This window comes from Cajanus cajan, chromosome 5, assembly GCF_000230855.2.
Source record: "Cajanus cajan strain Asha chromosome 5, NIPB_CcT2T_4, whole genome shotgun sequence".
Classification (NCBI taxonomy): domain Eukaryota; kingdom Viridiplantae; phylum Streptophyta; class Magnoliopsida; order Fabales; family Fabaceae; genus Cajanus; species Cajanus cajan.
The window spans coordinates 12,743,755-12,815,843 of NC_138521.1; the positions used below are offsets into that span (position 1 = coordinate 12,743,755).

Below are 72,089 nucleotides of genomic sequence, written 5' to 3' on the forward strand. Positions count from 1 at the left end.
GTGATTTCGACACTTCAAAGGTTGTTACAAAACTAATATGAAAACCAAAATGTTCATAAATATAAAAGCGTCTAAGAAAATAACCAAATATTTTAGTTTCGATGCTAAAACCTATCAAATCATACCTAACCTAAAGAAAAACATGACAATCATGAGGCATAAGCCTTCTCTATAGCATCACCATCCTCATAGTACCTTTATACATTACATGATTATAAAAGAGAATCACAAAAGTGAAGGAAGTGAGATACATCTCAGATCATGCTTGAGTAAAGCAAAAGTAGTAAACACACATACACAAAAGCAATAAAGCATCATACATCTTATTTATCAATTCCAAAAACATGCATTTGATGCAATGCAATTTCCTTAGTCTTCTATCTCATATGCATATGATACCAAGTTAAAGCATTTGAAAGTTGATTTGGAGTATATGTAGTCGACGACTTGTCCTAACATAAAATATGACTGCTCTAACACTCTTAGCTAGTAAATTACCCCTCGATGACTTGTTAAGGTTACCCAACTACACTACTATGCCACAACTTCTATAAGATCAATGTGGATAATTAAGGTTTCACCAAATTTAATCTCTCCTAAGACCAAGATTAACAACCCTTTATCGCCTCCACGAGTCTGATTCATTAAGCATTTTTATTAAAATCAATTTTCATCATGCACTAGTGCAAAAATTAGATTTAAAATCGGAGTTTTAAGATCGGTTATAAGGTAACCGATCTTAAAAGTGACGTGGTGACAATTTTGTAAATAACATGAACACTTTTAAGATCGGTTAAAATGTAACCGATCTTAAAAGTACTTTTAAGATCGGTTATTTTATGACCGATCTTAAAAGTATGCCTGACACAACTTTTAAGATCGGTTACAAAAGAACCGATCTTAAAAGTGACACTTTTAAGATCGGTTCTTTTGTAACCGATCTTAAAAGTTCCACTTTTAAAATCGGTCAAAAAATAACCGATCTTAAAAGTACTTTTAAGATCGATTATTTCATGACCGATCTTAAAAGTGACACTTTTAAAATCGGTTATTTAAGAACCGATTTTAAAAGTGCTACTTTTAAAATCAGTTATTACAGAACCGATTTTGTATGTGGTATACAAAATCGGTTCTTAAATAACCGATTTTAAAAGTATCGTCAGAAATCTTTTATATTCCCATCCATTCTCATTCTCTTTAATCTTTCCCTCCATTCCTTTTTTTAATCTCTGATGCTCTTATTTTCTAAAGTCTCCAAGGTAAATTTCGTTTTCATTTTCGTCTTCTCATGTTATTATTGTAACTCTTTTCGTTTGCTCATACTCTTCTCATCTTTATTTTCGTTGTAGGTTCAGTTTGGGCAAAATTCGAACCTGGAACGGCCCGTTCTGCAAGGAGAATGGGCCGTTCTCCAAGAAGAATGGGTCGTTCTCCTTGCAAGAGAACGGGTCGTTCTCCCTTTAGAACGGACCGTTCTGAAAGGAGAACAGGTCGTTCTCCTTGCAGAACGGGTCGTTCTCCTTGCAGCACGGGCCGTTCTCCTTGCAGAACGGGTCGTTCTCCTCCCGTACTGAAAGTTAAGTTTTTGGTCTTTTTGAACAGACTGGAACGGCCCGTTCCAGTTTTGGAACGGCCCGTTCCAGTTTAATTTTTTTCACTATCCACTTTTAAAATCGGTTATAAATCAACCGATCTTAAAAGTCTACTTTTAAAATCGGTTTATAACCGATCTTAAAAGTCTACCTTTTCAAAATCGGCTCTTTTAAGATCGGTTCCATAACCGATTTTAAAAGTCCAAAATAACCAATTTTAAAAGCTTTTTTTCCACTAGTGATGATATGATCCATGATCACATAGGTATGCACATGGTCTCAAAATGTTTTCCATGGAGTCTCCTACCTCTACTATCTAAGCCCTCATTTCAAATTGTGACGTAACATACCATGAAATTCACACATCTTGATTTATCATCATCCATGACATTTACTTAGGTGAGTTTTAGCATCAAATTATTGATAATTCATAGATTTTGATGTTAATCATGAAAACAAGGGATCCACACTTGGCATTGTAACACCCCAGTTTTCAATAAAGTTATTATTATTATTATTATTATTATTATTATTATTATTATTATTATTATTATTATTATATGGTATTTGGTCATAATTATTTTAATAATTATAGAAGAATATTATTTTGTACATTTTAAATAATTATTGTTTTGGACAATTATTTTGTACGTATTAAATAAGTATTTTTTATTAGCATATTTAAATAAATATTTATATGTTTTAAGAGAAGGTTGATTTTATATGATATTTTGTTATTGAAATTATATTATTATATTTTGGGTCAGAAATATATTATTATTACAGAAGAAAAATATTTTATAATATACATGTATTTATTTTATTTAATTATTTTGAGGAAAAAGAGAAGTGGGTTAGAAGAGAAGGAAAATGGGTTGGGTTGACCCAGCCCAATGGATTAATTTTAAGGAGTCAGGTAACGTTAACCCTATCTATCTCATTTGTGTTCTGAAGGGTTAGGAAAAAAAAGGAGAAACAAAGAGCTCTAAGGAAGAGTACTTAGGAACGACCTTAGATCACACTTTTGTCTTCTGCTCATCCAGGTAAGGGGGGAGTGAGGAACCTCGCTCTGGGTGTGGGATTGTATGCTGGGTAGTGGGATTGGCCCCCAATCCTGTGTTTACTATATTTTTATGTATGCTCATGTATGATGGGTTTCTCCCAATTGTATCTGTTTTGCTTATTATTTTTCTTATATGCAATTAATTGTATGACTTGAAATCTCTATGGGTTCCTATGGGAAACCCTATGAGAAAACGGGCAAAATATGAATGTTTTCTATTTTGCCTTCTGATTACTTTGTTGTGTTCCTTGTTGGATGTGATGCATGAGTATGTGGTTAATTTTGAAAATAAATATGTTTTAATATGATCTAGAGTGCTTTATGGGTTCCTGCGGGAAACCCTATGAGAAATAGGCAAAATATGAAATATTTTCTGTTTTGATTTCTGATTTTTCTGTTATATTCTTTGTTTGATGAGATGTAAAAATATGTATTTAATTTTATAAATAAACGAGTTTTGATATAAATTAAAGTGCTCTGTGGAGGCTTTGTGAATATGATGATGTAAAGTGAAATGTGATTGAGACATGGGATATGAAATGTGATAATGAAATATGATGACGAAATGCGATGATGTGATATGACCATAGGAAATGATAATGTGATATGAGAATGCATAGAGTCTTGATTGACATGCATCATTTGCATAAGTGTTTTAAGGGTACGATATGGAATACACCGCCAGAGAAGGCCCCTAGTGTAAAAGCTTTGGGGATTAGTCCTTGGGGATAGCTCGGTTTGGAAGTCCCAGTCTCGCCCATTGTGTGCATGGGATGTATCTTGCGCAGCTTAGCTATCCTGACGAGACTCTGGTAGTATATCCTTCTAGTGAGAGTGCGCAGAGGGTGTGACCCGGCATGTATTCCTAGACTACTCTTCGTGTATTGCTAGCGACAATATGCCATGTGATGTTTTACTGGCGCCACATGCATGATAATGTTAAGTTCGTGTCCATGCATGTGCATCCTTATTATTAAATGATGATAAATTACTATTTGTATGACTTGGATGATTGAATAAACTATTGTTGTTAATTGATCTATGAGGTAACTGTATTGTTTGTGTTTGGCTATCCGGTGTGCGTTCCTACACCGTGAGCCAGAGTGAGATGTTTCTCACTCCCTTCTTTTGTGTTGTTTCTCTTGTTTGATATACAGGTGATCATTAGTGTAAGGTTGAGGATGTTGGTGATGAAGCTTAGGCTTTTATGTTGGGTTTTGCTCTGATAGGACATGTGACATTGGGACATAGATAGAATTAGAATATGACATTGTTTATGATTTATTAAAGTATAGATTTTAGAAAATTCAATTTTTATTCTTTGTAATTTTATTTGCTATTTGGATTAAGGACATGAATGTGAATTCTCTACTTACATGATTATTGGAATTGTCGTTTCAATTTTAAATATTTTTTTTATCCAATAAGATATTTCTTTTTATTATTATTATTATTATTATTATTATTATTATTATATATATATATATATATATATATATATATATATATATATGTTGGGGTAGAGGGTGTCACAGGCATCACCCTACCACACTTAACGTCAAATGGACAAAGAATAAGGTTTTCCTTTGCCTTCTCTTTACTTAACGCAACATTTCTTGCTTAGTGTCAATTTGCAAAATCTCTTTATGACTCTCATGATTAACACAAACTTTTTCTTGCTTAGTGTCAACATAATTGGGACTCCTTATGTCTCTCATACTTAGCTTAGACTTAGTCTCTATTAGCATCAACCTTGTAACACCCTGGTTTTTGTTTAAATAATATTATTTTATTATTATTTACTCAATATTTTATTTTAATGTTTTAATGAAATAATAGTATATTTTATTTTTAATAGATTTTCAAAAAAAACAAGGAAAAAAACTTTAAGGATAATAAAATATGTATCAAGTTTGTTAGGCATTTATCCTCATCAACTCAACAAGTCATTTTGTTATTATGTTAAACCTAATACTCTCTAATTAAACATCTTGATCTAGTGGTTGTAAGGCTTATCCTCAAACATTAGAAGCCAATCTAGTGCTCTCAAGTTTGATTATTATTTATGTTAAACTAATGCTTAGTCAGTAGAAGTCACACTTCACGAGTACATATTAGTCATTGGTTGTCAATTTTGAGTAGGGATGGCAACGGGGCGGGTCGGGTACGGGTTTCATGATACCCGTCCCCGTCCCCGCGAGTCAAACTCATCCCCGTCCCCGTACCCAATGACGGATCCAAAAATTTTAGATAGTGGGGGCAAAATTTTACATATAACTTTTAAAAGTATAAATATATATTATAATTATTTTTTACAAATTTTTATATCTACGATTATGATTAAGGATGAAAATAAACTAGGTCAGACTATGTTATATTATAATTTAGTAGGTTTGGACCTAACTTCCTTTAAAAATACATGTTCTAAATATGAATTTCTTATTTATCTGTCATAAACATTTTTTAAATATTTGGTTAGAACTACAATTTTAAAGACCCGCTTTATGATAATTTAATACTAATAAAAATATAAAAATAAATATGTTAAATTTTATAAAATCAAATTTAATTTATTTATGATATAAACATGTTTTTAATATCTAATATAAATTTTGAGATGATAATTTATTTTAAAATATATTTTATAATAAAAATTATAAATAGAACATAAATATTCCAATCTTTCTTCTTTTATTTTTTTAATTAATGTATACAATCTTATGATCTTTACTATTTTAATTTTTTTTAATCAACGTATACAATAATTAAGTAGAAAGCACAAAAGGTAAATACGTATATTATAAATTTTATTTTATCAAAAATTATTTTTTAAAATATATTACATCATATATGTGAGCATTAATATATATATTAATATATATATATATATATATATATATATATTATAATTAAATTTTAAAAAAAATTTGATTTATTATTAAAGAATATTTTTTTACCACATATGAGAACTAATCTCTTTCAAAAGTTTGACAAATATCAAATAAATAAATATTTCTTCTAAATTTATATTTTATACATAAGATAATCTAAATATATATATTTATTTTATTAAAATATAATTTTTACTTTTTAAAATATATATTTTCTAAAATATAAAAAATATGTATGTATAAAATGATACACTTATACAAGTGGATCCGTCACTGCCCGTAACCGTACCCGTCGGGTATATGATTTTCATCTTCATCCTGTCCCCGTCAGGTATTGAGTATACACATACCCGTTAATTTTTTTATTTTTTATTTTTTGTAAAAAAATATAATATTTTTAAATTATTTTTTATTATGTTATAATTATAATTAGGCTATTTTTCTATCTCATATTATAATAAATAATCACACATAAAAAAATATTAAAATTCTTTAATATAATTAAATTGAAAGTGAGTATTAAATTAAAATTGAGAATCACTACAAAAAAAAGTCAATTTAGCCACCGAAATTAGCGACCGATTTTTTTCGGTCGCTAATAGCGACATAATTAGCGACCGAATCTGATTAGGTTGCAAATTTTGTTTAGCGACCAATTTTTTAGTAGCAAATAATCGATCGCTAAAATAATAATTGTTGATTAAAATAGCGACAGAACGGTTTCGGTCGCTAAAAAAATAAAAAATATTATTATTTATAATAATTTTAGCGACCAAATTAAAATCGGTCGCTAAAAAAATAAAAATATTATTATTTATAATAATTTTAGCGACTAAATTAAAATCGGTCCTAAAAAAATAAAAAAATATATTATTATTTATAATAATTTTAGCGACTAAATTAAAATTGGTCGCTAAAAAAATATTATTATTTATAATAATTTTAGCAACCAAATTAAAATCGTTTGCTAAAAAAATTAAAAAAAATATTATTATTTATAATAATTTTAGCGACCAAATTAAAATTGATCGCTAAAAAAATAAAAATATTATTATTTATAATACTTTTAGTGACCAAATTAAAATCGGTGGCTAAAAAATAAAAAAATATTATTATTTATAATAATTTTAGCGACCAAATTAAAATCGGTCGCTAAAAAAATAAAAATAGTACTATTTATAACAATTTTAGCGACCAAATTAAAATCGATCGCTAAAAAAATAAAAATATTATTATTTATATTAATTTTAGCGACTAAATTAAAATCGGTCGCTAAATGTAAAAAATTTTAAAAAATTTAGAAATATATTTCTTTTAAATGAAAGCAAATATAAAAATATATAATATTATTTTTATAATGATAAAAATATTAATGATAAGAAATAAAAATTAGTACCCTCCCAATAAAATTAATTTGTTTTTTAAAATAATACAAATTATATAATTTAAAATAGATAATTAATATATCATGATGTATTAAAAAATGAGAAATATAACGCTATAAAAGAAAATTAAATAATAATCTTTTTAATTGAATCTTTTTTTAAAAATTAGACTAATTTAAATAATAATTTATCTAGAAAATTATTTATTTTTCTCTTGAGAAATTTATTTCTCTTTTACCATGCTTAATATTTTTACATTATTAGATAATATGAAAATACATAATTTATTGTGCTTTCCAATTTTGTTGAGATAAATAAACTTATTTTCAAAAATCTTATTTTATTTTTATTATTATTTCCAAAATTGACTTAAACATCTAGTTCAATTGATATAAACACGTTAATTCCATTTAATTAAAAATAATTGGCTTATATAAGGATTAATAAAAATTTATCAAACAAATCTAAAATTGATAAAATATAATTAATGTTCCATTAGTTTTTTTTTGGTAAAGAATGTTCCATTAGTTTAATAAATAAAAATTATAAAATAAATTATATATATAAATATATAGACCAATAACACATGAGGTCAATTATTTAAAATACGTAAATACGTTATACCATCTATCTTCGATTATGCTTGTACTACTTTGAGGTAGATATTGTTTCTTTGAGGAGACATGATTCTATTATTATGTATGAATATGATCCCACCATGGAAAACTAATTCAACAACAACCATATTTTGAAATATTTTTATTTTGTTTAATGATAAATTAATTTTTAATATAAAAATATTTATTTAAAATATATCTAATTATACATATATATTTTAAAATTATATTAATTAAATATGTATATAATAGTTTATCTTAAAAATCAATTCATTTAGATATTATAAAATATTTTATTTTAAACATCAATTAAATAATACCTTGCTACTTATAATTTATTTAAATATTTATAAATGAATATTATATTAACTCCATTGATTATTTTAATCCTTGTCTTTAATTTTATTATATATAAAAATTATTTACCTAATATATTTTGAAATTATTTTCATGAATCTTATTTTATTTCAATTGTTATTTTAAAAGTTAGGCTTAATCAGTCAATTTAATTGATATAATTGTGCTAGTTTCATTGTTTAAAAGCAATTGACTTATACAAAAATTAGTAAGAATTTGTGAAACAATTATAAAATGAAATATTTTTTAGTAATTTAAAAAATTATTATCCTTTGATTTTAATTTACTCATAGATGTTCATAGTATTTAACTTATGATATATACACCTCCTTTTTATTACAATTACACCTCCTTTGCTTAAAAAGGCTAAAATTGCTAACAGTAGAGCTCGAATCCACACACATACTTAAGTGGAGAAAATCTTAAGTCTTCCCCCTTAACTAATTGGGCAAACCACCCGCTGGTTCTTTTTGATCAATTTTTAATACACCACAATGCGTTTCCTTGCTTTTTTCTCTATCAAATAGAATACGTGAATGTTTTAACGGAGTTTTTTTTATTCGCACATTTATTTAAAAGTTTCATGTTGAAATAAAATCCCAACACAAATTAATATATTTTATAACTAATATCTGGTTTTAAACTTGATATGAAAATATTATGATATAACTTGATAAGATTTTAAATTAGTATTTTATTAATGGTTGATAATTAGAAAATAAAACAAGGATAAATACATTTTTTGAATTTTATATCTTAGATTTAAGATGAATAAATTTATTAAGTTAATTAATAATTTATTTAAAATGTTAAAATTTAATTTATAAAAATAATATTTTAAAAGAGAAGTGTTATAATAACACAGGTGTAACTTTTACTAAGTATTACATCCCTCAATAACTTTATATTAAATGTGAATTTTATAAATTCAACCGTTAGATTGAAAGTTTTTTACTCTTAGATCATATATACAAAATTTTATATGAATTCAAGATGATTTGATACTTTATTCTTGTAAAATAAAATTGACGTAACATATACATTTCAAAATATATTAAAATATGAGTACTTTGATTACCTTCAAGTTGTTGTTCAATTTTAACAAAACTTGATATAAACATATAAAGTGATATGAAATTTCAATTTAACGGTTGTATTTACAAAATTTACATTTAATATAAAGTTATTGAACAATGTAATACTTAGTAAAAGTTATACCAATGTTATTATAACCCTTCTCATTTTAAAATATAAAAATTATTATTTAAACTTTCAAATTTATAATAGATAATTTAAATTGTATCATAATATTAATTTTAAATAGAAATAAGTAAATTGTTAATTATAAAAGTAAGTATATATAAATAAAAATTAATTAAATATAATATAATTATTATTATTGATAATATAATTATTAAATATATTATTATATTTTTATAAGGTTCGGATACACTGAAATGAGAGGGATCCAAAGATAGTATAAGTATGTGATTGTATATTTGAGGATGACTTAAATGAATTAATTTGTACTACCTATACTGACAATATGCATATGCCTTTCTGTAACTTATCTCATAAGAACTCCACAGTTAAGCGTGCTTGACTTGGAGTAATATAGGGATGGGTGACCTTCTTGGAAGTTTCCCAAAAATTGTGTAATTAAGGACAAAACATGTTGAAATGTGAAGTATTGTGAAATAGAATCCTTGAGAGGCCAAATATGAGTATTTCGTAGTGACCAAATTTGCAACGTCTTCAAAATTTAATAAAATAAAAAATAAATCTTTAGCGACCGATTTAGCGACCGATTTATTCGGTCACTAATTTGTTCCCATACACATCAACGACCAAAATCATTGCAACCATTTTGCGACCGAAATTTTCGATCGCTAAACAGCGACCAAAATTTTTGGTCGCTAAACCAAAATATTTGGTCGCTAAATAGCGATCGAAAATTTTTTTGTCGCTATATAGATTTGCGACTAGGGTTTTTGCGACTACTTAAATTCGGTCGCTAATTAGGTCGCTAAGGCAAATAGCGACTGATTTTAGCAATTTAGCGACCGATTTTGGTGGTCGCTAAATGCAATTTTTTTTGTAGTGAATAGGGACGGGTACGGGGCGGGTAAGTACATACCCGTACTCATACCCGATTTAATATATCGAGTTTTACTCGTATCCGTACCCGTACCCAGTCAAATCGAGTATTCCCTGTCAAAGTCGGGACAGGTTCGGATATTACCCGCAGATACAGATATATTTGTCATCCTTAATTTTGAGATATTATGTGAATTATGTTCACAGACCAACAAAAAAAAATCAAACTTTGAGACACTCTGTGAATTATCCATGGCCAAAAAATAACTAATGCTCTCTTAAACCCATAGTTAAAAACTTCTACAATGAGAAGTGAGAAAATTGTTCCATATAAAATACTTAATTGATTATCATCATAATTGATTAACACACATAGACATAACCCAACAATGACAACCCCCCTCCCCACAAATAATAATAATAATAATAATAATAATAATAATAATAATAATAATAATAATAATAATAATAAATTATTATTATTATTAAAAAATATAAAAAAAATATATATTAATAAAAAAATCATTACTATTTATTATTTTTAATTTAAATAATATCTTAAAAAGCTAACTTTCATTTTATTTATTTCCTATTTCTCTTTTATCAAATAACTTTTATTTCCATTTATTTTTCTTCTCTTATTTTCCCTCTTATTTCATTCCTTACCAAATACAATATTATGGATTTGGTGATTCTTTGTTGCAAAGAAGAATCACCACCTTAGACATCAATGTTACATCTAGCTTATTTTCATTCTAAAGTTGTTGATTTGAGGTCTCATCGCGTAAAAAAATTAAGACGACCATTTTTATTGAATAAGATAAAAGAAAAATGAGGTGAAGGTTAGGTACAACATAAGAAATTGGTCAAATGGAGTGAGTTTATATTTTATTATTGGATGTATGAAATGTGTATAAAGAAACACAAAAAATGACTAGTAGCTGAGGCATTGATTTGCAAACACTAAACCTAGTACTCCAACTAATGTGCATAATTTTTCATTCTTTTGTACATGGATAAATCCTATAACTCAATTCAAACCCATAATTTTTCTTATTGAATTAGATTAAATCAAACTCATATGACAATCACTCCCTTATAAGTAGAAGAAAAGAAAAGAAAATAAATTGTTATTGAGCTCATGAATAAACTAACATGAGAGTTGTTTCAGTCTAATCAGTCGTCTTGAGTTTGAATCTTGAATATACAATTATGCTAATCAATAAAAAAAAATTATAATCTCTACCAAAAAAAATAACAAGTAAATTAAATGCACACTATATTATCTTTTTCACCCTTGGCCAATATCATGTTAAAATAAGAACACCAACTCCAAACACCCAAAAGGCCTATAAAAGAGGCCCAGATCAAGGAACACATAGATGCAATTTGCACCCGAAAGATTCTACTGGGTCAAGTGTTTTAAAGTGCAACAGTGTACAATGAAAATGAAAGATATCCTTTAGGTTCATGATATATACACCTCCTTTTTTTTTTATAAGTACACTTCTTTTATCTTTTAAAAAAATTTTATAAAATATTATAGTTTTTTTTTAATTTTTTAATTTTACACCTCCAACTTTCAATTTGTTACTTTCTTCTTTTTTCTCGCACACTTTTTTTTCTCTTTTAATTTTCACATACTATCAAAATAGGTGTGGTAAAAGAAAGGTAAAGGAGTACATGTAAAAATTATAAAAAGGAGAGAAGATGTGTGAAAAAAAAATACTAAATTAAATATTATAGATGTAAAATTAAAAATTAGAAACAAAAAATAAAAAGAATTAAGAATATTGTAGAAATTTAATAATTTTTTTTAAAAAGGAGGTATACTTATAGAAAAAAGGAGGTGTATATATCATGAACCTACCCTTTAAGTACAGGCCTTAAAAGTAGCCCATATGAGTTTTAGGTTTTAGCTGCGAAGCCCATTAATCTGTTCACCTAAGAATTCCCTCCCACTCCTCACCCACGCGTTTTTTGGACATAGATCTTTTCAGGAAAAAAAAAATTGACCATATCAAATAATAAATATCACCATCTAATTATTTATTAGTTTTTTATTTTAAAATAAAATATTAATAATAAAATTTATTGAAACATTAGGATTCCATCCGGTAATAATATCTGACCGCAGATAGTTCTCTTTTTATAAACTTTATCAAGATGATGTAGTGCGTGCCTCATGTTAATTAAATCTGTTTATATCTGTACTCTTTACATTTTTTTCTGATTCTATTATAAATAGTTAAACATATAATGTAAGAATAATATACAAATTTCATTTATATTAAAAAATGACAATACAAATAAAATATATTATTATTTTTTAGATCCTCAAACAAAATGAAACTAAGAATGAGAATGAATACTCTTTTTTTATGTTTTAGTAAAAGAATATTTCTATTTTATTTTTAATATTATTTATATATTAATTGTATTTTCTTATTATATTCTAAATTATTAATTGTAGAGTAAAAAATATAAAAAAGAATATAAATAAGAGAAAGTTTAATTAATATAAAAAGATAACATGATATATTAATAATTTTATGAAATTAAAAATATTAATTATATTTCTTTAATATATATGTAAAAATCTTAAACAAACAAAATGAGAAGAAATACTATGTTTACAACTAAATTTATATCCATATACATTATATCTTTATTAACAATTAAATGAAAATTAAAATCAACATGGTCAAAGTAAAATTGGACTCGGGTCTTAAATTCAATTGCAACAATATTGACAAATTTATTAACGAAATTTGAGTATAAAGACTAAAATAAAATTTTTAAAACTATAAAACTAAAAAAATAATTTTAAATTATAAATGTGACATCAACTATCCCGTATTGATAATTTAAAACATTTATATCTTATTAAAGTATATAAAAAATACTCAGAACTCGTGCATAAATAGTCAAAGTGAAACCTCTAATCTGAGGTAAAGAGTCTCACATAACAAGTTTCAAAACAACTCCATACTAATGCGGAAGTATAACACTAACATAAATCTTGTACTAAAAATTAAATTAGAATATCCCTAATTTAAGTCCCAATATCACATGTCCTATTAGAACACTTACAAAACAAGGATTATGCCTCGTCATCGACATCATCAAGATCCTGATGAACATTACATGCAATAACATCCATGTAGCCAAGATATGGAAACAAGGGGAGTGATAAACTTCTCACTCTAGCTTGTTTCTAAAGACCTGTATAGTTCTAATAATACTTTGATGTTTAGGCTTTCAAACTAATGTTTAAACATCATTTCCCTCAACCTGATGAAGTTCTTCTTGTATAACTAGAATATAGTCATAATCTTTGAGAGCTTCATTTATCGTCTTTGACTCAAATTTTGAGACTGGAGCATAGGAGGCATTGTCATTGAAAGTAGATCTTGTTCTAATTCCTTCGACTCATTTATCTCCCAATATTTGATCTTATGGATGATCGTTGACGAACTTCCAATCTTTGTGAGATCTAGATGCATTGTCTAATTGATTCGTTTCACCTTCAAACTTAGCCATTGTTTGCTTCTTTGCATTTATCCCAACAATCTTCTCAGAAAATTTGTACATTCATTTTCTAGATCTAATAGTTTCCTATTAGTCATTTGAGCACCATATAACTGAACATGGATTGATTTTTCAACAATAGATCATTTTCTAGATCTAATAGTTTCCTATTAGTCATTTGAGCACCATAAAACTGAACATGGATTGATTTTTCAACAACAGAGGGTCTAGAGTTAAAAATTTTGTATGCCTTTGATGTATCAAAATATCCAAGAAGAATACCCTTATCTACTTTGGAATCAAACTTTTTAAGTTGATTCTAAGTGTTAAGGACATTCACGTCTAAATGGATGGAAATATGATATGTTGGGTCTTCTTTCTCTCCATAATTCATATGAAGTTTTATTCAACATAGGTTTTATCAATATTCTATTTTGAATGTACAAGTAGTATTTACTGCTTCTGCCCAAAAGTGTCTAGTTTTCACAAAGAAGAATTCTAGTCATTTCTTGTAAAGTTTGATTTTTTTTCAATTATCCTGTTTAATTGAGGTGTTCTCGATGAAGAGAAGTTATGAAAGACACCTTCTTTTTTTTTGCAAAACAATTTAAAATGAGTTTTCAAACTTTGATCCATGATCACTTTTGATAGTAGTAATGGAAATTTATTTTTTTTTTCATTTTGAACCCTTTTAAAGAATATTTCAAAGACATTGAAAGACTCATGTTTGTGGACTAAGAAGTATACCCATGTGTATCTAAAATAGTCATTAGTAATTAAAAAAATCATATTTTTTACCTCACAAACTGAGAATTCTGGTTGGACGAAAAAAATCCATATGTAACAGTTCCAAAGGTCGTGAAATGAAAACAATCTTTTTGGATTTAAAAGTGAGTTTTTGATAAGTTTCACAGAGAATATGAGTCTTCTAAGAAATCTCAAGCAGTTCTCTTACTAAACTTTTCTTGTTTAGCTTAAATATATGTTTTAAATTTATGTGCCCAAGCTCTTTATGACAAATCCACCTTTCATTTCTCTAGAAACCAAACATGTTACATTTTGTTTACCTAGATCATCAAGATTAATCTCATAGAGATTGTGACACCCTTACTACCCCAACACATATATTGTAATAATGAAAACTTAACAAAAACAATTTTCAATTTCGGTAAAAGGGTTCACATGAGAATCTTCAAAATTATTCTTCAATAACCACAACGATAAAAATGAAACGTGAGAGTTTACAAATGATTTTCAAAAATAATATTTACAATTCTAATTCCATATAACAATCTATGTCCTAAAGAAAATCCTCTGCCCCGATGTCACAATATCAGAGCATAACTAACCACAACTCAACCGTTAGCATTCTAGATGTCACTCGTAGCCGGATCTTCCTCACCTAAAATATCCACAAATCGCACGGTGAGAAAAGAAAACATCTATATATATAGCACATAAGAAAACACAACATATTATCTCATTATAACTTAATATTCATAAATATTTCAACATATCGTATTTCAATCAATCATACATCGTCATCACGTCATAATTCTCAATCACACCAATCATCACAAATCTTGCACTTCACGCTATGCCAAGGTCACGCTACCCATTTAACAATCTCAGGCCGTGCTCACCCCTGATATAACACTGTGCCAAGGTCACGTTATCCCTATCTCAGGGTCGTGCTCACCCTTGACATGTTAACCAAGGTCACGATACCCACGTAACAATCCAGAGCCGTGCTCACCCCTGATATAACACTGTGCCAAGGTCACGTTATCCCTATTCCAGGGCCGTGCTCACCCCTGACATGTTAACCAAGGTCACGATACTCATGTAACAATCCAGAGCCGTGCTCACCCCTGATATAACACTGTGCCAAGGTCACGTTATCCCTAACCTAGGGTCGTGCTCACCCCTGACATGTTAACCAAGGTCACGATACTCATGTAACAATCTCGGGCCGTGCTCACCCCTGGTCATAGGTGTGAAGAACCACAATCACATCTCATTCACATTCACATCCACATCCACATCCACATCCACATCCACATCTCAATTCCACAATACACACACAATCCACACAAAATGGTGATTCACATACCCCTCAAGTAATTCATCATCTAGATCATCATCAAATAATATAACAATAACATTCATAAACTAATATAACAAACAACAGAATTATCAATTTAATATAATTTTAACGTAAACAGTAAAATCCCCAATTGTTCCAAAACCTAACTCACAGGCACTTTTCTACAATTTCGTTCTCCCTCTCAGATCATCATTCTTACAAATTATTAGCATATCTATAATCCTCAACACATACAGAATCTAATGGGATCCTCAATTTTTCAAACAGAAATCATCCAATTTTTCACAACCTAACTTACAGGCACTTTTCTATAATTTCGTTCTCTCTCCCAGAGCATCATTTTTACAAGTTAAACATATATTCGTAATCCTAAATATATATAGAATCACATAAGATAATTAATTCTCCAAACAGAAATAATTATAAAATTATTCATAACCCTAAGGGCTCTTCCTCTACCCAATTCCCTCATGTAACTCTTCATATAAATAATCTCCTTTTCCCCCGTACCTGGATAAATAGGAACTCGGGCAGAACCTCCTCCTCTTTTTCCTTAAACAAGGATCGGAACTAAATCTGGGACAGAACCTCATCCTCTGAGTTCCTCTTGGTCTTCAGAGAGAAGAAGAGGAACGAAAGAGAGAACAGAAGAGAAGAGAGAGTGAGAATGAGAGGTGTGTAGAAATGAGAGGATTTGAGGCCTATTTATAGGATTTTTCGCCCACCTACCACTACGGCCCGTTCCAAAATCGGAACGGCCCGTTCTGGACCCTTCAAACCTACGTAAATTTTTCAACTGGAACGGCCCGTTCCCAAACCAGAACGGCCCGTTCTCAAACCCAACAGAACGGCCAGTTCTGCTTCCAGAACAGCCTGTTCTCCAAACCAGAACGGCCCGTTCTCCCTCTAGAACGGCCCGTTCTCCAAACCGGAACGGCCCGTTCTCCCTCCAGAACGGTCCGTTCTGCTTCACAAATTTTGGGCCTTTAACTTATTCCAGAACGGCCCGTTTCACTTTTAAAACGGCCCGTTCTGGGCAACGAATTGGGCCTACGGCACATTGAAAATTGGGCTGTTACAATACTTCCCTCCTTTATGAAATTTCGTCCTCGAAATTTTTGCAATGGTAGACTCCTCGCTTCTTACTTTCTAATTATTATGCGACCTCACTACCTTATTGATATACAACTCTATCAAAAGATATCTAAGGGAAAAACAAGTAAACTTGGCAAGCCTATCCACTAAAACACAAATAGAATTAACCTCTTAAGCATCTCAGACAAACCTACAATTAAGGCCTATCCACCCATCATCTCACTTCCACAATGGGAGGTCTGAGTGCTACAAAATTCCTAAAGACTTCTAGCATACGAAACACAAGTATACAATTTCTCTACTCCTTTCTTCACCTTAGGTCACTTCACTTCCGCTGCGCTATTCAGATACATCCTCCTAAGGTCCCGATACATCTCATTAGCTCCTAAATATATATATATTAAGAGTACTGTTATGTACTTCCTCTAAAATCATCTTCCTTAATTCAAGGTTACTATGCACCCAAGTTTGTTCTTGCACCTCAAAACAATGTCGATTTCTACTCATAAATGGTTATCTATACTTCTACCAATCTTCTCCACTTGGTTCTCTAAGAAAGGATCTGACTCCTAGGCTTCTCTAATCTCATCCATTAATTCACTAGTCACTTTTAACACAATCAATTCAATGCTCCTAAGGATAATCTCACACACAAAGCATAAGTCTCTAAATTCTTCAATCAAATCCAACCCTTAAATCATCATAAATGATATACTAGAGGTCATCATAATCAAGGCATCTGCCACAATATTGGTTTTACTTCTATGATCATCTTTAAAGATTAAGCACCTAAGCGTAAGTTCACTAGGTATACATATCAGATCTCTAATTTCACCAGTTCATCTACACCCAAGTCAAACTCTTATTCATCACCTTATCCTATAGCCTCATATCTTGTCACCAAAATTAATCAATTAATTATACGTCTCCAATTTTCTTCAACAATTCACTCGTTACTCAAGTTATACCTAGTTTCATACTACTCGGAGTAATCTCATAAGTCAAACTTAAATCTTTAATTTCAGCCAAAAAGATCCATCTCTCTAATCATAAGAAAAAATAATGTAGAGGGTTTCTACTCAAAGCATCAACCATCACATTGACTTTATGCAAATAACAACTAAGATTGAAATCCTAGTCCACAAAAATTCCAACTATCTCTTTTGTCCCATATTCAAGTCCTTCGGGTCAAACAAAATTTGAGGCTCTAATGATCACTAAATACCTCCAACTTAGAATCATATAGGTAGTGTCTCCAAATCTTAGTGTAAATATCACGATTGCTCACTCAATGTCATGGGTAAGGTAATTCCTCTCATAAATTTTCAATTGCTTAGAAACATAAGTTATTACCCTTCCTCCTTGCATCTACACTACCTCCAAATTCATCTTAGAAGCATCACGGTATACCACATAAGACTTACTAAAATCCGGTAACATTATCCAATCTTTCCTTAAGAGTTTGAAACATACTCTCACATTTATTATCCCATACAAAGGCAAGTCTTTCCTAGTCAATCTAGTCAAATAGTAAGCAACCTAGAGAAGTAAGCGACGAAATGCTTTGGGGAGTTGAAAATAAGCATAGGTCCGGGGATCCTCGATATAGGTTAACCTTTTGAACTACTATTGAATTCATGAGTAGGCAAAAGACAACTTAGTGAACTGAAACATCTTAGTAGCTAGAAGAAAAGAAAGCAAAAGCAATTCCTATAGTAGAGACGAGAGAAACGAGAGCAGCCTAAACCGTGAACGGCTATCTTAAAAATTTACTCAATAAATTTCCTATAAACTATCTCAATAAAACTTCTAACCTCACAAATTGACTTTTGATATCTCCCACTTAAGCACAACTTCTACCATAGGTAGATCTATGTTATATCCGCGCAAGAAATTACAAGGCCTAAATCTATCTTGGATATATCTTCAAAATTAACTCTAATATGATGATCTCACATCTTAAGGTCAATCTCACTAAACACACAACCATTCACTAATTAATCCATAAGGTCATCTATCCTCATATCCACATACATGCATATCATATTAGAATACCTATTTAAACCTTCATATATACATCCTTCCCAATCATATATATAAATCTATCACTATTTCACACCATATAACATGTGCATGAACTTAACTTTACCACATAGCATCATAAAACCTTGAATAACCTTACAATCCACATGACAACACCTCAGAACATCATAACAAAATCATTTTTATCCTTGCATTGCCTAGTAACTCAAAAACATCATGATAGCATACATATCCCATCAATAACTGTCAAGGAAAATGATACCTAGAGAGTTACACTTGTCCAACGATCTCAATCCTATCTCAAAAGAAAGATAAAAGAATAAGCTATAACTCTTATGAAGACATGAGATTCTGAATAGATCCTCTTCTCAGCTAACAATTCAAAATCACAACAGATATATTTAACGCTTATAACTAGCCTCTGATTACCAAAACAACTATAACTGGAGTTCTAAACCTTCATTTTACCTCATTCCAGTGCCATTGAAAAGATCACATCCAAGACTACAACTTCCATGAAGACCACAAAATCCAAATCTATCAATACGGTACTCCTACTAGCATAACAAAACTACAGTGAAAACATCTCCTACACTAGACAACAATAGTGCACTAACAACCCACAGAATACCTCAACCCTTCCAAACTTACTTCTTTCTACCTTAAACTCATATCCAAGCTTCCAACTACAATCCCTAAACGAAAATAATTCACCTATTCCACAAAAGACTTAAAGCTAAAATCAAATCCTCATGCAACCTAACCCCTAACAAGATTAATATGCAAGCATCAAAACTTAAGGAAATCACCAACACTTTGACCTTTCATCAAGAACACTCAAAGTTCTAACGCTCGACACATAACCTCTTGGATTCAATCATTACCACTATAACTTTCAGAAACGCCACCAATCGTAAACTCTTAATATATTCGATAAGTCAATTTCTTACCCACATCCAAGCTTCCACTAGTTCTAGTTGGTTAGCAAGATACTTCGTCTACTACCACTACTTGCACCTATGCTCGCAACACGAGCGATGCCACCCAACCACTACTTCTTACATAAGCAAGAAGTATCAAAATAATTAAGCAATCATGAGATTAAGAAAGAGCAATCAAAAATAGCATCATCAAGTTATATCATGTCTATCAGACAAATCCTGAGAACACAATGCACACAAATAAATAACAATAACATAATCAACATCACATTAGCACATCAATAAGCTTCACACTCAATGCATTCCATCATTCATCTATCGAACAAGCATAGTAGACTCACAACTCATGGCCGATTGGATCGACCTACTCTGATACCACTAAATGTGACACCCTTACTACCCCAACACATATATTGTAATAATGAAAACTTAACAAAAACAATTTTCAATTTCGGTAAAAGGGTTCACATGAGAATCTTCAAAATTATTCTTCAATAACCACAACGATAAAAATGAAACGTGAGAGTTTACAAATGATTTTCAAAAATAATATTTACAATTCTAATTCCATATAACAATCTATGTCCTAAAGAAAATCCTCTGCCCCGATGTCACAATATCATAGCATAACTAACCACAACTCAACCGTTAGCATTCTAGATGTCACTCGTAGTCGGATCTTCCTCACCTAAAATATCCACAAATCCCACGGTGAGAAAAGAAAACATCTATATATATAGCACATAAGAAAACACAACATATTATCTCATTATAACTTAATATTCATAAATATTTCAACATATCGTATTTCAATCAATCATACATCGTCATCACGTCATAATTCTCAATCACACCAATCATCACAAATCTTGCACTTCACGTTATGCCAAGGTCACGCTACCCATTTAACAATCTCAGGTCGTGCTCACCCCTGATATAACACTGTGCCAAGGTCACGTTATCCCTATCTCAGGGTCGTGCTCACCCTTGACATGTTAACCAAGGTCACGATACCCACGTAACAATCCAGAGCCGTGCTCACCCCTGATATAACACTGTGCCAAGGTCACGTTATCCCTATTCCAGGGCCGTGCTCACCCCTGACATGTTAACCAAGGTCACGATACTCATGTAACAATCCAGAGTCGTGCTCACCCCTGATATAACATTGTGCCAAGGTCACGTTATCCCTAACCTAGGGCCGTGCTCACCCCTGACATGTTAACCAAGGTCACGATACTCATGTAACAATCTCGGGCCGTGCTCACCCCTGGTCATAGGTGTGAAGAACCACAATCACATCTCATTCACATTCACATCCACATCCACATCCACATCCACATCCACATCCACATCCACATCCACATCCACATCTCAATTCCACAATACACACACAATCCACACAAAATGGTGATTCACATACCTCTCAAGTAATTCATCATCTAGATCATCATCAAATAATATAACAATAACATTCATAAACTAATATAACAAACAACAGAATTATCAATTTAATATAATTTTAACGTAAACAGTAAAATCCCCAATTGTTCCAAAACCTAACTCACAGGCACTTTTCTACAATTTCGTTCTCCCTCTCAGATCATCATTCTTACAAATTATTAGCATATCTATAATCCTCAACACATACAGAATCTAATGGGATCCTCAATTTCTCAAACAGAAATCATCCAATTTTTTCACAACCTAACTTACAGACACTTTTCTATAATTTCGTTCTCTCTCCCAGAGCATCATTTTTACAAGTTAAACATATATTCGTAATCCTAAATATATATAGAATCACATAAGATAATTAATTCTCCAAACAGAAATAATTATAAAATTATTCATAACCCTAAGGGCTCTTCCTCTACCCAATTCCCTCATGTAACTCTACATATAAATAATCTTCTTTTCCCCCGTACCTGGATAAATAGGAACTCGGGCAGAACCTCCTCATTTTTTTCCTTAAACAAGGATCGGAACTAAATCTGGGACAGAACCTCATCCTCTGAGTTCCTCTTGGTCTTCAGAGAGAAGAAGAGGAACGAAAGAGAGAACAGAAGAGAAGAGAGAGTGAGAATGAGAGGTGTGTAGAAATGAGAGGATTTGAGGCCTATTTATAGGATTTTTCGCCCACCTACCACTACAGCCCGTTCCAAAATCGGAACGGCCCGTTCTGGACCCTTCAAACCTACGTAAATTTTTCAACTGGAACGGCCCGTTCCCAAACCAGAACGGCCCGTTCTCAAACCCAACAGAACGGCCAGTTCTGCTTCCAGAACGGCCCGTTCTCCAAACCAGAACGGCCCGTTCTCCCTCTGGAACGGCCCGTTCTCCAAACCGGAACGGCCCGTTCTCCCTCCAGAACGGTCCGTTCTGCTTCTCAACTTTTGGGCCTTTAACTTATTCCAGAACGGCCCGTTTCACTTTTGAAACGGCCCATTCTGGGCTGTTACAGAGATTATTCTTTATACGAGCAATAAAAAGGACAGGCTCATCATTTTGACTGACTATGCATGAGTCTTTATCCAAGGATATAGCATACCCACTATCACAAAATTGACTTATACTAAGCAAATTATATTTTAATACTTCAACATATAACACATTATTAATAGTAGGTATAGAGTTCTTATAGATCTTACATATACCTCTGATTTTTCCTTTACTGTTACCTCCAAATTAAAATGTTCCTTCATAAGATTGAAGGTCTAGGAATATAGACCTTTCTCCCGTTATGTGTCACAAATAACCATTGTCCAAGTACCAATATGAGTATTTTTTTTCTCACCAAGGATATCTACAATAGAAACTATTTGAGACTTTGGTACCCAAATCATTTTTGGTCTTTTTTATTAGTACCCTAATCTTAGACTCTTTTCTCTACTTCTTTTTAACATTACATCTACTGAGATGATGATTATTTTTACTATAAATGTTTTAAAAGAATAATCTTAGATCTAGAAAGATGTTTTTGATTTCCCCTTCTCAAACTCTAGACCACTTTTAACAAATGGTAATCTTCTATGCTTTTGAAGCATGTTCATCTTAAAATATCCATCCACAAATTTAGCAAGACCCTTCCTGAATTGTAGTTTTCAGATTGCAATGTTGTAAGCTCGGGTATTTTGTTGCTTATGATTTTGTGTTTGAGAGTTTGGATCTATCTAGTAGTCTCTGAAAAATCATTCTTAACCTTTTCATTTTCTATTAATAATGGTTTGCATTTTTCTTTAAACTTTTATAATCAAGAATGATGATGTTAGAGTTTTCCATTAGAGTTTCATAAGACATCTCTTTTTCAGTAGGACTTATAGAGGAACTAGAACAAGAGTTAGAGTCAAATTCTACCTTTATTCTCATTTCATATGTATCTACCATGAGATAGATGTTAGCTTTCTCATCGTTTGAAATGTTGTTACTATTATTGTTTAGATCTATCCAAGTGGCCATTAGACTATTCTTAGTCTTTTTCTTGCTGGTCCATCACATCTTAAGTGTAAGATATCCAACTTTCATGTATCCGGGCTTCTTACACTCATAACATATGACCTCTTTGCTTTCTTCTTTTATAGGTTTCTTGACCTATCTTTCTTTCTATGGAAGCTCCTTAATCTTTCTTTACTTTTTAGCATGTTGTTCAACTTCTTGGACCTGAGAGATATCCCATCATTCTTTGAGTCCTCAAAACCTTCATCTAAGTTGTTGTGCTTAGACTCAACCTTTAGAGTTTTTCCTTTATCCTTCTTCTTACTAGTTTCACCAATCCTTAAAGCAACAAAATCATTAGATTTTGAATAGTCCTTACTATTTAGATGGACTTCATGAACCCTTAAGGCCCATAGGAGTTCATCCAGTGTAAGATTTTTAAGGTCATGAGCCTTTGATATGGCAATGGCTTTTAGTTTCCAAACCTTTGAAAGACAATTCAAGATCTTGAGATTATTTTGAGTTTTTGAGAACTCATCTTCCAAGGATTTTATCCCATAAAGAATGGTTTAGAATCTTCCAAAAATCTCATTAATGATTTTGTTTTCCTTCATAAAGAACAATTCATAGTGTCTATAAGAAGTGGTAGCTCTTTTGAGTCTTACATCTTCAACCCCCTCATGAGTTACCTTGATTGCTTCCTATGTTTCTTTAGCAGTCTTGCAATTGCAAAACTTGTTGTACTTCATTTGTGACAAAGAGCAAGCTAGGATGTATCTTGCTTTTGTGTTGAGTTGCAAGATGTTATAGTCTTTCTATGTGTAGTCATTCTTTGGTTTGGTCACAAGAACCTCATCGATTGTGATGATCTTCTAGAGATGATATTGAGTGGATTTGATGAACATCTTCATCTTGTCCTTCCAATATGGTAGTCTTCTTAATTAAAGGTTGATGGTCATGCATGTAAGAGAAGCTTCTTTTGGCAAGGGTTGACCTTCACTACTTTTCATCTTAGGATCTTTTTCTTTAGCATAGTTAGATGCTCAACCACGTAAAAGGATAAACTTTAATACCAAATTATAAAGAAAAGAAAGACACTAGAATGAGGGGTTGAATAATGTCTAGCAAAAGCTCAACACTTTTTGAAATAGTGAAGTAGTAATGTAATTGTGAGAGTGTAGACAAATAGTCAAGAGCAAAGAACACATTTTATTTTTATAATGGTTTATCTCAATCACTGAGATTACGTTCAATTCTTGATCAACTCAATCAAGTTTTACTATCTTTTACAAAAATACAAGTATTCTTTTACAAGCCACTTTTGGCTCAACTTAAATATTCTTTGGCTTGTATCTTTAAGCAACTACCCAAGTATTCTTTGAATAATGAAGCCTTTTCAAACTTCAACAATCAAGTATTCTTTACAAGAAAACTTCTCTAAACTTCAAGCAATAACACAAAGTTAAAGTTAGTAAATCACTTATCATTTCATTTTACTTTAAATTATTTTTTTTTCACTAAATTTATATATATTAAGACCTAATGTTATATTTTTAATTTGTAGTTATTCCCCCTAGATCTTTTTATTATTGTTATTATTTTGGTTTTGTTCAGAGGTGATACTTCTATCCAAGGAAATTGAGTTATTTAGTAAAGATATTTTGTTTTAGAATTCTTTTCTATGATAGTTAATTTTATATGTCTATATTAGTATGTGGAATAGAAGGAGTCATAAAAAGTGTAAATAGGTGGGTTGACTCCCACAAAAATCAATGGACATCAATTTGTTATTTTTTAATTACAAAAAAAAAATGTTTACCATTTAAAATTATTTTTCTAACATATAATCTTGAATTCCTAAAAAAGCATATTTTTTTGAAAATAAATGGAGTATGTTATACTTACTAATTCATAAAGACAAATGCAAAGGACTACCAGGATTAGCATAATGATTGAGAAAAAGAGTCATAGTAGTAGAAACATGAGAACTATATTCAATCTCTATTTGTAACTATCTTTGTAATATTTTCTATCTTTACAAAAAAAAAAAAAGACAAATACAATGATTAAAAGTCATTAGTTCAAGTGGAAGGAGTTATATCTCCTTATCAAACTAAAAAAAATGTTAAATTAACTCTCTTAACTTGTAATTGTAAAGTTTGTTTTAGGACATAGGGGATTGACCTGGTAATCCTAGATTCGATTTCTACATGTGTATGTTAAAATAATGTTTAGATAGTAAAAGCTTCATCCCATGACTGTATATTAATCTTTGATTGTTAACTTTGAAACATTACGTAGATCATATCCATGGACAAAAATGCTAAGAAAATACACTTTAATATACTTTTTAATGATTAAAATTTATTTAAAACAACAAAAATTATTCTCATTTCTTATTTGATGAATTCTCACCTATAATTTTATGGTTTTTAATAATGTGAATTAATAAAATAATATATTAAAAGCAGTGTATATCACCTATCATTACCTTTATGATGGCTTTGATATATAGCCTTCCCAGTCATATGAAACAAAAAAAAATTCCCTAAAAGGCTAAAACAGGGAATGGAGTAAGATGGTCCGAAGAAGACAGATATGGAGCAAAGTTTTCCAAAAAGGGAAAAGAAATCCGTATGATGAGTAAGAAGCATTTAACAATTTGTTGGCACCATCGTCGTGTTGTTAGATCTGATAGCATGTTGTTGTGTCATTTATTACATTCCTTCAAAGTTCAAACACATGCATACACCAATCGATCCTTAAATAGGCACGCCTTTGAGATAATGTTTTAGCACATGAGGTTTAGACATATTATTGGACCATAGAGACCACTTATAATAAATTACGTGCCTCCCATTTTATATTTCTGAAAAATTATGGAACACATATAGTGTGTTGAGAGTTAAGATACCCACAAGTGTTTTATGCAGCACCCGAGCCCTTGCTATCAACAACTTTTTCCATTACAAAATTACGAGACTCATTAAATAATAAATAATAAGTAATAACTTATAATTTTCAATGTAATTCAGTTAATAATAAAAATTATATATTAAGGAATTCATTGCTAACAATTTAGCTATATCATAGTAGATAATAAAAATTTTAAAAATATGTTGTTTCCTGGTAAAAGTTCAATACTATAGTTGAAGATATCCTTAATTCAAAATAAAATAAAGTAGAAAAATGTGTTGCTCATTGTTCTCATTGCTTAAGTAGCTCTCTCTTTTTATATCCTGACAGCTATCAAACCGTAATTTTTTTTTTTTATGAATTGTCCGACCAGGATGTTCTATATAAGATTATTTTTAACTATTTATAATTAAAAAAGAAATATTAAAATTTAGTAATAAAAATAAAAGATAGCATATTGCAAGAGATATATGATTAAAAAAATTTAAACTTACATGTTTAAAGATAAAATAAATGTAGTTTGAAATGAATAATGGAGAGATTTTTTTTTACTAATTACAAAAATAGTACATAAATACAAAAATAAATAATAAAAGAAAAGGTATTTAAAATATTTTCTTGAAAAGGTGGAGAGAATCAAACTAAGTAAAAGAAAAGGTATTTAAAATATTTTATTGAAAAGGTGGAGAGAATCAAACTAAGTAAATTTGTGGGGACAATTATCTTCATATTATAAATTATATTTTTATTATATTTTCAATGGTAAAAATAATTTATAATTATAAATAATATTATGTTAAATAAAATGAAAAAAGTTAGTGGGGGTACCCACACTTTACTTTATTGATTGAAGATGAATTAGAAAAAGTATATTTTAACTTAATTATTGATCTCAAATTGTATGCATTTTTTAAAATACTTTAAGATTAAAATAAAAATAAATAGAAAAATAGTTTTTCTAAAAAGAATTTATGTACTCTTAGAATGTAGGCTATGAGTCTAACTCAACTCTATAAATTTAGTTTGTAAGGTGAAAGTTATCTCTTATTTATATACTTTTTAATTGTCTTTATCTCTAATTGATATTGAATTTAAATTTTTTTTTGCTCATTACACTCATTCACGTCAACACTTTTGGGCTTAATACATGGATAAACGATGGTTGACCCTTTTTATAATTTAGAATAAGCGGACCAGAATTTTTCTCCAATGCACTCTTCATGCTCAACACTATTGAGTTTGGAACGTGTATCAATAATGAATAACCCATTTAGAATATATTTAGATACCTTTGATACTATCTTAAAACGTTGGTTATAAGCCTAATTCAATCCTACAAAATCAGTTTATAAGATAAGGCTTACCTCTGGCTTATATACTCTTTAATTATTTTATTTCTAATTAATGTAAGACTTGCTTCTTTTTTTTTATTTATATATGAACCATATTCTCTTCTAAATTTGAGTTTTTCTTGCGTCTCGAATGAATTCAAGAAAATATTTAAAAAAATTATAATAAAAAATGAGAATGATTTGTAGATTTCAATGAACTAGAATGACCAAAACTAATAAGAAACCAGTTACAATTAAAGAATAATAAATATTTGGGTGTCTACATGGAAACTTCTTGTTTTTAGGGATGAAAAATTGTATTTGAACTGTATGAGTACAAAAAAAAAAAAAAAAAAAAAGTATCTTCGGTGAAAAGGGTAAAAAGTAAAAAAGCTGTATAATGAAGATGGGGATAGGAGCGGGAGCGGAAATTTATCCACAAAATTCAACAAGAATATCAGTTGTTACGAAAAGTATAGCATACATACATCATATATAGAAGGCGTTGTGCTCTTTGAGTCTATGATTTAGTGGTGGATTGCGACAGCTCTCACCTTAGAGCATCTACAATCGGAGTTGCTTATAAGCAACTTTTAACCACTTTAAATGAATCTCACTGTGCCACGTCACTCATAAATAACTCATATTATATTTTTTACAACTTATTTCAATGAAAATTGCTTATAAGTACCTCAACTTTTTTACAACTCATATTACACTTTTTGACACCTCAATTTTTTTACAACTCCTATTTCAATAATAATAAAAATTACATAATAAAAAATATATAAAAAATTTTAATAATAAAAAAATACAAAAAATTACAATCATAAAAATAAATTTATTAATAAAATGAAATACCAAAAATTACAATAATAAAAAAAATTACATAATAAAGAGAAATTACATAATAAAAAGAAATTACAATAAAACTAGTCTAATTTGCATAAATTAAAATTACAATAATATTTAATCTCCTAATTTGCGCCTAATAAAATTACAAGCCAATTCATGATCTTTGAGCTGCTTCTCAGTCATTCCAGATGTGTCCTTCATGAGAATTTCATACATTGCACTAAAGTTAGCTGCTTCCTTCGCTTCAGCCAATTTCTTAACTGCAGCACTTCTTTCTAACATTGTTTTTGTCATGTTATCCAACTCTTCTTTGTTGGAAGATGTTTCGCCAACCTTTCCTTTACTTTTTCTCTTCGCTACTTTTTGACCTATTGGATGAGACATTGGTGTTGTTGGGTCATATTCTTCACAATCATTGGTTGCATATGTGTTAGAAGACGTTGAGTATTGCCCAGATTTAGAAATCTTTGATCGTTTGGAAGAGCTCTCCATTGATTCAGATTTCCATTTTGGCTCATCTCTTAATAATAGCCATGCTTGCTCAAAATTGAATTTTTCACCTACATCTTGCGAGTAAATTTTATATGCATTTTCCATGATGTCTTTTTCTGAGTTGCCACATTTTTTTTATCACGAGCTTGTTTATAACATCTGACAAATAATTGAACAGCTTTATTGATTCGAAACCAACGACTTTTTAACTGACCTGGATTTCTTACTAGAAATTGATTGCGATTGTTGTTGTAATTCTCCTTGATTCTAATCCAGAAACTATTTCCAGTTTGATCAACTCCAACAATTGGATCCTTCGAAATGTTGAGCCATGATTGAATAAGTAAATTATCCTCTTCAACAGAAAAACTTACACGTGATTTTTTTTAGTAGATATTTCTTCTCCTTGTTGCCTTCCAACATCAAGTGTGATGTTCTCTAGCCCTACTTGAGACTCGGATACGGAACCAATTGGTGAATCTGTTTCGGAAAAATTTGAAGGCCTAAAAATTATATTGGGATTGGTTGGTATCGGTGGTGGATATATAAAAAAATGGGGATTTGGAAAATTATTATTGGTTGAATGTGGTGGTGGTGGTTGTTGAGATTTCCGTTGAAGTGCTTTTGTTATAATTGTAATTTAGTTTGATTCAATCAACGGTCTCAAACACGGCAAGTATACCGGCCGTTCAAGTAGTAAAAAAATATCGTATCCACAAGGATTAGAAGATAATATAAGCATTTATTGACTATTCGTGACTAAAGAATAATTCCAATTTGTAGTTTGTCATGTGAATGTGAATTAAAGATCATGACTACTGGAATAAGAATTATAAAAACATTTGGTTGTGAGTGGAAAAGGTTAGAAATGATATTGTGAAATTGTGAGGTTGTGGGGTTAGATTTCACCAAACGTTAAACTAATGAATCCTTAATCTCTTGTTAAATTCATTGCTTAGTCAACCCATAAGTTTACTCAAACCTAATCCCTTAGAGAAAGAGCCTAGGTGCGGATATTGAATATCAATCCCTTGAGTACCCAATACCTACACCCGCATTACGGGCTAGGGTTTAAGACTACTAATGGGTCAAGCTCTATCCCTAGATACAATCTCCACTAGGCATATGTTCCAGAACTAATTTCAAAGGTATTTCCCAATACTCAATGGAACCTTAAATCATGCAAAGGGTGATCAATCCAAAGCAAGCATTAAGCAAAGAAACAAACATAACAATGAATGAAACAACATGTATATATATCATTGAAAACGTTAGGATTACACTAGAATTCGTTGGTTACATCTAACCCCACAAAAAATGGGTGGAACCACTCAAAATTGAGGGCAAAACAAAATAGAGATGAAGGGAGAAATGAAGAAACCGAAGGAAAGACCCACACACGAACAGCTCCAAGCTCCGGGAATCCCTTCCACAGCTCCTAAAACTCGTCCAATGTGTGAATGGAGAGAAAGATCCCCGAAAATGGCTTCAAATACGAGCCTGGGAGATCAGATTAGGGTTCCGCGCCCGGCGCACAATTCTTCGCGCCCAGCGCAAGTTCTTCCAGAGAAGTCAAGCACTCTCTGTCTCAACACAAGCCCGGCGCAATTCCTTTTGCGCCCGGCTTAATTCTTTTTGCGCCCGGCGCAATATAACTGGCAGAGATGAAATACTCTGTTTTTGTCACGCCCAGCGCGGGTTATATTGAGCCCGGCGCAGAACCTCTTCTCTGCTCCTTAGCTTCTTAGGTTTCCAATCCTAAGAGTCTTCAATCCTCAAGTCACTAGCTCAATACCTGCACAAAAAATGAGGTGTATTAAGGTATTGTTAGCTGAATTTGGGTTAGTTATATCTGCACACAAAATGAACCAAAAAGAGAACAATTATATTGCAATGGTTCAAAGGATGAGTGGAATTTGTTCAATAAGTCTCATCCAAAAAGAGGTAAAATTGAGACTTAACAGTGGTGGATACATAAAAAAATTGGGGATTTGGAGAATTATCATTGGTTGAATGTGGTGGTGGTGGTGGGTATGTAAAAAATTGAGGATTTTGAGAATTTTCATCAGAAGGGGTTGGAGGTGGTGGTTGGTGTTGCGGGTTGCATCAATTGTCTCGTGGTGGAGGCTAGGTGAGCCAAGTCACTATCGAATCATAGCGCTTGGGCTGCTGCGCTCTTAAGTAAAAGGAGTTGCGCCCTGACTATCAGCTATACCTTTTGGCCTAGTGGTAAGCGCTCGATCCAACAGTTGGTTTTGTAAAAAATTAAAATAACTTTGAAAATTAAATTGATTGGGATCCATGTGGTAGAATATAAAAAAAATTACAAATGAACAAAAAAAAATAATTTTTTTGGATGCGAATATAGTAAACGTGAATAGTAAAATTTTTGAAATAAATTGTAAACTTGGATAATGAAATGCAAATTAACCGAACAATAGAGTGCAAATGAACTACACAATGTGAAAAATATAGTGCAAATGAACTACACAATGTGAAAAATAAAGTGCAAATGAATTGAAAATTGGACATCAATTTATACATAAATGTCCAACGGCTCTTTAACGTCTCTCCAACGGCTTTCAACATCTCTCCAACATCTCTTTTTTCTTATTTTTGTTTATCAAAGTCTCTCACTCTCCCTTCATTCTCTGCACTCTCCCTCCCTACACTTTCCCTTCACTCTCTGCACTCTCCCGTCACTCACTCTCCCTTCACTCTTTCTTCACGGGGTCGCGTACGGGGTCGCGCACGGGTGGCGGTGGCTTCTGGCGGTCGCGCACGGGGGGCGGTGGCTTCTGGCGGTCGCGCACGGGAGGCGGTGGCTTCTGGCGTGCGGGGCGGAGGGGTCGCGCATGGGGGGCGGAGGGATTTGGCCGGTTGCCGTGCGGGGCGTAGAGGACTTGCCGGAGACACGCGACCGACGATGCGCGACTGGTGACGCTCGAACGGCCACTGGCGATACGGGCCGGCGTTGCCAAACCTTCCCGGACAACGAACAGGACATGAACATGGTTTTTTTTGTTTTTCTTTTTCATAAATGTGGTCCACGTAGATAAATTTCAACCAATGAAATTCTTCTTGTCAGTGCTAAAGACTATTGCTTGTACAAGAAATTGACAAAAAAATTTAAGAAACTCAGCTGCCATGTAGGATAAGTCCAACGGGATTTTTTATAAGGAACGTTGCTTAAGAATAAGGAACCCATTAAGCACCCTCCATTGGAGGTGCTCTTATTGCATGAATCATTACACATGTTTGAGGCATGCCTTCTACAAATTTTCATAAATTTACAAGCTTACTTGTCCCCAGAAATAGAATACTCCACCTAAATATAATTTTTATTCTCTAATTTTTTTAATCTTATCTCTTAAATTAAAAAAATCATTTTAAATGCGAACAATTATATCATATAAATTTTTTAAAAATTATTCTTTGATACATATTTTTAAAATTTTTATTTAATTTATTTATAAATTGAAATTTAATATTTAAAAATAATTTAAAATAATTTAAAATAATTTTAATTCACAATATAAACCAACACTTAAATATTAAAGTGAACGATTATCTTACATGATAATATTTTTAAATATTATTATTCTAAAATAATATTTTTATAATTATTTTAATATTTTATTTAATTTAATTTTTATCACATTTATTTATAAAGTAAAATTTAATATTTTTTAAATAAATCATTAATAATTAAATAATATTCTTGTGTTATAATATAAATTATTTATTTTTAAATAGGAATATAATTTTTATTTTTTAAAATTTTATTTATATAAATTTAAATACAATTTATATTTTTAACCATAATATTTATTTATATATATATATTAAATATTTAATCTATGAATACACATATTAAAATACTAATTTTTTTATATAAAATATCATTATTAATATATGAGAAATTGGCCGACATAATGTATTATATGAATATTTATCGCATCAGTCAAAATTAGTAACATTATGAAAAATTTAACAAAAGATTATTCTTTATAACAAAAACACTTTAAGGTTTCAAAGCAAAAAATTTCAAATTTAAGAAAGAAAACTAAAAGAAATAAGATAAGAAACTAAAAACATATTTTAGTCCGTATAAATAAATAAATAAAATCTACTTAATATAAAAGATTTCTTAAAAGTATTAATTGTGAATACATAAAAATATATTTTTATACTTTCATAAGTAGCTAGGTAATGTTTGGAGTGGTCGCTAGATATTAGTTTTTAACTTTTACTACGATTTTCATTACAAAACATGTTTGATAAAAGTGGAGATGAAATAAAATTCAAAAAAATTATATTATTTTCAAAACAAAGAAAATATAATTTTGTAATTTGGGCATTTTAGTTTTGAAAATCAAACTCTCATGACATTTGACAATAATTTTTTTTTTATTCAACATGTTTTGTTTTGAAATTCGTCAACTAAACACAACCTAAAATTAAATCGATAGATTTTTTATATATTAATAGTTAATGAATATAGATCAAGATATTAAATATATATTTTTTTAGGGAATATTAAATATATTGTTGAAACTCAAATTTATGAAAAATGTATAAAGACATAGATTACTAGTATAAAAATATTAATTCGAAGGACACAAAATTAAAATTAGTTATCTATTAAAAGATTAAAAAAAATTATACTCATTTTTCTCTTTTATTATTGAATTTTAATTAAATTTTTTATGTTAAAATATTATTTTGAAATCCCAACATAATACACCTTTTTCTATTTGTTTACCCTTCTTTGTATGCATTTTTAATTTATTTTAATGAGCATTTCTCCTGTAAGTATTTGTGGTAATTGTAATTCGATTCTTGCTTTTACGTGCTCCTACATCGTTGCTATGTATGTTGACGAAATTTTAATGTAGTTTCCAAGTACTAATTGCTTTTAATGAAAATTTAATTTATTCTCTTTTTAGTTATTATTTATAAGTTTAAAAGAAAAATATTAATATAAATTCAATTGAGCTTGAAAAATTATCCCAAGACATTATTTTTAGTTTTTAGATATATTATGGATAATTTGAGAAACTAAAATAATTTTTTAAAAATTATAAAATTAAAAATAAATTTATTTTAAATTTAAGGATTGAAAATATATCTAAATTTTATATTTATATTTTGATTTAAAAAAAAAAAAAAGAAGATATTTTTATATATACAAAATTCCGATAATCGCAGTGTTTACAATGATGAATAGGTGTGTATGGATGTTGGGGACAGCTTTCATTTTAAGCCCACGTGTGATGCACTTATTTGAAAGGACGCAATCTTTCAGTTTCCCATCTTTACTTACTCATCCTTCTATATAAAAGCTGCATATAAGAAAAGGATTCGAAATGCTTCATCGATGGCAACATCAACATGCAACACCATAACCATAGTCGCAGAAGACGAAAGAGAACCACCCCTCCACGGAGACATCTTAGAGGCCATATTCTCCCACTTGCGAAGGTGTGGAGGGGAGTGAGAGGGGAATTAGGGTTTGAAAGTGAGTTGGAGGAGTTAGGGGTTTTCCCGAAGGAGATGGTGGAGAAGGTGGTGGGTGAGGATGGTTGTGGGTATTCCGTTGGGGTTAATATATATATATATATATATATACATGGAGAAATTTGTCAAATCAAAGTATTTTGAAATAGATTTATTTGATTTAATACTTTATTATTTATATTTAATTTTAATAATTTAATTATATTTAATTTTAATAATTTAATTATATTTAATTTTAATAATTTAATTATTAAATTTAAAATTTTTAATAAATAGATTAAATTTATAAATTTTAAAAATTAAAATTTGTTTAATATTTTATTTTATTAATTTAAATTTATATATATAGTAAGATTTTTAGGAAATTAATTTTTTATTTTTATTTTTTATTAAATTTGTAAAAGTTTAATAATTTTATATTAAATGTAAATGTTGTATATTCAACCCTTAAATTATAATTTCATATTAATTTATATATTTATATCAAAAAAAAATTTAAAACTAAATAATTTAAAAATAATCAAAATATTTATATTTTATTATATTTTAAAATATATATATATTATATTAATTCTATTTTATAAGAATAAAATATTAAATTATTTTTTATTAATATAAAATTTTGTATATATAATTTAAGAGAAAAATATAATAAATGTTTGATAAAAACAACACATATAATAGTAATCCTAATAAAATATAAAATATATGTTATCTCTAGTAACACAACACATAATAGTTGCAAATTATTTTGTCACATAACTGCTTTGTAGTGGATTATGGGAGTGTGACAAATAAATAAAGACATACAAGATTAATTTGATAATTTTATATATTTATGTCTCAAATTTCACTAGGATCTTCTTGTTTGAGAGAATATGAAAATTATGAGACCTAATTCTAATTTTACACTATTATTTTCAAAATTCATTCATCAAGTTCAAGTGTTTTTATTATTTTTTTTAAATCTACTCTAATCCTTTCCGTCGATGTTAAATCACATCACTAAACAGGTTAAAAAAAACACGGTATATACTTACCAAGAAAAAATAACTGATAATTTAATTCACTTCTGTTATCCGCGAAAGAATCGTACGTAAGCATTGTGTTGCATGTCTAATCTCATAGATGGGATATAAATTATTCTGAATTATGTTTCACTTTTCGAAAAATTATCTAAATCGTGTTTTAAATAATTAAATAATACTATTTTTTAATAAATTTATTATAAAATAATTATTTAATTTAATATTTTATAATTTAAATTATTGTTTTATTTATTCGAAAAGAATTTCTGCATAAACGGTAAAAAACGTAGTAATGGCTAAGGTGAGTGGTTGAGGAGGGAAAGAGTTAGAGAACACAAAATTGAACGGTGTTAAAATTTTGGGGGCCAAAAAATATCATTGTGGTTAGAATATTTGCAATGAGAGTTACTTATAAGTAATTCCTTGTACCACATCATTGCTACATCAGTTCTGACTTATTTTATAAATTGCTTAAATTTTAGTAAAATTATTTATAGAAATAATTTTACTAAAATTTAAAAAACCCATAAAATAAGTCAGAATTAATGTGATAGTAATATAATACAGTCCGTTGCAGATGCTCTTTTACATTCTTATCAGTTGGGGTGTAAGGAGTGTCCTTTGGATTTGGATAAGATCCCAACTCCAGTGCCTTCATAGCAGTCCCGATCTTTCTCCCCTGCCAATGCCATAGTGGCCCCTTCTGCGAATTTTTTTATGTAAATAGAATTTTAAATTTTTTTTTACAAAAATAACATCTGTTACACTTTATTTATTGAAGTAACACTGATCACTATTCATGATTAGAATTCAGTTTTCTAGGAATCGAATTCTGAACTTCAAATTTTATTTTTTTTTGTTATCAGAATTCGATTATCGGACAACTAAATTCTAAGTTGTTTATAATTTCTTTTTTTTGTGGCCCATTTTGGGCGAATGTTAAAAGTGGAACGGCCCGTTTCAGAAGCAGAACATGTCGTTCTGCTTAAATACATAGAGTGTTATTTTAGCCCGTTCTTATGTCAAAAATAAAACTGTGTTTAAGCAGAACGGTCCGTTCTACTTCCGGAATGGACCGTTCCTCTTCTAACATTCGCCCAAAATGGGCCACAAACAAAAGAAAAATTTATAAACAACTCAAAATTCAGTTCCCAAAAACCAAATTCTAATAACAAAAAAAAAATTGAAGTTCAGAATTCGGTTCTCGAAGAACCGAATTCTGAGCATGAACAGAAATCGGTTCTACTTCAATAAATAAAGTAACAGATGTTATTTTTGTAATTTTTTTAAAAAAAATTCTATATGCGTAAAAATTCCCCCTTCTGCTATCATTTCTATGCCAACTTCTGACATTATTTAATGCATCAGTAGTTTATCTTTAAAGTGATAAGAACATTCCAGAAATTATTTATAGTTATTTTAATTTGTTTTAGTAACTTTTATTCATGCATCAAATTTAAGATATTTATAGCTTTAAGAAATATTTATTTTAATAATAAAAGTTTTGAGAGCTTAAAATATGTGTTAATAGACCTCACAAAATACTAATTAATTTTGAAATAATAAATATATCTAAACTAAATATTGTTACCAAAGTTGTATTTAAAAAATATAAATTAATAGTGTATTTTTTGCGGTACTGTACTTTTAATTTTCTATAACATTTAATTTATAGTTTTAATCTACAATTATGTAAAATTTACAATTTTGGTCAAGTTATTGAATGTTAATATAGTAAATGTTGAAGTTGTAATATTATTAACTATTATTTGACATTCAGTGATAAAATAATAATATGTTTGATAAATATAGTTATTTTTTAGTCGAACTAATCTTTTAGGTAGTGTTTGTTTCCGGGAATGTACTGTTTACGAGCAACGAAAGGTGAGGAAAATATGTGTTTGTTTTCCGTGATTTGGAGCGAAAGAAAGACGAAGAAAAGCGGGGAGAAGCACTGTTGCTCTCCTCGCACAAAAGCAAAAAAAGGAGGTGAAAGACACGTAGGATTTGTGAAAATCCGAAAATGCCCCTCCCATGCATGTGCCATGTAGCAGAGGATTCACGTTCACGTTCTCCACGGGCTGGTGCTGATTCTCGACGTTGGGTGGCTGGTGATGGTTGGTGGGTGTTGGTGGTGAGTGATTGTGGAAGGAGGTCCTCCATTGAAGGTAAGTTTGATTATATACGAAGGAGCATAATCGATTATGGTTGGCCACATAATCGATTATGGCCTTGCATAATCGATTATGGGTGAGGCATAATCGATTATGCAAGGCCATAATCGATTATGTGGCCAAGCATAATCGATTATGCAGGGTATTTTCGCTACTAGTGGAACCCGGAACGGCCCGTTCTAAGAATGCATGTTATGAGAAAATGCGAAAGCAGAACGGGCCGTTCCACTTTTAGAACGGGTCGTTCCACTTTTGACCTTTGCAGAGTACTTTATAACCCCAGAACGGGCCGTTCCACTTTCAGAACGGGCCGTTCTGGGCACATTAATTTGTTATTAATAACGGTTATTTAATACAGTTTATATATATATATATATATATATATATATATAATATTAATATTTAATATATAATACCTTAAATTAAATATAATTATTTAATATTAATATTTAATTTATATATATATATTAAATATTAAATATTAAATTTAATATTTAATTTATATATATATATTAAATATTAAATTTAATATTTAATATATATATATATTAAATATTTAATATATATATATATATATATAAATTAAATATTAATATTAAATAATTATATTTAATTTAAGGTATTATATATTAAATATTAACATCAAAAAGTGGAAATATAAAAAAAATAAAGTAATACATGTTTATAAAATTGTAATAATAACACTTTCATAAACATTAATAAAATAATGTTACAAAATATAATTATCAAAATATATTTTGTTATTATTATTTATTATTATAAATATTATTATTTTCATTTTTATTAATATTAATATTATTATTTATTATAATTAGTATCATTATTATTTATTATGATTTTTATTATTTCTCTAATATTTATTATTATTCTTATCATTATTTATTATATTTTTAATAAATTATACCTATTAATATAATTTTATTGTAATTATTATTAATTACAATAAATAATATTAAACTCATTTTTAATCCAAGGGTAAAAGTGTAAATTATATATTCATCTCTTAAATTTTTTATTTTTTATCTATCATTAAATTTAAACCAAATATTTAAATTAATTTATTTTTAAATTAATTTTTTATAATTTTTTTAGTTAAAATTTATATATTTACCTTTTAATTATAATAATTATAAACTTTTTTTAACCTAAGGGCAAAATAGTAATCTTTCACAATTATCAATTAAAAAATTTATTTTTATCTATCACATCAATCATTTCATTCACAAACTTTCACAAACTTTCTCTACACTTTCCACTCACTTTCCCTTAATCCAAACAACCTCACTTTCCACTCACTTTCCCTTCAAATCTCTCCTTTTCCACTCCCCCTTTTCCATTCTCAAATCCAAACAAAGCCTTAAAGTATCAAAATTTATTTAAAAGATTAACTTTTTTTAACAAATATTTTTATACACCTTAGTTAGAGATCAAGTTCTTAATCACTTGCTTAAGGAATAAGGTTATCTACCAATTATATTATACTTTATTTGTAAATTTAATTTAATAATATTATCACAATAATAATTTGTTTTGAATTAAACTCTTCTAGTTTTTTAATATATTTTTAAGCTACACTTTTAGTCTCTTATAATATTTGTAATTTGGGCTTCCATAATTTTAAAATTTTTAATTTTTATTTAATAATTAAGTATTCATATATTGAAAGTTAAAATTGTAACATTAATTATGACTTTACATTAAATAGATAACATGTGTGAGATGTTATGGTGAAAAACGGGATGAGAGATGATTATGAAAAGTTGTGATATTCCAATTGACTACTGATAGAATTCGTTCTAGTGAAAGTGGACTATGAGTTAGATGCATTGTGACCTTTTTATTTTTGTCCATATGCTTCTAAACTACTTCATACGTGAGTATCTTGTACAAATTGATAATGGTACCACATGCATATAAAATTAAGAGCACAAGTTCTCATGAGTCCCATGTCCCCTATGATGTGAATATGTATGAACTTGAGATTGATCTGTGATTGACATGTGTTTCATGCGTGGTGTGTTGTGTTATTTAGATACTATTTGTATTCTTTATATATGTCTATGCATGTGTGAGATGTATTCTCACTCCTTTTGCTATGCTATCTTTTTCATGCTTGGGTTGAAACTTTCGGGTGGAGATTGGGTTGATGAGTTTGAACCTATTAGAGATGAAACTAAGACTTTAGTTTTATTTTGATGGAACTGCTTTGATTAATGTGACATTGAGGCTTGATGATTAGTTTATGCTTTCATGTTTACGTTTATTTTTATGAGAATCATGTTTTATATTTAGAGTTCTTTTTTACCATGTTTAGTTTTCATTGAAATTCCTTTTGAATGTGCATATTTCACATTTTAGTTGCCTTTGAGAATTTATACTCTTATTTATGAAATATTATGATTTTTTTTACCGTCAATGATGTGTGTCATTCTACCTATGAATGCAAGTTTTCATTTGTAACATGCATTATTTTACTAATAAATTCTAATAAATTGTTTTGAGATAAAAGTGTGTTAAAATAATTATCCTAATTTGTCACTTTTAGTTATATTATTGGTGGTCTAATGAATTATAACAAGATTTTTAGAAATAACATGGATTTAAAAATGAATTCTAAACTTAAGGGCCAAAACTAAATTTGTCATAAATTTAAGAAATTAAAAACATATTTTAAGGCTAAAAGAAAAATGGTGAAAATTTTCTCAAGACTTCTCATAAATAGTAAAAGGTTCACATTCCTAACTTAACCATCAAATAATGTTTATTAAATGAAAAATTAAAAAATTAAAGTAATCTTACTAATTTTAAAACTAAATATAACTAAAATGTAAAATTCGCTTGAATTGAGTGCTACTTGAAACTTTCTATCAAGACTTGCTTGAGTGAGCTAGTGATTGCTTGAAGTGAGCTAAATTCTCTTAGAACGAGCCTAAGGTCGCTTGAAACGAGCTACAACAGTCCCAAATGTGATATTATATTGTTCATGGTTTCTACCCTCCCCTACACCATTCCTCAACACTTCCAAACCAAATCCAATAGACAATAATACTCCAAAGGTTGAGTTATAGTTCTAAAAGGCACGAATTACATATACTTATATACTCATATCATTTCCTCATACAATCACCAAAATATATTTCCTTAGGGTTTCCACATGAACCCACAAGCAATCCAAAATTCACGAGATTAGTTCAATATACTAAATTAACCATGCATATACTTCCAATACATTATTAAGAGAGTTAAGAATAATATGAAATACAAAATTACAACATATGTTGCACATTGAGATTTCCTCCTTCATACAAACATACAACCAAAAAAATAAATTGGGATCAATTTTGTTATCCAACAATTATCTCACATTTAGAGCATGATTACTGACTTCTCTCTTATCTCAATGAATAGGGTACGAATCTTCGAGTTTATCTTTAGTGATCTCTAATCTTCCCAGTTCTTTAGATCACAAAGAAAAAGAGCATATGTGAAAACAAAAAAAAAAGGCATCATCATCTATGCTTAAAACCCCTTTTTATTATAATAAAATGACCCATTTCCTTATTTCTTTTTAAAATAAAACATAATTAAATATCCCACAATGTAAAACATATTTTTCAAAATACATTTAATTACATAAATAATTAAAATACATATTTTCTCCAAATATTTTCTATAAAAAATAATTTAACAAATCTTCTTTATCAATTAAAAATACTCATAATTATTTAAAAGTCTCAAAAATATTTTATAAAAACTTTTTAATTAATTAAAACATCTTAATATTTTAAAGAACTTGGAGTATTATAATCATGATATCACTAATAATTTAAGAAATATTTAAGATAATCACTTAATATTTTAATAAATAAAAAATAGTTAAATATAATCACATAAAATTTAGCCACTAAAAATAATATTTTTAATTTTAGAAAAATATAAAATAAAAAAACTATACAACCAAAATTAAAATAAACTAATTTTAAAAAAACTAAAATTTAATCAACAATTATAAATGTACAATCTTCTAAAATGTACTCCCTCGCCTTATAGGAACTAAATCAAGGATATATTATTTAATACTAACATATAAAAGGTATTATGTGTTTTTATAAATTATTTTTAAAAAGTAAAAATAATAAAAATATATAAAATTTAGTGATTATTAAAAATATAGACAATTATAAAGTAAAATTAAAAAAAAAATAATTTGTAAAAAAAAAAAGTTGGACAAAAATTATGTGCAACAAATAATCTAATCCCCTTTTATTATAGTTATATATATATTACTCTTAAAAAGGGGGAAAAAAGAGATTGTCGTGAAAAAGTTTCCCTTCAAAATTCAAATGAAAATCGTTATCCTTACTTGACAACCACATGGCTTAGTTAATGTGGCAGTGCCGCGTCAACCCACAGATTAGCTTTATGGACTATGTAACCACAAAGCTCGTACATTACGACGTCGTCTCGCTACACCTGTAAGTCTTTCAAACTTTACATAAAAGTACTACTGTAGCAAATCTACTCTCGCAGGGAAAGTTTTCCTGCATGACGAGAGCAGCGTGCTCCTGCAATCTGAAATCATCACACTCACCGAAAAAGCGCTTTTCAACCTTCGTGCTACACGTGTCATGCTTTTATCGGGCATCACAGGCGGTGGTACCCTACACTGGCTCACGGGGAATAACATTAACATCACCGCATGGCTCGTCCTTTACGACATCATCGCTTGCAGCTTTGTGTTCTTCTGGACGCGCCACGTTTCACCCTAGAGCTATTGTGCTTTTACCAAACTGTCCCTCACTTGCCACTTGGATTACATTTGTAAACATCTGTTTAAATCCCTAATTTTAATTTTAAAAGATGTTGTTATATGGTCATTAAAATTATGGAATTATCAAATAAAATTTTAAATTTAACTACTTTAGTCTTTATTGAATATATATGCACAAATATGGAGAAGAAAAAATTGTATAACAAAGAATCAAAGAAGAAGATAAAAAAAAAAAGATAAAAAAAACAACTGAAATTTCATTATTATTATTGAATTGTTAGAATCACATAAGAGGCTCCTTTATATAAAGAGAGAATTAATAAAATTAAAAAAAAACAAATTTATAAAATAAAAAAATTAACTTAACAACTAATTAAATAAGCTAGAATGGAAAATAAACTACAATATTCAATATTCAACAGTATTTAAATATATAATAATATTATATTTTTAATAACATCTTTTTTTTTTCTTCATATTTTAGATTAATATAATTATGAATTTATATTTTTAAAAATATATTTTACATTTTTGTAGTTTATGAAACCAATATATATCACCTTTCAAATTTAAGAATCAATTTTAATATTTTGTTAGATTTGTATTTGTATTTTTTAATTTATTTACCTTTAGACAAATTATATTTTTTAAATTATTAAGATCAATTTAATGATAAAAATTAAAATAATATATTTAAAATTTTAGATATGAGTTTTGATACTATTATTATAATTTTAATGGATAAAAAAATCTATATTTTTACTCAACACACAAGCTGTAACGACCCGGCTGGTCACTACACACAACACAGTACACTTGAAAACCGGACAGAAAGGAACAAGTGCATACATATAGTGTCTAGAATATACATATAATGTAAAATATATTTTACATTTTTGTAGTTTATGAAACCAATATATATCACCTTTCAAATTTAAGAATCAATTTGAATATTTTGTTAGATTTGTATTTGTGTTTTTTAATTTATTTACCTTTAGAAAAATTATATTTTTTAAATTATTAAGATCAATTTAATGATAAAAATTAAAATAATATATTTAAAATTTTAGATATGAGTTTTGATACTATTATTATAATTTTAATGGATAAAAAAATCTATATTTTTACTCAACACACAAGCTGTAACGACCCGGCTGGTCACTACACACAACACAGTACACTTGAAAACCGGACAGAAAGGAACAAGTGCATACATATAGTGCCTAGAATATACATATATACATGGTCCAAATCTGACTAGATTCAAAATGTACAAAAATACAACCAAACTATTACACCAAGTAGCTGAAACAACAAAACATCTACTAAAGTCAGCTCCGCCTGCCAGCTGCAGACTCACCACTAGCCACCCACCTATCCCTGCTCTGCTCCCATACATAGTATGATCATCGCAGTCCAAACCACATGGAAACAACAAGGGTAAACTAGTATCAAAAGAACAACATATAGCAAAATTTAAGTAATATGTCAACTACAACTATCAACACCACGTCAGCATACGTCTCATCGGTTGTACAACATAATCAGCAATAAGCACACAATGCATCGTCACGCATATCAACTCAGAGATCTCCTACAACAACTCAGCCTTACGGCCTACAACAACTCAGCCTTTCGGCCTACAATAACTCAGCCATTACGGCCTACAGCAACTCAGCCATTACGGCCTACAACAACTCAGCCATTACGACCTACAACAACTCAGCCATCACGGCCTATAGCATCTCAGCCAACATACAACACAGCACAACTTTACAGCACAACACATCATCTTACAACACATCAACACATCTTACAACAATATTCATCTGATACAGCTCAACATCATCAACAACATTATCTACTAGTCATCACATCATATTCATCCATTTCAACTCAACTCAGCATAAAACAACATTAACCAGCATATAGTAAAATCTCATCTCCGTGCCCGGCGCCCTCGTGGTTGCGCCCAGCGCGGTACAACCAGAGAGCACCAGGGGGCCAACACGCCCAGCGCAAGCATGCCCGCGCCCGGCGGGACCCAGCTAGAGAGCCCAAGGCTCACTCGCGCCTGGCGCAATACCAATTGCGCCCAGCGCATGCCAGACAGAGACTTCATGGAGTCTCCCACGCCTAGCGTGCCCAAACCCACGCCCAATGTGGGGAAGGCAGAGACCTCCCTTGGTCTTGCGCCCAGCGCAATTCGAATTGCGCCCGGTGCCCCCATGGCAGAGACTCCAAGGAGTCCCCGCGCCCAGCGCGACCAAGTTCGCGCTCAGCGCCATGCCAGAAGCCCAAAAACAAGCCACAACTAATATCGCGCCTGGCGCGGTTCAAGTCCCGCTTGGCGTGGGCCATCCAGAGGCTAACATCCTCAAGCACGCTCGACGCACACATCTTTGCGCCCGGTGGCTTGCCTAAATGCTGCCCTCACGTGGCCACGCGCCCGGCGCGAAGAACTGCGCTCAGCGCGAGCTCAGCAGCAAACCCCATACTTTCGAAAATCTCATCAAAACCTGCAAAATAACCAGGAAACTCCACATGCAATCCATCCAAGATAATACATTTTCATTCAAGAGTTCAAAAACCACCTCTTTTTACACATGCAATCACCATCAAGAAAACCTCATGATTTTCATCAAAACCCTGGAAACTTCGAAAACCCATTTTCATCAAAATAGCTCAATATTATACAAAACGACTTAAATATCATGATTCAACATGAACATTCCACAACACAACTCATCATTAATCAGCTCAACAACGAAATTCAGCATTAGCATCATACAGTACGGCTCAACGTTACATCATTAACAGCATAATCAACATACTTCACAACTCGACTTTTCATCATACAACATTAACAACATTAATCAGCATAATCAACCACTTTACAACATAAACATGTCCACACCTATAGTAACTTATCAACTTAACTTCAACTAGCTTCCCTTACCTGAAGATTGGATCAGAATAGCCAAGAAGCGGAATCCCCCCCGGAACTTCAATCCTTCAAAAGTCAGCTTTCCAGTCTAGAGCCCTTCTCTCTAGAACTTCTCTCTAAAAAACCTCTTCCCCTCAACTGCCCACAGCCCCTCTTTATAGACATTCTGGAGTGGTCAGAACGGCCTGTACCAAAACCGGAACGTCCCGTTCTGCACCCCCTCAACACGTACAAAAATTACATGCAGAACGGCCTGTTCTAGAATCAGAACGGCCCGTTCTGGAACTCACCCAGAACGACCCGTTCTTCAACTAGAACGGCCCGTACTCCCTTCCAAAACGGCCCGTTCTCCCTCCGGAACAGCCCGTTCTCCAACCAGAACGACCCGTTCTCCCTACAGAACGGCCCGTTCTCAGCTACGATTTACTGTCCATTTTAATAGCTTGGAATGGTCTGTTCCAGATTGGAAACGGCTCGTTCTCGACTACTAAAACACCAACTTGCTACGTCACACAAGCTGTTAAATGTTAATAATATTAACTAACAACTAGGGTTTAATGGATAGTTGTAATTATAAGTTTACTAATTTAATTATATCCTTTATTTTTTTTATAACAATTAAATCTTTTATTACTTCAGACTTTTAACATCCGGCAATTTACCCTTTTTTTAAAATGAAACAATTTAGTTAATTAAGTTGCATTATATTTTTTTCATCACATTTATGAGAATACGAAGAATTAATTTATGTATGTGACACTATTAATATAATTTAATAGTGTGTTTGAGAAATATTATTTTCAGTCATTTTATCTGTTTTAATGTAGAAAAGAATTGTTTGTAAAATAAACTGATTGTTTAAAATAGTAACTTAAATTTGCAAATAACTTATAATTTCCTAAAATATGTTATTTTCTTGAATATGAAAATTTGAAGCTTATGATAATTTTTTTTCAAGCTAATTCACTTCATAAAAGTTGATTTATTTTGTTATATTTAAATAAAATTAAATATCTCAATCAGTTTTAGTAAATTTATCTGGCTTTCGCAAACACACCCCTAATTTGTGTATTTTTTAAATCAAATTTTAAATTCCAATTAGAAGAGTTTGTTTCTTTTTCCCCTCTACTTACAAAAAACAAAACACTTCTGAAAATTAGGTTTGCAATAATCGGAGTGTTAAATGCATCGTGTTGAATAATCCAAAAGAAAGATCATTTACTTCATTCGGCTTAAATATTTAGAAGGAATCAAACTATACTTGAGGTGACTTTCCCTTCTCTTATATATATATATTCATCTTCTCTCTATATATAATTTTGTTACAGTTTTTTATGTCCGTTTTAGTGGGTACAACATTGCTATAAAAAATTCTTAGTTGAGGCTTGTGTTATGATGTTGGAGATCTAGCATCTATTTCATCATTAAAAATAACATGCATCCACTTTAAAATAAGAATCATTGAAAATTCTATTTAATACTTCCAGGGAAAAAAATTCATATTAACTCATTATCTCTTTTTTTCAATTAAATCAACCAATAATAAATTAATCCTACAACAAAAACTAACACAATCCAATCATGATTCAAATACAAAGCTTTCCTTAATTCTAAGAGTTCAAAAATCAACAATAAAGAAAGAATTTAAACTCTTCAAAGTCATCGTAATACTTTCATCTAAGAGTTCAAAAATCAACAAAAGAGAAAGAATTTAAACTCTTCAATGTCGTCGTAATACTTTCATCAAATTCAAATTCTTTACTCTTAAAACTTTGAATCCTCAACTTGGTGACCTTAAATCAGCTATAGGAAAGGGTTGAAGAAGGATTTTCTATTAGAAAGAGGCCAAAGAAAATTTAGATTTAGAGAATTCTTTATAATTTTTCTTTAAAATTTCTTAAAATATGAACTTATGAGATTCACATTTTAAGATATACAATTTATTAAGCTGAACCAACTTAAATATTTGACTCAATTATCTCAAAGATAATTAAGTTAACTCTCGAAACACTTTAACTCCAGAGTTCTCAACCCACAATATTAATAACTATTTACAACTAATCATATAATTAATTAAAATACTCTAAAAATATATTGTATTTCATGTTAAGTGACAAGTGTGCTCACACTACGTGCTAAGTTGTGGGAAATAACAGACTGTTTAGTTTCAGAAAATATTTTCTATTTTCATTTTTGTTGAAAATAATTTTCATTTTGAAATTTAAAAAACATGTTTAGTTTGATTTTTTATTTTCAAAATGTGTTTGGTTTAGATATTTTTAATAATTTTAAAATTAATAAATAAATGTCATTTTAATTTTTAATACTATTAAGTGATACTCATTTTAATTTTTAAATTTTAATAATAAAAACAATAGCAATTGAAATTTAATAATCTTGATCAATAAAATTATTATTGTTCCTTAGTAAGAAAAAAAGATACTTTGTATCTCTATATTTTATTTTGAGAGATTTTGAAAGAAGATGATTGTAAAAAAAATAAGATTTAAAAGCAAGTAATTAGGTAATTTTTTTTATTGTAAAAAATGAGTAGTTTTAAAAATTAAAAGTGTGTTATGAGTTTTAAGATAAACTAGTGTTTTAGTTTATATAATGCATAAGCTAATGTTTATTATATATAATCAAAATTTATAATAGATTATATATAAAAATAAATATCATATTTAAAATTTGTATAAATAAATAATTTAAATATATAATTATATTTTAAATTTATAATAAATAATTTATATTGTGATATAAGATTATTTTTACTTATTAATAATTTATTTTAAAATATTAAAATTTAATTTATAATTAAATATGATAAATAAAAATTGAATTAGTTAAGAAAATTTTAAAAATAACTCTAAAAGTCCACTCATTAAAAAAAGCGTTTAAAAATACTCATTAAATAAATGTTTCTAAAAACACTTCAAACTCAAGTGTTGAATCCTTTCTCTTCCATTGATTTTCTTGAAAGTGTTGGTTATTAGTGGAGTAAGGAAAGTTACAAAGTTATTGGTGGAATCTTTCTCTCCAAATCATTTCTATTCTCTCTTCTTCTTCTTCGGATAGTCCAGATTCGGCTTCTTCCTTTCCGAGATAAGGAAAGCTAGAAATTTATCATTAGTTACTGCTTGTAGCATGAAAATGGTGTTGTTTGATGGGTTAGCTAAATCCCATAGTATGTAAGATAATGAATCCTATTTAATATATAAAGATGAACATGTAAAATAAAAAAATAAAAAAAAAAAGATTTTTTTCGCTAAAATACATTTTCTCCACAATAGATATATATTTTTAAAAGTAAATAAAAATAAATACAACTAACATTTTATTTTAAGTATCACAAAATAATATATAAATATAAAATTTGTCTTAAAAAAAAACACAGTTGGCTGTGATACTGCTATCGGGAAAAAATTGGAACGAAATTATGAACAAATAAATAAATATTTTTTGTTACAGCAAATAAACAAATATAAGAATAAATGTAGTGTATAGTGTTGCAAATAAATTGCTAGAAAATTGATAAAAAAAACTGTAACCAATTTGAACAAGAAAAGATCACATAATTCCCACCTGCCACCGCGTTTTCGAGCGTTTCCGAAAATATAAAAAATAATAAAATTTTGTTTTCAAAATAAAGCTTCTTTTGAAAATATTTTCAAAGAAAATATCTTCAAAAATGAAAACTAAACGTATTTTCAATGTTATTTTCTATTTTTTTTTGAAAATGAAAACAGAAAACACCTGAACCAAACATACCCTAAGTTGCTCTTCGGTACTTAGTGTGAAACATACATAGAGATGTTGTTGTATAAGGATGGCAAAATGAGTTGTGACCCGCGGGCCAGTCTGTTAGCCCACCAAAAATTGGCAGGTCAGACTCAATATTTCAACCCGTCAACTTGTCAAACCCATCCTGCCAAACTCGCTAGCCCGCCGGGCCAAATAGCGGGTTGGCCCGTCACAACCCGCCAACCTGCATACTTTAATTTTTTTATATTTGATTTTTTTTTTATGTTTAATTTATTTTGATGTAGAAGATGAGGGTGAAGATGATTAACACAAAAAAGTAGAGACAACTTTTTTCAAGAGAGCTTCTAATGTTCTTGAAATAGAAAGTTAAAATTGATTAATTGTGTTTGGACTTGTTTTGTGGACTATAAAAAATTTAGTTTATTAGTAATTTGTAAGTTTATAATTTGGTTTTGATTTTGGTGTAAGTGGACTAATTTCTATTTGATTTTGTTATAAGTTTGTAATTTTTTTTTGTTGAATTATGTATAATATATATGCATTTTTAATTTCATATGGTTATTTATTTATTTGTAGCAATTTTTTTTTATTTGAACATAATTTTTTTTGTGTGGCATGCGGGCTAGCCCGCCAACTCGCTAGCCCGTGCTTAGGCGGGGCGTGCCAACTATCCCAACTCGTTTTCTATTGGCGGACCAGCCTAGCCTGCCTATTTTTGGCAGGTCATTGGCGGGTCGAGCCAAAACAGGCTGGACTGGTCCGTTTTGCCACCCCTACTATTGTACGAGGTTGGTCTTTACACTCAACGTTACTCTTCACACCTTAGCCAACACCAACACAAGACCTTCAATAAAGTCCAAAAATTAAGTTTCCTCGTACTCCTCAAATCTTACAAAATCAAAACGATTATATTAAAAACATGAGGAGGAATTCATTTACTCTAGGAGTAAGTCTATATAAACTTACTCCATTCAATAACTCATGTTCTACATCAAATTTCAACGATCCAACCATTCAATTTAAAGTTCTTAATGCATAGATCAAATCTGCAAATTTTTAGAAAATTTGAAAATCATTTGATACTTCGTTTCATTAATTCGAATCCATGTATAAAATGATTTTATGATTATCCGTTAATTTGAAAGTAAGAGAAATTCAAAATATCTATAAAACAACACTTTAGTTTTTTTATAAGCTTCTATATATACTATATTTTTTCTTTTTATTTTTTTTTATAACTTTTGAAATCCATTTAAAATATTTATTTATGAGGGTAATTTTTTTTTATTATGCAGGCAAATTCTTCTTTTACCAAATATACATAAATAAAACAAAAATATTATGGGGAAATTGCCCGATTGTCATACATATAAATCTGTCTAAGGATGGAAAAAATATTCGCACCCGCAAATATTTGTGGGTAAAATCCGTTACGGATAATAAATGGATAGGTTAATTGGGTACCCGCGAATAATGGAGAGGAATACTTTTTTACCCGTTTATAAACGGGGTGGGGGCGGGTATGATGATATTCATACCCTCGAGTATCCGTTTAATAATATTTCTTAAATATCCTAATTATCCTTGTACCACATAACCCTAAAACTACACTCTCATATTATTTTCTTACAAAAGTGAGGTTGATGAAGTTACCAACATGTGTTAAGCATGTTATAGAATTATGTTGGATATAATTTAATTAATTTTTTAGCTTTGATTGGACCAATAAGATTTATGTATTTTAAGTTCTTTACTTTCGTTTATAATTATGAGATTGAATTATTGTAGCTTTGTGATGAGACTTTTTTTTGGTGAATAACGATCAAAACAACAAAAAGAAAGAAAAGGGTATCTTACAACCTCTTATGAGGCACCTGCATAATATCAGCATCTAGAAGCATTGAAAGTTCCGCTAAAGGTGCTTCAAGAATGACCAGGCTTTCATCTACTGCTGCTCCTTGCTTAGCCAAAAAATCCGCACAACTATTGCCCTCCCGAAGAGTATGCTTAAACTCTAACCGCCAATCCTCCCTAGCAAAGTCCCGTATTCGAGCAATAATGGTAGCATACATGTGTCACACTGGAGGTGGATGTTGGATAAGATTTAATGCATGTAAGGAGTCCGAAATGCAAACTACATTCGATACATGCATGTCCCATGCAATCTGCAGCTCCTGTAATATACCAAGTAACTTTGCCTGCAAGATATTGGTCTCACCAATATTACCAAAATACCCCCGAAGCCATCTCCCATTTGAATCACGGAGTAAACCCCCGAAGCTAGCTCTTCTCTGATTACCTTGGCAACTTCCATCTGTATGCAAAGAAATCTGATCCCCTGTTGCTAGGATACAAGTAACCCAACGTTCTAGTCGAGGTGCAACGTCGTCACTCCCACCAAACGCACTAGTTGAAGTAGTCAAGAGTGCTTGGGCTTTAGCTACAATTGTTTGAGGGTATAAAACTTGTCGGTGAAAAAGAATGTTGTTCCTCGCTTTCCACATCTCCCACAAGAGAATAGGCACTATCAAACCCTCTTGGGAGAGGGCAGCATGCAGCCATGATAGTCGAGTGTGTGGGTCCCTTGAAGGGCCAGTAATCGCCAAACCAGTCAAAAGCCAAACTCTAGAAATCACATCACATTCCTAGAAAATATGATGGACATCCTCTGGGTACTGATGGCACAAGGACAAGTGGTAACTTCAATCATATGTCGATAATGTAGAAAACAACGCATAAGCAAAGCATCATGACACAATTGACATAAAAAAAACACTAGCTGCGCGGGGAGCTTGAGCTTCCACAACCATCCCCAACTACCATCTCTCCTCAGGGTAGGTCTTGTCAATAACCACGCATATCCTGTACGAACTGAATAAACTCCCGATTCATCCCCCTGCCATGCAAGCACGTCAGGGATATCATGGTGTAAGTAGAGCCGCAAGTGGGAGAGTAATTCACGAAGATCATCAGTTAAGGGTGACGCGATACGTGCTAGATCACAACACCCATCCGAGCGCACCACATGGCGCACCTCCAAGTCCACATCGTTGAGGTCGATGTATGTCATGCGAGAGGCAAGAGGTGATCCATCAATCCAAGGATTAAACCAAAAACTACACTCACCTTGCCCCAGCCTAAGATGAAATCCCTCTTCGAGCGCTTCATATGTTTTCCGTAACGATGAAAGGAAAAACGACCCAAAATGTTGCAGCATGGCAGTTATATTGGCACCAGGGTATTTCCACTACCCAAAGCTTCTCAGGCTTGTACATGAGGTCCCAAACTTATTTACCAATAAGTGCCACATTTTGAAGCCTGGTAGGTCGGACCCCAAGCCCACCATCCTACCTTCTCTGAGTGATGGTTTCCCACTTAACTAGATGTAAACCACGTTTGTCTTGACCACTCCAAAGGAAACGTCTAGCTAGCATGTCTAGCTTCTCAGAAACTTGGTTGGGCAGCCATTGAATATGCATATTATACGTGGGAATGGATGTAAGAACAGAATTAACCAAAGTTAAACGCCCAGCTTTATTGAGAAGTCTCCCTCTCCAAGAGGAAAGACGCTGTTGCACCTTCTCCACTAGGTCCTGAAAATGTTGTGATTTAACCCGACCATGCACCATCCGATAGCCCAAATACTTGCCAAGAGAGGAAGAAAAATGTATCTGAGATATGCGAGCTAATCTACGACGACGGACAGGTGATACCCTCCGAGAAGCAAACGCCATAGACTTAGACAGGTTAACCCGCATCCCTGAAGCGTCACAAAATAAATCAATAACTTTCATAATAATACGCATAGAAGAAGTTGTAGCTTTTGAAAACAACAATACGTCATCAGCAAAGAAGAGGTGCGACACGACAGGACCACCTCGTAACCTATAGGGGGACCAAGAGCCTTCCTCCACTGCCTCTGTGATCAATAAACCCAATCTCTCCATACAGAGCACAAATAAATATGGTGAGAGTGGATCACCCTGTCGAAGCCCTCTCCTAGGAGTGATGGTTCCTGCTTTTTGGCCATTCCAGAGAAGACATAGAGAAGCGGAAGAAACCCCATGCATGATAAGAGAGATAATATGTGGAGGAAACCCAAGATCAATAAGAATACGCCGCAGGAAGCTCCAGTCAACACGATCATCTGCTTTCTCCAAATCTAGTTTCAGAATTAAATCACCCTCCACTCTTTGAGATTTGGACATGGAATGTATGATTTCTTGTAGCAATATGGCATTATCATTAGTGCTTCTACCTGAGAGAAAGCTACTCTGTATAGGGCTTACAATGCGATTCAAAATCGGACGAAGACGGTTGACGAGCACTTTTGATATTAGCTTATGTAAGACATTACACAAGCTAATAGGTCGAAAGTCCTTCAAATGACGAGGGCACTCATGCTTCGGAATAAGAACAATCAATGTTTCCGCAGCTTGAGGATCAAAGAAACCTATAGCAAAAGCAGTGCGCACAAAGGACCACACGTCATCCCCCACTACATCCCAATACATCTTGTAAAAGATAGGTTGAAAGCCATCGGGACCGGGGGCTTTATAAGACTTCATCTCCATCAGCGCTTGAAAGACATCCTCTTTAGAAACTGGTGCACCTAACAAAACTTGGTCATCATAGTTAAGCCTCATTAAAGGATCCGGAGCCCTTAACGGTTGGACCTCCTCTGCTTCCCCAAATAGAGACTGGTAGAATGAATAGGCCGCTTGCTGCAACAGGGAAGCATCAGTACACCACTCCCCTGATGCTAGAAAGAGTCCATGTACCTTACTACATTTTCGATGAACCACTGCCTGTGCATGGAAGAAAGAAGTATTACGACTGCCAAGCTTAATCCATTGCTCTCGAGATTTCTGGTACCACAAAGTCTCCTCCTGGAATAGACAAGTCTCATATTGTTGTTGTAGATCATGATACAAGGCCCAGGATCTCACCGAGTCAATACGTTCCAAGTACCGCTCCAACCCTCGAATACATGCTTGGAGTTCTCTCTTTCTCACAAAGATATTACCAAACACCTCCTGGTTAAAAGTGATAGATGCCATCCTTACCTGATTTAACGCATTCAAAACGTTCCCAGAATGGCCATTCCAAGCGTCGTGTACCACCTTACAATAGGCTGCATGGGTACACCAGGCAGCTTCGAATCGAAAAGGACGATCACCCCGAGGCTGAGGAAACCCTCCACATCAAGGGTTATGGTCCGAGTGACCACGAGGGAGGACCTCCACCACAGCTTCCGGGAACTTGGTACGCCACAAAATGTCACACACAGCCCGATCAAGGCGTTTGTGTAATGAAAGCCCATTACGCCTTCTATGCCAAGTAAACTTTGCCCCCATCAGGTTCAAATCCAACAATCCACATGACTCCAGCTGCTGAGCAAAAATATCAGCCCTACTTATATCAAAGGTGCCTCCTCGTTGTTCGGATGCCACCATTATATCATTAAAATCTCCAATCAAAAGCCACGCCGACTGAAATGTCTCACGTAACATGTTAAGTTGATGCCACATCTCTCGACGAGCAGGAGAAGATGGACTAGCATATACACCCATACAAATCCAGGACTGCCCGGAAGTTTTGATGGAAACAGAAACTGCCTGCGAAGTCATTGCAAAGGATTGACATTGCACCGTATTCCCTATCTTCCATAGAGCCCAAATACCCCCAGAGTGACCACGAGCCTCTTGAATAGCCACCACCTGGTAGCCAAGACGGTCCCAAAATCCTTGGTAGGTATTAAACAATGTGTGAACTTCGAACAAGAACACAAGGTCAGGTTGACCTCTTAACACACAATCACGAATATGCAATTGATTGCACCTTCCGGATGCTCCTCTCACATTCCAAGCCAGAATTTTGAGATCAATTATTGAACAGATGGAGAAAAAGTACCTGGCACCCACCAGACCACATCATGTCAGTACCGGAGGTATATCCATCGTTTCTCCCTCCTCACTAATTAAAACATCCATATTGAGAGAATGTGTGTCATTACTGCCAAGTTCACCCCGGTCAGGTGGATCACCCATATATTGGGGTCGTCCATGTCTTTCCTCAATGATAGGGAGAGTCAAACACTTCGATAGTTCGCGTTGCCATTGATGATGCTTAGTGGAAATTGAAGACGAAGCCGGATTCATACTATGCGGTAAAGATCCTTGTTGCATGCCCTTATTCACATCATGCGTAGGTCTATGTAAGATCAACGAGGATGACTTACCATTCTTGGACTCCACTCGTGATCTTTTCTTGGAATGCTCCATAGGATATGTATTTGTTGCCACACGTGGGCTTGCCACCTCAACACCCTCCGGGCCCATTTCTTTCATATTCAAATTAATATTTTGTGCCATATTACGTAGAGCTTGGAATCTATTACCCCCGAGATTTTTGTTATCGTGGTTATTGTCATTAAATGGTCGTTTGGAAATCTTGCCAAATTGAAACCTCTCTGATTTACGCGGTTTAGTAACAACTAACCAATCACCATGCATTTTGTTGCCAAAAATCACGGGATTAGTTATAGTGCTAGGGTTAGATTCCTCTTGACCTGGCGCCGCCAAGCCACCCCCTCCGGCACCTTCCGATGGAGAACTAGATGGACCTTGCTTATCGGCACCGAAGGAAGAGCTTGGGGAAGAAGGACATGCTCGTGTCACATGCCCATAACAGCCACATTCCCCACATAAGAGATGAAGTCCTTCATATTGTATCTTGAACCAATTATTCTGAAACCACACCTTACCCACAACTGGTTGATCAAGATCAATTTCTACACAAACTCTCGCAAATCGTCCGCGTGTTGCATTCAACGTCATCATATCTACTTTAAGGGGGCGACCAACAGCTGACGCTAATGGTCAAACAGCATCCATGGTCCACCAGAAATCACCTTCTCGCGATCCTCACTTAAGTCAAACTTAACTAAGAAGAAACCGCATCCCACATCCATCACATCGTATCCACCAACAAGTTTCCACACACCTTTAAGACGATCCCGTAGAGTAAGGTAGCCAACCTGCTTCCCAAACAACTTCACGATTATAGCCTCTTGCCAGGGAGCCCTCAACTGTTCCACCACCGTTTCGTCCAAAAAACAACGAGGTTTAAGTCGATTGCCATCTTCAAATTCGATTCGAAAGAGACTCTGCCCAATGAGATCCGCTTTTGGCATGCGTGGTAGTGGGGCTTTGTTATTCATCAGTTTATCACGAAAAGAAACATGTTGACCCCAAGTGTCAGGCGACTCTGGCGTCACGTCGCTTCTCTCCATCACGTTTCCCTTCAATGTTGTGATGAGACTTTAACTTACTTGTGAGATTGATATATTTTAAGTTATTGATTATCTTGCATTTTTATTATTATTTCAACAAAATTAACATTAAATACAAGTTCAAAATTAACATTGAATTTTTATTTTTAATATTTCAATGACATTAAATATAAAATTAAAATTATTTGTAATAATTTTTTTAATTTCTTAAAAAATTAAAAAATATTCATGGATATTCGTGGATATTCAAGAAATTCACAGATACCCATGCGAATATAAGGTGGGTATGAGGCCAATTTTCATCCAGCGAGGCGGGGCGCGAGTTTACTATTACCCGCTCCTATGAAGCCCATTGCCATCCCTAGATCCGCCCTGATTGTCATAATTCATATTACATAAAAAAAGGAAAAAATTCAATCAATTTGTCATAAATAAATTATCATATTATTATTATTATTAAAATGAAAAATTGGATTGAAGAGCGAGAATAGAATAATTAAAATTTTAAAAAGAGATCACTCATATTCATATTCACTAAATTCATAATAAAGAGCACATAGTTTTCAAGAGTACTTGTTTTGCATTTTTATATAACAACACTAATGATGTGTTTGGATGGAGAATTTTATAAATTCAAGGAATTTAAAATTATTAGTATTTGAATTACTTTGATTTCAATTTTTATCATTCTAAAAATATTTTGTTTGGATAAGTCAATTTTAAATTTTTAAATTTTTAAGTTTTTAGCTTGGATATGGTAATTTGATTCCGTCATGGTAAAATTAATTTTAAAAATATATTCATATGTTGATATTTTTAAATTAATTTTTATAAAAATAAATAGTAACCAATTTTAAAATAGTTAATAATTTTAAAAATTAATATTAAATAATTTAAAAATATTTTTAAATATTCAATAATTAAAAGAATGAAGAGATAAGAGATAAAATAAAATATATAATTAAAATATGAAAAATAAATATGAGGAATTTCAAATTCTTACTTTTTTGGGAGAATTTGAAATTTTACTATTTTAAGGAATTTCACAAATATTTGAATTTCAAATTCTTTGTAAATTCTCCATCCAAACAAAGTATATTTTACCTCAAGAAATTTGAAATTCTTCAAATAAATTGTTGGGAATATGCCTAAATATCTTTAGGAGATTAAGGGGGGTGTATTGGTTTAGGATTTCGTAGGATTTTAAAAGACTTTTTTTGAGTAAAAAAATCCATTGGTATTCAATCAGGATTTTATGTCACTTAAAAATAATCCAGTGGTATTCAATCAGGATTTTCAAGATTTTTTAAAGAGTCCATTAAAATCCATTGGTATTCATTTGAGATTTTTTACAACTTAAAAACAATCCATTGGTATTCAAAAATATAAAGATTTTAAAGGATTGTTGTGTGAGAGGGATTTTGAAGGACTTTCTAGTGTTATCTATAAATACCAAATTCATAAAACAATCCCATCCAAACCCATCGGATTTCGAAGGATTGTTTGAAGTGACTTTTCAAGTGAGTTTTTTATCTTTTTTTTCTATGCTCCTGTCTTCTCCATTTTTTCTTTGCTAATAATACTGCACTATTGTTCATTGCTCATATATAATATTGTAATATTGTTCTCATCTCATTCTCCTATTTTGTGAAACTCTGATATATAAATGATAGTGTCATTGATTTGTTCTATTTTTCTGTTCGTTCTCTTTAATTGACTTGCTTTATTTTATTCTATGTAGTTGAATTTGTTCCTTTATATAACACAAAAAAATGCTTAAAATTTTAACTTTTAAGTGGTAATTTTTTTTATAACACACATCAAGAAAAGAAAAAAGTGAAAAATGAAATTGATATTATAATCTCTACAATATATATATATATATATATATATATATATATATATATATATAAAAGATGAATTTATTAGGGTTTCTGTGAGTAAAATGAGATGAAAATTGATCTTAATTGGGGGAAGAACCCTCTTAGCATAAAAATTGCGATTTATCTTCTTCCCTTAAGTTTGTTACTCTTATTCTCCTCCTTTTATGACTCAACAATTATTTTATTTTTTTTACTATGAATTTTTCTTTTTCTTTTTATATTGTGAAATTATGACTTTTTTATATTTTAAAAGAGAAAATTAACATACAACGTTGCAGTATCTAATTTTTTAGGGTTTTTAGAATTTATGTCTTCATTAGCTTATTTTTTAAAAGAGGAAATATTGTTAAAATATTTGTTAGAATAATTTATATTTATAAATATCGTTAAAAATTATCATATAATATATAACTAAAATAATATATATATATATATATATATTCCTTATATCTAAATGCTTATTCTTTAAATAATAATAATAATAATAATAATAATTATTATTATACTAATATTATATATATTGCATATGTAATTAGGTAACTATTTTTTTGGTGGATTGTGGATTTCCTAATCGACGCCAATTTTTAGCTCCATTTCGAGGTGTAAGGTATCATCTACAAGATTTTGCAGGTCAGGGTAATCACCCTAAAAATGAGAAAGAATTGTTCAATCTTTGTCATGCGTCTTTAAGGAATGTGATCGAGAAAATATTTGGTATTTTTAAATCAAGGTTCACAATTTTTAAGTCAGCATCTCCATTTTTATTTAAGACACGAGTAGAACTTGTGTTAGTATGTGTAACACTACATAATTTTCTACGTAAAGAATGTCGTTCTGATGAATTTCCAATTGAAGCGGTGGATGAACCTTCATCTTCAACGTTACCAATTAATGAAGATCATACTTTTGAACCTATTATTCAAATCCAGGAACAAGAGCGAAAATACGCTAATGCTTGGAGGACTAGTATAGATATGGATATGTGAGTGAATGCTATTTAAGAGGACAAGATATTATGGAGAATTATTATTATTATTATTATTATTATTAATTCTCTAGATTTTTTATTATTTTTGTCTTTGACTCTTTAAATTTGAATGTATGAAATTTTTTTTGAAATCTTATCAAATGTCAAAAATCCATGAAAATTCTACAAAATCCCACAGAATCCATTAAAATCCTGATTTAAAAGTCTTGCAGAATCCATTAAAATCCTGATTTTAAGTATTGTAGAATCCTGCAAAATCTTAAAAGTCATGAAAATCCTGCAAAATCTTTTAAAATCCGTAGGATTTTTTTTAACTAAAAAAGTCCTTTAAAATCCTAATCCAATACACCCCCCTAAGTTAGTTTTTTATAAGAATATTTTATTTATATTTCAAATATTTAGATTTAATTTGTTCTGATTATTTTAGGATTTATTTCCTTATTTTAGAATAGGATAATATCAATATTTGGTTTTGTATAACAAATTTCCTTTATAAATAGAGACTCATGAATAAAATTATATTATGCTCCTCTGATAAAAATAACTCTTATAAAATATCTCCTCAAACAAATATCATAAAATAATCCCATCATTGGTATCTAGAGCTAAGGTTACGATCTTGGAGATGGAAGCAGAAACAAACTTTTCACAAATTTCTCCACCTATTTTTGATGGAGAAAGTTATGATCTTTGGGCGGTGAGAATGAAGGCATACCTAGAAGGTTTAGATCTCTAGGAAGCCGTAGAAGAAGATTATGATGTTTCCGCGTTACCAGACAATCCTACCGTAGCCCAAATGAAAATTCACAAAGAAAAGAAAATCAAGAAGGCAAAGGCAAAAAGCTATCTCTTTGCCTATGTTTCACAAAATGTTTTCACCAGGATTATGACTCTCAAATCGGCAAAAGAAATTTGGAATTATCTAAAGGAAGAATATGTTGCAGATGAAAGGATTTGAAGCATGCAAGTATTAAATTTAATGAGAGAATTTGAAATACAAAGAATGAAGGAGACTAAGACAATCAAACAATACTCAGACAAATTACTTGGTATTGCTAATAAGGTACGATTACTAGGAACGCAATTTCTTGATTCTAGAATTGTTGAAAAAATTCTAGTAACTATACCTGAAATATATGAAGCTTCAATAGCAGCGTTGGAGAAAACAAAGGATCTGAGTAAGATCACTTTGGTAGAGGTGTTACATGCATTACAATCATTAGAACAAAGAAGGCTTATGAGAGAAGAAGGATCTATGGAGGGTGTATATTTAGCCAAATGGAAGAACAAAAATAGTGGCAAAAACAAGAAGAAGGAATTGTTTCAAGAGAACAGTCAATATAATAACACTCAAATTTTTTCACCATGTCCTTATTGCAAAAAGACTAATCACTAGTGCAAAAATTGGATTTAAAATCAGAGTTTTAAGATCGGTTATAAGGTAACCGATCTTAAAAGTGACGTGGTGGAAATTTTGTAAATAATATGAACACTTTTAAGATCGGTCATAAAATAACCGATCTTAAAAGTACTTTTAAGATCGGTTATTTTATGACCGATCTTAAAAGGTATGACTGACACAACTTTTAAAATCGGTTACAAAAGAACCGATCTTAAAAGTTGTATCAGTCATAACTTTTAAGATCGGTTATTTTATAATCGATTTTAAAAGTACTACTTTTAAAATCGGTTATTTCAGAACCGATTTTAAAAGTAGCACTTTTAAAATCGGTTATTTCAGACCCGATTTTGTATGTAGTATACAAAATCGGTTCTTAAATAACCATTTTAAAAGTATCGTTAGAAACCTTTTATATTTCCCTCCAATCTCATTCTCTTTAATCTTTCCCTCCATTCATTTTTTTACTCTCTCGCGCTCTCATTTTCTAAAGAGGTAAATTTTGTTGTCATTTTTATTTTTGTTTTCCTCTTCTTATGTCTCTTTTCATTTTCTCACGCGCTTCTCTTGTTTATATGTTCGTTGTAGGTTCATTTTGGCTAAATTTCGAAGCTGGAACGACCCGTTCTTTAAGGAGAACGACCCGTTCTCCAAGGAGAACGACCCGTTCTCCAAGCAGAACGACCCATACTGAAAGGAGAACGGGCCGTTCTAATTGCGTTCTTCAAATAGCCTTTTTTCACAATCTGGAACGGCCCATTCCAGTTTAATTTTTTTTCTTGGCCAGGACTTTTAAGATCGGTTATAAGACAACCGGTCTTAAAAGTTAACCGATTTTAAAAGTCTAACTTTTAAAATCGGCTCTTTTAAAATCGGTTACGGAACCAATTTTAAAAGTTAAAAATAACCGATTTTAAAAGTCTTTTTTTCACTAGTGAATCATCCACAACAGAGATGTTGGTGGAGACCTGATGTAAAATGTGACAATTGCAGAAAATTAGGACACCTAAAACATGTATGCAAATCTCATGAGCAACAAGAAGAACCTAACATTGTTGAAGATCAACAAGAAGAGGAAGAAGAAGAACTACTTTCAATGTCATGCTTTATGACCAAAAAACCCTCAAAAGCTTGGATTATTGATAGTGGTTGTACAAATCATATGACCTATGATCAAGAACTCTTCAAAGAACTAAACAAAACTGATATCTCTAAAGTTCAAATGGAAAATGGAGCACACCTTACAGTAAAAGGCAAAGGAACACTTGCTATTAAAAGTCATTTAGGTTTTAAATTAATAGCTGATGTTTTATACGTTCCTGATATTAACCAAAATTTGTTGAGTGTTTCTCAATTATTAGGAAAAGGCTATAAAGTGTTATTTGAAGATAAAAATTGTGTGATTAAAGATATACACAACAAAGAAGTGTTCAATGTTCATATGAAAGGCAAACGTTTTGCTTTAAATTTGGAGAAGGAGGAGCCATTTATAAATGAAGATACAAGTGAAGAACACAAAGATGCATGTCTTCAAAAGAAGTTTGATGATCAAGAGGAGAATGAAGATGATGAAAAACCACCTTCAAAAGAGAAGTTTGAGACAAATGTTAAAGTGGTCCCCCTCAAGAAGGATTACAACAAAAATCACAAAAAGAAGAAACCAATCAAAAAGAGAAAAGACAAATTTTGAAACTCAAATTAGGTGATAAAAATATTCAGTCAAGAAGGAGTGTTGGGAATATGCCTAAATATCTTTAGGAGATTAAATTAGTTTTTTATAAGAATATTTTATTTATATTTTAAATATTTAGATTTAATCTGTTCTGATTATTTTAGGATTTATTTCCTTATTTTAGAATAGGATAATATCAATATTTGATTTTGTATAACAAATTTCCTCTATAAATAAAGACTCATGAATAAAATTATATTATGCCCATCTGATAAAAATAACTCTTATAAAATATCCTCTCAAACAAATATCATAAAATAATCCCATCATAAATGATTACCTTATTTAAATTCTCCATCCAAACATACTCTAAAGAAACACATAATGAGTATTTGTTTTGCAAGTTCATAATACTTAAGGGCACTTGAATTTTATGAATTTTTTTTTCCAAATATATAATAATAGTAAATTTTCTACCCATTGCATCGGCACTTTCAAAATTTAAATAAAATATGATTTGTATAAATCTAAAAAATTATCTTTCATAAAAGAAAATTAAATTCATAAAAATGCGATATATATGACTAGTTATAATAAAATTTAAAATATACAAATTAGAACAAATAGTATATATAGTTAACTCAATTTTTTTTTAACTTTTTATAATATAAAAGATTAAAATAGACTTATAACTAGCAGAATATATGTTAATTTTGATATCCTAAAGATATATCTATCTTTTCTATTTTTATTATTGTACTCAAAATTTCTAACTTTCAAATGGCACGAGTACCAGATATATAGTTTGGTATTTGAAAAAGGAAAAATAAATTGAGAATTTTATCATTTAAATTCCTCAATACATTTAAGAGGTTATTTTTTGGAACATCGATTGTATTATTTAGAACTATTTCAACAGCGGTTGAATCTGTTGTTGTCTGTGTTGCTCCACTACTTTCCTTCAAAAGGAGACACACCATCCTATTTCTGCAGCATCAACTCAGTTCTGAACCTCCACGCACATTGTTTTCTTCACACCTTCAAACCGCTTTTATATACTCAAGGTTCGGTTTTCGTTTCGCAACACCAGCATGCATGTTCTTTTTTCTGTGAAGAGACTCGCCTTCTCTGACCCGTTTCTGTCACATAGAAGAAGACTCTTTTCTGGGTTCAGTTTAGGCGTAGCAGCTTCTCTTGTTTTGTTGTCACTCTTCCTTCTTAGTATCTCCCTCAGGGTTCCCAAAGTTGCAGTCTTTGTTCCACAACTTCACACTTTTGGTGCAAACTCTTCGTTTGGTCCATGCCCCTTGTCTTCCTTCGACACTGACAGCACTTCCAACACTTCGAAGTCTCGCGGGTATGAGAGTTCTGTGAAGAGAATTGAAGTAGGAAGTGTTGTGAATAATGTGTCAGATGAAAGCATGAAGAGTGGAAGTGGGAGGGGTTTGGAGAATTCTAGTTTTGCTTCTATTTTGTGGTCAGAGAGTAAGAACGGGGAAAGGAACTTGAAGAATGTAACTGTCACTCATGATGAGAAGATGCATGTTGGTTTATATGAGAACTGTGACATTTTTGATGGAAAGTGGGTAAGGGATGATTCAAAGCCATATTATCCTTTAGGGTCTTGTCCCCTCATTGATAGAGATTTTGATTGTCACAGTAATGGGAGGCCTGATGTTGAATATGTTAAATGGAGGTGGCAGCCAAAAGGGTGCAAAATTCCAAGGTATATATTATATGGTATCTATTTTTCAGTAACGACTATGTGATATGAAGTGTTATTTATTGTTCTTTAGAATAGGCTGATTGTGTGTTGGAACGAGGAATAAGAAATTAATATTCAATATTTATTGCAACAATTATTGCAACAAGACTTTTGCAGTATTAAGTATGTGCAAGAGGGTTGGGAATTCTTGTGAGTTTAGTGTTTTGGAATCAAATTTGGGTTGGAATCTCTTTAATCATAAGCAAAACTATGCATTTAATTTCAGCTATAAAATGTACAAGTGTTCTTGTATTTTATCAAATAATGATGTTGTGTTACCTTTTAGTTTGAATGCAACTGATTTTCTGGAGAGGTTGCGGGGACAGAGGCTAGTTTTCGTGGGGGATTCACTGAACAGGAACATGTGGGAGTCACTCGTGTGCATTCTCCGTCAAAGCATAAGGAACAAGAAACGGGTTTTTGAAATTTCAGGAAAAAGGGAGTTTAAGAAGAAAGGTGTCTATTCTTTTAGATTTGAGGTGAGATTCCTATACTTCTATGGTATTTGTGCAGTGTGAATGGATCTTATGAGTACGATGCTTACTATAATCTTTGTTGTATTTTTAGGACTATAATTGTTCGGTGGATTTTGTTGTTTCACCATTCATTGTTCAAGAGTCAACTTTCAAGGGCAAAAATGGGTCGTTTGAGACATTAAGATTGGATTTGATGGACCGAACTACGACCAGGTATCGGGATGCTAATATCATAGTCTTCAACACAGGTCATTGGTGGACCCATGATAAAACATCAAAAGGGTGAGTTCAGTTCCATTTTTTTAAATTTATTTTTGGATTGAACATTACCTTAAAATCACTATCTATGCTACATAGTTTTTCTGGAATCTACATCTACATATATTAATTACAACCATGCTGCTGCTTAAAATGGATTGACAATAAAAATTTAGCATATTAATTTTAATTTCCTATGCACCAATTATCTCATGTTTGTAATAATGTAATGTGAGATTGCTTTATCTATCAAAATAGTTAATTCTACTGTTTCACCCCTCTATTTATATTGTCATATATTACTTGCTGCATGTGCTCCTAAATGAGCATTTTCTCACTTTGCTGTCATCTGATACTGCTATAGAGAAGATTATTACCAAGAAGGAAACCATGTATACCCAAGACTCAAGGTTCTAGATGCATATACAAGGGCCTTGACCACTTGGGCTAAATGGGTTGACCGAAAAATTAATGCCAATCAAACTCAGGTTTTCTTCAGAGGATACTCAGTCACCCATTTCTGGTATTGTTCTCTTTTTCACACCTACCACAATTCAATTGCATCAGCACTTGCTTCTGTTTCCTTATTTTTACTTGGACTATTAAGACTTTCTAACTGGCAATATGTATTAATTGAGACATGCTAACATGCCAACGTCCTGCCTCATCCATGTTGGTTATCACATTTTTCACTTGCCCATCTAAAATTATATGATATCCATAATAATGAGCATGCAATAGTTCATTGTCGGAAAAAGGTGGTTATACCCTTAGCAATGTTACCCCACATCTGTTTCATCAGCAAAAAGAAAGTTGTTGGTAGTTGAAAATTGAATGAACTCAACATTTTCACCTTGTTACCTTGATGGCATAAAAAGGAAACTAGTTACCTTTCAAACTAGCCATTGACCCTTATCATGGCAATAAAATTAGCATTTTATCATTTGACTTAAACACCCTCTTAATTAGTTAACCATCTTCTCCTTGCTTCTTAAACTTGCCAAAGATGGTGGGGACTTCAATTGTATATTTTAGCAATTTTGAGATTGATATCCATCTTGTATTGATGAATAAATTCTAATACTCTGCAGGGGTGGACAATGGAATTCAGGAGGACAGTGCCACAAAGAAACTGAGCCAATACTTAATGAAACTTACTTACAAAAGCATCCTTCAAAAATGTGGGCTCTAGAACATGTCATCCAACAAATGAAAACTCCAATAGTTTACATGAACATAAGTAGGCTTACAGATTACAGAAAAGATGGCCATCCTTCAGTATACAGAAAGGAGTACAAGACATCAATGGATCAAAACTCTACCGCGCTGTTTGAAGATTGCAGTCATTGGTGCTTGCCTGGGGTACCAGATACTTGGAATGAATTACTATATGTTTCTCTCTTAAAATATGGTAAGGGAACTTGGAGAAGCTGAGAAAATTCCTCCTAATCATTCCACAACCCGTTTCTTATTCTTTTTGCATATTTTTGTACAACATCCTTATATTATAAGATTTTGCTGCATGTCTTTAGTCAGAGTTTGATTAGAATGACAAGATAACGAGGGAAGGAATAGAGTAGTGGATTGGCTTACCAATTCTTCCCATTGGTTTGAGCTTGTAGTCACTTTCTTAAGGTGTTTGTTTGGTATCCGGAATTAGGGGTTGGAGTCCCAACATTTTAACAACCCCCAAAAAATCAGGTTTCAAGATTGTAACTAGATTCTGCATTATGTATTTAGTATTTACACGCACGTGTCATAATGCTTTGAATGATACTAAAAGTTTATGTTTTTGACGTGGATGTCTCTCATGCATCAGTTTCAGAAAAACATGTAGGATCAAGAAAAACATGTAGGATCAATTTTGTGTAAAAGGGTTTGTTATGATGCTCGTGACTAGGAAAATTACTAGACACAATAGCAATTTATTTAAAACAAAAAGGCTCTCCGATTGAAATAAAATTCGGTTCCAAGTTCCAAAACTGTGTTTAGAACATTTTGAGCTTCCATTCAGGTGTTTCCACTCACGAGATAGAGTAGTTGGGAACTTTTTAATTTACTTGGTCGTCACTAAAACTTTTTAAAGAAATGGTAGCAACTCTGAAACACATTCCTTTTAACATTTATAATAAAGATTGGGTTAAAGAATCTTTCAAACTTGGTAAAAGAATTTTTCAAACTTTTGAATATAATTCAAGAACCCTTAGTCGAGTACATACACCTGCTATTAGACAAATCATCTAACTTAACAGCGAGACTTTTCTCAACCTTGAGTGGAGTTTGTTTAGATAATGTTTTTTAATGGAAGAAAATAATTATTTGTGTATTGTGATATGTTTTCCATTGTTTTTTTGCTCAACTTGTCTTGTTAGCTACTTAGCACACATAATCAATTTCCCATATTTTGATATACATTTTAGTATAAAATTTGTGATTAATCTGAATTTGGACAAATCTCAATTACATTTAATAATTTAAAATCAAGTCTACTAAACTTTAAAACCAACATATGGATGTTGAAAGACTTCAAGACTAACAAATATTCGTATAAATTTTAGCAAATAAAATATTCATTTATGTGAATGTCCTTTGTTGGGTTATTCATGATATTCTTTGTACATAGCTAGAAGCTACTAATCTCATTTAAAAGGTTTGATTTCTCTCTCTATATTTTTCCATCCATATAACCTGAAATCTAATCCAGAATGTTATTTTTTAAATGGAGAGGATCAACTATTTATCCCTTTAGATTCCGGAATACTTTCAAGTGAAAAAGGGACATGGTCATTGTTGAGTTTTAACAACTTTTTCAGGAGGGCTTTGCAGCTTTTCTTATAAAAATCAACTTCTACAAAACATAATCCTACACTTTAAGGAACTAAAAACATTACTAGTACTACAATTCTTTTATTGCATAGCACAACACAACAAGCATACACACATGAGCAAAAGCAAAGACATTGAAAGGTAAGGGAGAGGGATATATGATCGTAACTACCTACCTACTCATCTGCAGAAACTGAAGAGCAAGCCGGATTCTAGTCATCTGCAAATTGAGTGTTATGGACAACACAAGTTGGTGCTAGCTTAGCTTCTCAAAGAAAGAACATCTTTGTTTATTATTACATTCTCTACTTGAAGCAAAAACTACAATAGAGCCATACATACATACATAGCCATAAGAACCCCTTAATGAGAAGAGTCCATTGCCTTTTTGTGACTTGCCGGTTTGCCTGGCTATAGCCAAAGCCTCTCTGCTCCTATGGAGAATGCTTCTCTGCTTCATGCCACTTCATAGAGAATTATATATGTTTCTCCATATACACCCTTTGTGATTATTGATCAGAGAAGCCAATGGCCAAGCACAAGCAAACTGTAGGAGGTGGAGGAGTGTGAGGGGTGAGGAGACCCTCTCACACAATCCTCCATGCTTCTTTAAGAGCCATGGATGGATTTTTGCCAACAAAGCTCCATGCCTATACCAAATAGATTGGTTTGAATGGTTTTTCCAAAGGGCTCTATAGAAGGCTAGTGGGGAAGTTAGTTTCTGACCATTGCTTTAAATAGCTGATGATTGAGAAAACTCAGAAGTGGTATCATCTATTCATTATCCAAAATACATTCTTACTTTAGCTTTCAAACCCATCAAAAGTTGCTATTGTAGAAAGTGATGAGAGATAGCATACAGTAGAGTGTCCATTAAGAATAAATAAATAAATAGGTAAAAGCATTTATTTCATAATAGGACAATTTTAACCTTAACCTAATTAATTACCTAACCTCTTTTTGAGTCTCATTATACCCTAATCCAGGTTTAACCTACTCTAACCTACTGGTTTAAATGAAAAAAAGAGAGATATTTTTTGACCCTACTGTAATGTGATATTCACACACCTTATACCTAACGATGTAAATGAATAACATCGAACTATATAGCCTTTCACCTTATCCTTAACTTTCAATTCTTCTTCATCTTGCATCTTGCTATGAGTACTGTGAGGCATTTTTTTGGAAATTTAAGATAAACTAGTGAATGGTACCAAGTTGAAATTAGTTTGTGGTTAAAGGATCTGAGTTAATATAATTAATAACTTAAAAACATGGGTACCGACCCTCTACTTTTTGATTGGTGCTTGACTTTTGATTATTGGACGTTATTGCATCAGTGAATCCACTAGCTGATTCTGTATCCCCACTTTGCTTTCAATGATACATATCTCCTTAATCATCCACTAATTTCACTCTTTCTCACCAGCCATGCCAGCAAAGCTGTGCTACAACAGCCATTTTTGTTTTCTTGTCTTTTGTACTTTGCAACGTGTCAAAACTACCTTGCTTCTAATTTGAGATCTCAAAATCTTGAATCCTTAGCCATGAATTGATCTAACTTGGTTATGTTGATCCCTATCAGTATCATACGCTCTCCTTTTGTATTTTCTGGGACCTTTTTCAACTCTCTTTTTGAAAAGAATGATTCCATTATCACCAAACACCTAAGCCATCTGTTTTCATATATATTTAGTCAATAAAAGTTCTAGTCAATAGCTTCAACTAATGTTGAAGAGTCCTCTCTCTCTCACTCTCTCCCTTGGCTTAACGGATAATAGAAGGGCCCTTTTGAACTTGGTTTGACTCACTTATCTACTAGATTGAGTTAGATCGTTGTGGGTTACAAGTTTTAATGCAACTGATTTGAACTAGTGTTAATTTAATTAAAACAATATGTGAGGCCTCTAAATTCTAAACACTTAAATGATAAAGAATTTGATTTTTTTTATACCACATATTTCTTCCACCAAGAGTAATTTGTTCAAGTCAAGTAAGACACTATATGTTGTAAATAGGAGTAATCTAACGTATTATTGGACCTAAAACAAACTTTGATATATGTTGTAAATAGGAGTAATTTATCGTATTATTGGAGCTAAAACAAACTTTTATATGAGATTTTTATAAAATTAATTGAAGTAATAAAAAAAATTGAGTCTTTATAAAAAAATATTCAAACAATATTATTATTAACTCTATTTGTTACAAAAAAGACACACCTTAATTATCATTATACTAAATCAATTAATAGTAAAAGTAATATAAATATCAATACTATATATAAAAAATTGAGAGCCTAAAGTATGAATTTGCCTAATTTTATGTTTGGATGAGTCCTCATCGCAAAATTCTTCTTTCAAATATTTAATGCAATTGCATATTTAGTATTCAATCTCTCTTTAGGTTAAGTTGAAATAATTGTCGTACTAATTGATTCACCCATTTGGTGCAAAGAATTTGATTGATTCAAGAAAAAATATTTTTATTTTTCTATTTTTTTTTACAATTTTCATTACCAAAATTTTATCTCATTTTCACATTAATTTTTAATTTATAAAGAGAAATTTATGTAAATTTTTTAAATTAAAGTATACATAAGAGAGACATTTTTATAAATAAATGACTAAAAATAGAAAATAGTTTTATCAAGTAAAAGAGGCATTTTACTAAAATGACAAGTGATCTCCTTCTCAGATATGCACACAAAATAATAGCAACTAGACTATCCACTCAAGCTTTTTTTTTTTTTTTTTTTCATCTTTAAGCAAACAAACAAAATAGATATCACTTTTTTTTTTTTCCTGATCCTTTTAGAATCTCACTTGCTATTTATTTATTACTCTTGTAATCACTCATAATGTGAAGATGGCAACAGCTAAGCCTATTAGAATGAAGGAGATCACAGCTTGTTATCTCAACTTTTCTCTATGGCATTTATTGCAAAAACAGAAATGCCATTTAATTAACTTGGTCAGAACAGTAAGATTGATTTGTCTTGAGTTAATTATTTATATTAACCTCGTTGTTGCCTTTTTAATAATGGAAAGCATAATGGTCCACCACATTACAAATGGGCACACGACACTTAATGGAAAATCTGAGTCGGTTCCGATTTGCAATCAAGTTTTGGGTCCCCTTTATAATCTGAAATTTTCATGTTTTACTGTGAATTTAGTTTAATTTACGTTCAAATTTGGACGATTGCTTGGAAAGTCATCATCTTAGTAATTATAAATGTTTCCATCCACTTTCCAGACGTCATAGGAAAGGCTTAGTATAACTGATTTTTCGATGATAGGTTTCAATTTGTAATCAAAACCAATGGGCCCTAATTTTCATTATTTATCAGTCCAAGATCAAGGTCAATATTGTATGTAACTGCATTTTTTTTAAAGACTAAGAATATTGAAAATTAGTTTTTAGGCATAAATTTAATTTTTTTAAAGTTGGGTTACGAGGATTCACCGTGAAAAGCAAGCCTTAAGACTATAAATACTTACAGAGGTTACATATTATCGGATTATCTACCAAAAAGACCTTTATATATATGTAGTCAGAATTGAACTTAGATCTTTGATAAGAATATACTTAAATATCTTTAAGAAAATAAATTAATTTTTATATAAATTTTTTATTTGTTTTAAATATTAATATTTAATTTATTTTAATTATTTTAGTGTTTGTTTCCTTATTTTTAAAATAAGGTAAATATTAATATTTAATTCTTGCATTACAATTTTTTTTTATATATAAATAACTCGTGAATAAAATTAGATTATGCTCAGCTGATAAAAATGTATCTTTACAAAATATAAATATAAAATAATCTATTATTGGTATCTAAAGTTAAGGTTCTTACGATCTATAGAGATTAAAATCGAAACAAATTTTTCACAAATTTCTCTTTTTTTTTTTTATCTTTGATGGAGAAAATTATGATCTTTGGATAGTAAGAATGGAGACATACATAGAGGCTTTAAATCTCTGAGAAGTCATAGATGGATATTATGATACTTTTGTGCTGCTAGACAATCCCACTGTAGTCCAAATGAAAATTAACAAAAAAAGGAAAATCGAGAAGGCAAAGGCAAAGAGTCTTTTTTCTTGTGCCTCACAAAATATTTTTACTAGGATCATGATTCTCAAATCGCCAAAAATAATTTGAGATTACTTAAAGGAAGAATATGTTGTAGATGAAAGGATTCAAAGCATGCAAGTGTTAATTTTAATGAAAGCAATTGAATTACAAAGAATGAAGAGTCTGAAACAATCAAATAATACTTAGAGAAATGACTTGGCATCGCTAATAAGGTATGATTTCTAGGAACACAATTTATTGATTTTAGAATTGTTAAAAAAAAAAAATCTAGTATTTGTACTTGAAAGATATGAATCTTCAACAATGGCCTTGAAGAATACAAATAATCTAAGTAAGATCACTTTGATAGAGGTGTTTAGACATTAGAACAAAGGAGGCTTACGAGACAAGAAGAAACTGTTATATTTAGTCAAATGGAAGAATAACAATGGTGACAAAAATAAGAAGGAATT

The 72,089-nt window shown here is 30.9% G+C and overlaps 2 protein-coding genes and 1 pseudogene across 4 annotated transcripts; 1 reads left to right on the top strand and 2 right to left on the bottom strand.

Annotated features, from left to right (window-relative positions):
- Positions 1 to 27,945: 27,945 nt before the first annotated feature.
- LOC145957845 (glutathione S-transferase T3-like) lies at positions 27,946 to 29,134 on the bottom strand (annotated as a pseudogene).
- Positions 29,135 to 54,178: 25,044 nt separating this feature from the next.
- LOC109816765 (uncharacterized) lies at positions 54,179 to 55,813 on the bottom strand. Its single transcript, XM_083074257.1, has 2 exons — positions 54,920 to 55,813; positions 54,179 to 54,694 (listed from the first exon to the last, which is right to left on the bottom strand). The coding sequence occupies exons 1-2, from the start codon at positions 55,811 to 55,813 to the stop codon at positions 54,179 to 54,181; spliced, it is 1,410 nt and encodes a 469-aa protein (XP_082930383.1).
- A 7,293-nt stretch (positions 55,814 to 63,106) lies between these two features.
- On the top strand, positions 63,107 to 66,505 carry LOC109816771 (protein trichome birefringence-like 2). 3 transcript variants are annotated; one of them, XM_020381886.3, is made up of 6 exons: positions 63,107 to 63,792; positions 63,871 to 63,936; positions 64,262 to 64,454; positions 64,543 to 64,733; positions 65,074 to 65,232; positions 65,801 to 66,505. In XM_020381886.3, the coding sequence occupies exons 1-6, from the start codon at positions 63,302 to 63,304 to the stop codon at positions 66,141 to 66,143; spliced, it is 1,443 nt and encodes a 480-aa protein (XP_020237475.3). In that variant the 5' UTR covers positions 63,107 to 63,301; the 3' UTR covers positions 66,144 to 66,505. The 3 variants fall into 3 exon arrangements, with proteins under 3 accessions (XP_020237475.3, XP_020237474.3, XP_082931076.1); XM_020381885.3 differs by having other exon boundaries at positions 63,107 to 63,936; XM_083074950.1 differs by lacking the exon at positions 65,074 to 65,232 and having other exon boundaries at positions 63,107 to 63,936.
- The last annotated feature ends 5,584 nt before the right edge of the window (positions 66,506 to 72,089 follow it).

What these genes read in the sequence shown, in the direction of transcription:
- LOC109816771 (XM_020381885.3), top strand. Translation starts at nt 63,302, where the DNA reads ATGCATGTTCTTTTTTCTGTGAAGAGACTCGCCTTCTCTGACCCGTTT. An exon ending in CATGATAAAACATCAAAAGG is followed by an intron (nt 64,734 to 65,073) that starts GTGAGTTCAGTT and finishes ATACTGCTATAG; the next exon opens with AGAAGATTATTACCAAGAAG. An exon ending in TACTCAGTCACCCATTTCTG is followed by an intron (nt 65,233 to 65,800) that starts GTATTGTTCTCT and finishes AATACTCTGCAG; the next exon opens with GGGTGGACAATGGAATTCAG.
- LOC109816765 (XM_083074257.1), bottom strand. Translation starts at nt 55,813, where the DNA reads ATGACGTTGAATGCAACACGCGGACGATTTGCGAGAGTTTGTGTAGAA. An exon ending in AAACGATGGATATACCTCCG is followed by an intron (nt 54,695 to 54,919) that starts GTACTGACATGA and finishes CTTGGCTACCAG; the next exon opens with GTGGTGGCTATTCAAGAGGC.